General features: G+C 49.7%; 2 protein-coding genes across 3 annotated transcripts; both read left to right on the top strand.

Moving 5' to 3' along the window:
• Window positions 1-4,129: 4,129 nt before the first annotated feature.
• On the top strand, window positions 4,130-28,997 carry LOC117868095 (protein-arginine deiminase type-1-like). The gene is made up of 14 exons (XM_034753692.1): window positions 4,130-4,624; window positions 6,781-6,842; window positions 8,402-8,519; window positions 10,778-10,903; window positions 13,646-13,824; window positions 15,382-15,485; window positions 16,074-16,197; window positions 17,044-17,151; window positions 20,217-20,368; window positions 22,783-22,927; window positions 24,498-24,591; window positions 24,673-24,752; window positions 26,878-27,003; window positions 27,802-28,997. Exons 1-14 carry the CDS (start codon window positions 4,480-4,482, stop codon window positions 28,033-28,035), a joined length of 1,797 nt encoding a protein of 598 aa, XP_034609583.1. The 5' UTR covers window positions 4,130-4,479; the 3' UTR covers window positions 28,036-28,997.
• A 5,018-nt stretch (window positions 28,998-34,015) lies between these two features.
• On the top strand, window positions 34,016-69,545 carry LOC117867982 (protein-arginine deiminase type-3-like). Of its 2 annotated transcripts, none has more exons than XM_034753516.1 (16): window positions 34,016-34,133; window positions 47,726-47,827; window positions 48,843-48,915; window positions 50,057-50,118; window positions 51,213-51,330; window positions 52,525-52,650; window positions 56,030-56,208; window positions 57,365-57,468; window positions 58,153-58,264; window positions 58,607-58,714; window positions 59,818-59,969; window positions 62,056-62,200; window positions 63,208-63,301; window positions 64,040-64,119; window positions 64,909-65,034; window positions 67,709-67,942. In XM_034753516.1, exons 2-16 carry the CDS (start codon window positions 47,792-47,794, stop codon window positions 67,940-67,942), a joined length of 1,749 nt encoding a protein of 582 aa, XP_034609407.1. In that variant the 5' UTR covers window positions 34,016-34,133; window positions 47,726-47,791. The 2 variants fall into 2 exon arrangements, with proteins under 2 accessions (XP_034609407.1, XP_034609406.1); XM_034753515.1 differs by having other exon boundaries at window positions 34,042-34,133; window positions 47,647-47,827; window positions 67,709-69,545.
• The last annotated feature ends 729 nt before the right edge of the window (window positions 69,546-70,274 follow it).

Raw genomic sequence — 70,274 nt, 5'->3', positions numbered from 1 at the left:
ACAATGGTGTGTGGCCCATCGGCAACTGCCTGTAGCAAAAATCCCCAACGGCTGGAGACAAGACACTAGTTGAGGAGGCTGTGAGTTACCTGGGAAAGAATTCTCTGTAGTATCTGCCTGGTGGGTCTTGCCCATGTGCTCAGGGTCTAACTGATCATATTTGGGGTCAGGAAGGAATTTCCCCCCGGGTCAGATTGGCAGAGACCATGGGGGCTTTTCACCTTCTTCTGCAACATGGGGCACGGGTCACTTGCATGTTTAAACTAGAGTAAATGGTGGATTCTCTGTAATTTGAAGTCTTTAAACCATGATTTGAGGACTCCACTAACACAGCCAGAGCTTAGGGGTCTATCACAGGAGGAGTGGGCGGGTGAGGTTCTCTGGCCTGCCATGTGCAGGAGGTCAGACTAGATGATCATGATGGTCCCTTCTTACTTTAATAGGAGTATCCTAGTAAGAATAGACATTACAATTTTAAACTAACCAGTGTCCCTTAAGTGACTTGCCACAAGATGTCAGAACATGTTAGTATTAGAGCTGAGTGGGTCTAATATTTATTTAATGTTCTTTCTTGATATAGGAATTAGATATGGTGCTCCTGTCAGATATTTATTAGTTATTATCTGCAAAAAACAGTTTTCAGTTGCCTAAGTAGCCCCTGCAATCACAGTTAAAGTTGCCCCCCCCAATCTGAAATGGTGCCCCTATTGTCAGGCATGGAATTTGTCGTCCCCCACCCCATGCAGCCCTGTTGGCCTGACTGGAGCCCCCCCCCCAAATATAGAAGTGAAACTACACCTATGTCCCTCTGGGTTCCTACTTTTTTCACCATTACTCCCCCATTCCTTTGCAGGTCCCTGCTCCCTGTCCACCCTTGCCAAGTCCACTCCCCCAACCCCAGCCTCCCTATTCCTCTCACTCCGCTTGCCCCCTCATCAGGTCCCCACTTCTCCCACTACAACTCCTCCTTATAAGGCTCTCTTAGGTCTCAGAGTGGTAGCCGTGTTAGTCTGTATCAGCAAAAAGAACAGGAGTACTTGTGGCACCTTAGAGACTAACAAATTTATTTGAGCATAAACCCATGAAAGTTTATGCTCAAATAAATTTGTTAGTCTCTAAGGTGCCACAAGTACTCCTCCTTTTTTCTCTTAGGTCTGTTAGAGTCCAGGCAACAGACAATGTCTCCATGCAGCAAATTAAGTTGCTGCCTCCGATATAGGTTGACAGAAGTAGGGGGCTGCAGAAAGATTTGTCTGCTGGCCACACAAGGCAGTCTGGAGGCCCTGATTTTCCTGTGAATCAGTGTTCCCATTTAAACTAAAATCTGTAGGTGCATGCCCAAGGCCGGCTCCAGGCACCAGCCGACCAAGCACGTGCTTGGGGCGGCACATTGTAAGGGGTGGCCAATCTTGGGGTGGGGCGGCGGCGCTCAGGTTTTTTTGTTTGTTTGTTTTGTTTTGGCGGGGCAGCGCTCGGGGGGGGGTTGGTTTTGGTTTGGGGGGGGGGCGCTGGGGGGGTTGGTTTTGGTTGGGCAGGGTGGCACTGGGGTTTTGTTTGTTTGTTTTTGGTTCAGTGGGGCGGCGTTCGGGGGGGGTTGGTTTTGTTTTGGCGTGGCGGCGCTGGGTTTTTTGTTGTTGTTTTTGGTTCGGCGGGACGGCGCTCGCGGGGGGTTGGTTTTGTTTCGGTGGGGCGGCGCTGGGGTTTCTTTTGTTTGTTTGTTTTTGTTTCGGTGGGGCGGCACTGGGTTTTTTGTTCTTGTTGTTTTTGGTTCAGTGGGGCGGCACTCAGGGGGGTTGTTTTTGTTTTTGTTTTGGCGGGGCGGCGCTGGGGAGGTTGTTTTTGGTTTGGCGGGGCGGCACTGGGTTTTTTGTTGTTGTTTTTGGTTCAGCGGGGCGGCGCTCAGGGGGGTTGTTTTTGTTTTTGTTTTGGCGGGGCGGCGCTCAGGGGGGTTGGTTTTGGTTCAGCGGGGTGGCACTCAGGGGGGTTGTTTTTGTTTTTCTTTCGGCGGGGCGGCGCTGGGGGCGTTGTTTTTGGTTCAGCGGGGCGGCGCTGGGTTTTTGTTTTTTTGTTTTTGGTTCGGCAGGGCGGTGCTGGGGGGGTTGTTTTTGGTTTGGTGCGGCGGCGCTGGGGGATGTGTGTTACGGCATGGCGTTTTTGGTGTTTTTTGTTTTCTGCTTGGGGTGGCAAAAAAATTAGAGCCGGCCCTGCGCATGCCCATTGCTGCCTAGAATGTCCCCTGACGCAGCGTCCCAAAGTTAGCATGTTCTAGACAAACACCATTGAGTTGAACATTAGACTCCACTTTGCTCAGTCAATTCAAGATTGTGAGACGCCCACATCCGACAATGGCAGGGACCACCTAAGGACCCCGCCTGGAAGTAATTCACACAGTCTATGGCTGTTCTCTTCATGCACTTCGCCAGTCTTCCAAAATTGGCCCCAGAAACTATGGACTAGTTCTGGCCGCATGTGATAAATCTGACATTAACACGTCAGCGGTACCCACCAGAAGAGAAAAAGCTATTAGACAGGTTTACAGGTAGATTTAAAATTCTAGAGGCGGCTGAGTGATGACAGATTAATCTCTCTCTTTACGAGTTGCTTCAGGCACTGACATACTCATGTAAAGGGAAACAGGGACTAAATCCCTGAAATATTTTTCTTATGGTTAACGTTTACAGGAGAGATGCAAATCACATGCAAGACAAAAATGCCTCCCCATAGCACATTTAGGTGTTAATAGGTTAATTAATGTGCGCAGGGTGCTTTGAAAGTGTGAAGTGCCGTACATGCTGAGTGCAAAGAATAATTATTGCTTGCAGATGCAAAATCCAGTCCATTTAAATGCCACCTTTTAGCTGAGAACCTCAATCATTAATTTAGCATCATAAAAATTCCATTTGGTCAGGATTAGACTTGGGGGAAAATGTTCAGACTCAACGCAAAAAAAATAATAAAAAATGCAGATTTGGCAACATCAAGATGTTACGTGAATGAATTTGCGCCGATTTCACTGATGACTCACAGCACCTATGAGAATTTCCTGAGTCTATGGGGATCTTTAGTGCTTTTATGCGTATACATAGACAGTGAGAGGGACAACTCTGACGGTAACCAAGCACTCCTTTCTGTCCCAGATCCATCCCAAGTGGTGCCACATCATTTGATGCCCGTGGTACCTCTGGAGTGAGGGTCTATGTTGTCTACAACCCTAATGCTGTGAAGAAACCTGCAGGTACATCGAAATGGACCCTCAATTCTCAGGTGGAGGTCATAGTGTCCATGGACATCCCAAGCAGTACTGTCAATGATAGCAAGGTGCGTGGATTGCTGGGCTTTGAAAGAATCACATGATCATGCCTAGAAACATGGGGTCAATCTTTGCAGGATCAGAAGAAAGGGGCTATTTTAACTACGGGATGTGGCACAGTTGCAGAGTGTTTGTATGTCAGAAGCACAGCGATCACCCAACTTCTAAAGAATAGAATCCTAGCTAAATCTGTGTCATTAACAGACACAAAAAGACATAGAAGCGAGTAAGGGTGTGTGTGAAGGGGAGAGAGGTTGCTCAAATAATGGAGAGAGGAAGGGTTAACATGCTGGAAATTCAATGATTGAAAAGTCTGGTGGCAGACGCCCAGGAGCTGGTGCAAGAGAAGAGAAAACTCTTCTTTCACCTTGGCTTTAACTCGGAGATTAACTGTGCATGGGCATTGTCTAGATGAGTGGTGCGCAAACTGGGGGGGCGCTCTCCAGGGAGTGCACAAGAGGTTCTTGGGGGGGCACAAAGAAACTGGGATCCCGCGGGTCCCATGAATGCCCGCTCCAGCAGCCGCTGCTCTCTGGCTACCCAGCTCTGAAGGCAGCGTCGCCACCAGCAGCAGCACAGAAGCAAGGGATTACTTCAGATTACAAGTCATGGGGGCGGTGACAAATTATGTGACTGGCAAGGCGGGGTGTGTGTGTGTGTAACTGGAAAAGCTTGCGCACCACTGATCTGCATAGCCAGGCGCAGAGAGCCTCCCAGCCCGGGTTGACAGATTCTTTAAAAATAGCTGTCAGCTTCACAACACCAGCTCCAGGCCAAGCCACAACTTCAAAGCACTGAACACACAGCTATGTTTAGAGAGCGAACGCAAGCCCTGCGAGCCCCCGTCTGTTAACCCAGGCCGGGAGGCTCGCTGCCATGAGCGGAGTAGCCCAGAAATGACACAGAAAATTCCACGCAATGGGCTTCCCCATCGCCTGTTCCATCGGTAAATTGCCCGGGGTTATAAATCCATCGCCCAGGCCTTTCCCAACTCCCCTTAGCGTGAATTAGGCCTGTTGGATCAATGACTCACCAACTGAATCATCAGCTGCCATGAGCATGCAGGATGGTCCTACATTTGATTTATTGAGGGTGGTCTCCATACTCCCAGCACCCAACCTCAGCAGATATCGGGCATCACGCCTCTCTGAGGGCAATGAAGAGATCACATGCGACAACGGAAGCATGGCATGATATGGACTTTTGCTGGAATGGATCGTGACCAGGCAATGTCTTCACAGGTTCGGATTTCGTACTATGGACAGAAAGAGAATGCACCTATAGAGGGGGCTTGGCTGTACCTCACCTGTGTCAGTAAGTATTGTAAAAACAATTGGCTAAATACACTTGAGACTCGCAACCTATCCAGCAAATGGGAATTAGTTTGTGTGCGTCTATAAATACTGTAACAGGTTCTATTTTTCCATCCACTTCATTATAAGCTATTCAAAGGGAAGAGAGCAATGGATAAGCCTCCCTTCATTAAATATATATAAGATATGTATATGTATATATATTAAATATAATATGTACAAACATTCCTTTCGAATCAATAAAAGGGAGATGTTTGTGTTTATGTGTATATTTAATATATATGCGGTGTATATAATAGAAACCAGTGGTTTTCAACCTGTGGTCCACAGACCTCTGGGGGTCCACAGACTATGTCCAAGATTTTCAAAGGGGTCCGCACATCCATTCAATGTTTTATTGGGGTCTGCAAATGAGAAAAGGTTGAAAACCACTGATATAAACGTATTATACACCCCCACCCTCACCATATATATATTTCATGCAGGGAGGTTTGTACGTTTCTCTCGTCCCTTTAAACAGCTTATAATTAAGTGGATGAATGCAAGAAATAGAATGTTAGCATGTTAATCTCGCCCACCCCACCAAATCCATATTCTGTGTCATGTCCCTACCCACCGTGTTCTACACCCCTTTCCTATCAATAATATGACTATCTGGCTGGCTAGCAAGGGTCCCAAAGAAACTGGGTGTGGGATTTTCAAAAAAGGCACATACAGCAGAACCTCAGAGTTACGAACACCAGAGTCACGGACTGCCCAGTCAACCACACCCCTCATTGGGATCCGGAAGTACACAATCAGGGAGCAGCAGAGACCAAAAAAACCAGACACAGGACAGTGCTGGGTTAAACCTAAACTCCTAAAAAAAATAAGGGAAAGCAGCATTTGTCTTCTGCATAATAAAATTTCAAAGCTGAGTTAAGTCAATGTTCAGCTGAAAACTTTTAAAAGAATAGCCCTAATGTTTTGTTCAGAGTTACAAACATTTCAGAGTTACGAACAACCTCCATTCCCGAGGCGTTCGTAACTCTGAGATTCTACTGTACATTTGAAAATCCCACCCTAGGAAGCTGACATTTTCCCACCTGCTATGGCCCTCTGAAGTTAGGGTGATGGACACTGGCTTCTCAACCAAATGTTTGTCCTGGGCTCAAACTCTGGGCATGTATGGGCACTCCCTTAGTCTCCAATTCCACCAGAGCACATAAAGTGATTCAGCTTCTCCATGTAATGTTCACAGCACACACACACAGAGATGTTAGATAAAAAACACAGCACTCTCTTTCTGGAAGTCTGCACTGTAACACTACTTTATATCTTAGCATTCAGAACCCTAACACACAAGAACCCAAAACCAGAGTTAGACAAAGCAGGCTGCTCCCTAAAACAGCGAGGCACAACTCATCCCATCTTACTTTAGGGTGGCTCTCTGCAGACTGACTGCTGAAAGACCAGATTGCAGGCTTCCCTGCAGATCCTCTGAGCCTGCAAGCAGGACCAAGAAGTAGCCACCTCCTCCTCCATTCCCATGCCCTCTGAATGATGCTCACTTTGTTTCTCCCACTATCTTTTTTTGATCAGCTCAGTGGACTACCAGACAGAGAACCACCATTTGGTTAGATCTAATGTCTACTATTGACTAGGGGTCCAGTAAGGAGCATATGGTCAGAAATCTGGGGTGGGGGTGGGAAGGAGCATTCGCTGAAGAAGGGCCCCTTTAAAATATTTCATCACTGCAGGCAAATATTTTGGTGTTTACATGCCCATATTCTGGAAACATTTCTTCCTGCTTTCACTGTACTTAATCTTCATTCAACAACAAAAGGCAGATATCAAAGAAACGGGTCAAAAAATCATTGCATCCATGAAATTCTTTCCACCCGTGCTTTCCTGCTCAAGGGACCAAAAGATGGGAGTAGACAGATGAAAATCATAGGAAGTGGCAGGAAGAGGCTGGAAGATACAGATTCTGAATGGAGACCCGGGGAGTCCTGTTCACACAGCCATGTCCTGTTGTGTGTGTCGAGGGTGGGGGAGTTGGTGCTGTCCAGATATGGATGCATAGCATTAAGGAAGCACCCAGGAAATCAATGCTTTGAGTGTGCTCATTCTCCTGCCATCTGGGACCGGGGCTTCCATCTGCCTTTGTGATTTCAGATGTCTCTCTGGATGCCGACACGGACCGCAGCGGGATGGTGAAGAGCAACGGAACCAACAAGGTAATGAGACTTATTTCATAATTGTGAGCAAGGAGCAAGGTAAAGCCTTCGGCATGGAAACACTCTGGGTGGATCCACTTCCATTCCCGTTCCCAACGGGCACCAGCAACCAGAAGCTGACAGTGACAAAGGCTGTGTGTGGAGACAGGCTGTTTTCTGGATCTCTGAAGAAGCCAACCTAGTCCCACTATTATTTTTCCATGCCCTACCACTATGAAACCATGGCATTGGTCCTGTGCAAAATTCTCCTCCCTGCTTCTCCAGTGCAGAGTCAGGGGTCAGGAGAGCAGAAGTAGCATTAGAGAAAATAATTTGGCTCCCTATCTTTTTCCATCGGGCTTGAGATTTGCTACGGACTCCATCCGTCAACAGGGTTGTGCAAAAAGAAAGAAACTACCCCTGGATCGGTGTATTTGCTGCGGGTGCCAGCTTGCTCCATGCCTAGGTTAAAGAGTCAGATGCCCAAGTTCCCAGTGAATGTTTGTTCATGGAACAATATGGGGATAGATTCATCCCGGTTGCTCTCCTGTAGGGACTCTCCCCGGGGAGGGCAAGTAGCCTCCGCTTTCCTTCAAACCATGTCTACACTAGAAAAAACAACAACCATGGGTTAACTAAGGTTATGTCTACACTAGCACTTTTGTTGGTACAACTTATGTTCCTCAGGGGTTTGAACGCCCCCCCCCCACCCCTGTGAGCGACATAGTTTCACCGACAGAAGCGCTGGTGTGGACAGCACTATGTTGGTGGGAGACGCTCTCCCGCCGACATAGCTACTGCCACTCGGCGGGAGTGGTTTGATTATGTTGACAGGAGAGTCTGTCCCATCGGCACAGAGCGGCTCCGTGGGAGATCTTACAGCGGCGCAGCCGCATCAGTATAGCTGTGCCGCTGTAAGGTCTCTAGTGTAGACATGGCCTAATTTGGGTTAAAATGCTAGTGTAGGCCCGGCAGTTGTAGTTTTCATATGAGTTTAATACGGGGCTGAGATCATGTGTTAAAACTACAACTAACTCCCTTGTCTACATTAGGGTTTTAGCACATTAGTTTGTTAACATGTTAACATCTATTTTCCTAGTGTAGACATGGCTCTGGGTTTTTGCCAGCCAGGGGCACCCTTAGAGTATGTCTGCACTGCAATTGGGAGGTTTGATTGCTAGCCCCGCCCACCCAGGACCCCCATACGTGAGTGGCCACCGAGAGTCCTGGCCAGACAGGGCTAGTCCATGCAGCCAGCCATGCTGCTGTGACGTCACAGCTATTGTTTCTTGAGCTAGCTTTGCTCTCAGGAACGTCTCCTCGTGCTGCAATCACCTTCCCCACGTGTCAGAGACGGACCCGTCGCTGGAGGCTGCTCTCCGGATGTGCTGACCCAGCACATCCGCGGTACACGCCTGACCGCACGCACCCCGTCACAGGCGTGGCCACTCGCCCTGAGCATTGCCAGGGCTGTTAGGAGGGAGGAGAGGAAGGGTAGATTCCGGGTGAGGAGGAAGAGGGAATTCAGGCTCACGGCCTGGTCAGTTTTTGTTCCAGATCCCTTTGTGTTTCCTCTACAGACGCAATGGACGTGGGGCCCTGACGGGCAGGGAGCCGTGCTGCTAGTGAACTGCGACAGGGACAGCCCGGGTGCCAAGGATATGGACAGTGCTTACCCGTATGTGCAGTCCTATGCAGGTACTCACTGGGAACAGACCTCTGGGCCTGAAATCTGGGCCAAGCGTTAGACAGGTGCGGAGGGAAGTCTGAACATGAGCCAGGCCAGGCCAGAACTAGATTGATATTTCATGGGCCAAGTCTGTCATGTGCTACCACTACGATTCCAGCGCAGGTGAAGTGAGTTTCAGTGTGTAACACCCGGCGATGGGATCGGACAGTCCCTCCACTCATGTCTCCAACCACAGCTACTTGTCATTTGTTGGGGGGGGAGGGTGTCCCCCTTTCTCTGCACATCTCCCCTTCCCCCCTTAGGGCTCATCTACACAGGGAAGTGAGTGAAAAACAGCTAGCGCGGGTATGCATTTAAGTGCAGTAGGTATTCGGCACTAACTCTCCATGTAGGTGCTCCTTTTCCTCACGAACAGTGCCTTTTATGCAGTGTGGCTTAATCCACTTCGGAAGTGTACTGACCTAATCTGCACAAAGGCACTCATAGTGTGGAATCGGCGTGTCCACACAGGAAACTCATCTGGAACCGCTATTTGGCTATTCTGCACTAATTAGGGGGGACTTTCCCTCCATGTAGACAAGCCCTTAGATGCTATCCTGGCTGGGAAAACAAACGGAGTAGACAAACAGAAGTGGGAGTCTAATATCTTAACCTCATGGCTTCAAAAGAGGCTCCAATTTTCAACCTTTGACCCATGCAAGCAGTGACCCACCCCTGCTGCTCCTAGGCAGAGGCGCGGCAGGCGGCTCTGCACGCTGCCTTTGCCCACAGGCACCGCCCCCGCAGCTCCCATTGGCTGTGGTTCCCAGCCAATGGGAGCCATGGAGTTAGCACTCGGGGTGGGATGGGGGCAGTGTGCAGAGATGCCTGCTGCACCTCCGCCTAGGAGCAGCTGGGAGAGGTTGCCGCTTGCGGGGAGCTGCCTGAAGTGAACATCCCCTGAATCCGGCACCCCACACCCCCTCCTGTGCACCAACCCGCTGCCCCAAACCCCCTCCTGCACCCAAACTCCCTCCCAGAGCCTGCGCCCCACACCCCCTCCCATGCCCATAGGCACCAACTTCCACTGTTCCTGGTGGGTGCTCGACCCCACCCCCGCCCCTGGCCCTGCCCTCGCCTTGCGCCATTCCACCCCTCCCCCCAAGTCCCCGCCCCTGCCCCGCCTCTTCTCCGCCTCCTTCCCTGAGTGCGCCTTGGAAAGTCTTAAGCCCCGTCAAACAGCTGTTTGGTAGCAGGAAGCACTGTGGGAGGTAGGCAGAGAAGCAGGGACGCGGCTCATTCGGGGTGGGGGGAGGGGCTGGGGTAGGGGGGCGGGGCGGGGAGCTGCCGGTTAGTGCAGAGCACCCACTAATTTTTCCCCCGGGGTGCTCCAGCCCCGGAGGCACCCACAGAGTCGCCGCCTATGCCTGTGCCCTAACCCCCTGCCAGTCCTGCGCCAACCGGACTTTCAACGAAGATCTGAAATGCTGGTTATAGAACTTTCCAGTTGGTGAAGTGCCGGATAAAATAGCTTTTACTGTATAATAAAAAATAAATATAAAGTGAGCACTATACACGTTGTATTCCATGTTGTAATTGAAATCAGTATATTTGAAAATGTGGAAAACACCCAAAAATATTTATATAAATAGTATTCTGTGATTGTTTAACAGTGCGATTAATTGGGAAAGTCAAAGTTTCAAGGCTTGAGATTGAAAACCTCCACAGGTCACTGTAATAAGCTACTTGTCTTCACTTTCAAGGCCTTTCACAACATATTCCTCCCACTCCCCCCGCAGTCATCTCTCATTCAATATCAAAAGGTTGACTCCCACCTCCAATCCGCCCATGATGGCAGCCTCCTTTTGCCCACTTGCAAAATATTCAAACCGGCACCTTCATGCTTTCTCCCAGGCTGCCCCTCACGCTTGAGAGAAGCTCCTCATAGACATCTGCAAACCTAACTCATTCTCCTGCCTCAAACCTTCCTTAAAACTCCCCTCTGCCAGAAAGCCTACAGAAAACTGGACAACGGGTGGGCTGCTGGTGTTCTGAGACCATTGCCTGTCACGATGACCCGTGTTGTTTCATTGTTTCCTTGTATTCCCCCGTCTTAGTGGTCTCTTGTCTCATACTTAGATTATGAGCTCTTTGGGGGACAGGCAGCTTTGTCTCTTTGTTCTGTGTTTGTACAGCTCCTAGCACAATGGTCCATGACTGGGCCTTCTAGGCATTATGATAATACAAATAATAATAGTGGCTAATGCCTATCTCTTCTCTTTCCAAGATCTTGAAGACATGTCACTTATGATTCTGAGGAGCCAAGGCCCCAGTGCCATCTTTGCTGACTACAAGTTGGTTCTTCATGTTTCTGTGTCCGATGTGGATAAAGTGAGAGTTTTCCATGCCAGTGGTGAGTATTTAGCCTTCCTGTCTATCTAGGGGCTTGGGTGGCCCCATCACCAGAATATCTGAGCCACTCACATATATTAATGAGTTTAGGTGGAATTCGCTTGAGTGCCTAAATGAACTAGATCAGGGGTAGGCAACCTATGGCACGCGTGCTGAAGGCAGCACGCGAGCTGATTTTTAGTGGCACTCACAGTGCCTGGGTCCTGGTCACTGGTCTGGGGGGCTCTGCATTTTAATTTAATTTTAAATGAAGGTTCTTAAACATTTTAAAAACCTTATTTACTTTACAGACAACAATAGTTTAGTTCTATATTATAGACTTATAGAAAGAGACCTTCTAAAAACGTTCAAATGTATTACTGGCACGCAAAACCTTAAATTAGAGTGAATAAATGAAGACTCGGCACACCACTTCTGAAAGGTTGCCGACCCCTGAACTAGATCCATGAAAGTCAACAGGGCTCGGATGGCTAAGCAGTACTAGACAAAAAACAGATGTTTTGATTTGCTGAAAATTTCCAAACATAAATAAAATGTTTTGGGTCAAATGAAATGTTTCATTCAACCCCAAATAAAATGTGTCTTTCATTTTTGAACATTTTCTAACTTTTGGAAAAACTTGGAAATAAAATTAAAGGACATTTCAAACCGGAAAAGTCATTTTGAATCAGAAAACTGAAAAGTTTCATTTTGAAAAGGTCAAAATCCAGAACTGTGGATTTTTTTTGACCGAAACAATTCAGTGAAAATTGACACAAATCGGCAACATGCTTCGGTGTCGCCCAATCTGGATTTTTTGCTGGAAAAAAGTTATCCCCCCAAAACATCCCCCAGTTCTACTTCTAAGGGTACGTCTACACTACCCGCCAGATCTGCGGGTAGTGATCGATCTATCAGGGATCAATTTATCGTGTCTAGTGTAGACACAATAAATCGATCCCGATCGCTCCGCCGTTGACTCCTGTACTCCACCGCGGCGAGAGGCGGAAGCGAAGTTGACAGGGGAGTGGCGGCAGTGAGGACCTAAGTTAAGTCGACCTAAGATACGTCGCTATTCTCGTAGCTGAAGTTGCGTGTCTTAGGTCGACCCCGCCCCCCCCAGTGTAGACCAAAACTAAGACATTGTTCCGCCATCTGTCTCCAATACCACACAAAGCAGGAATGTACCAACCCCAATGGAGGCGCTTAGAAATTAAGGACCAGACTTTACGCTGCCAACAGTCCCCCTCCTTAGTGAATAACTGATCGGCAGTGTGAGCAAGGAGTTTAAATCTGGCCCCACTGCCTCGCTCAGGGACAAGGAGTCTGTGAGTAGAGCACTGTAGCTGCAGAAGCATGGGCTACTCGCCTAAGTACAAACCTGTAGGAACATACATGAGGCAGCTCCCCCCAGCCGCCGTGGCTACACTACTGTCTTTTAGCGTGCTAGCTCAGATGAGAGTTAGCACAAATATTTCTACATGAACTGGGAATCACACCCCTACCTCCTAGTGTAAACGTACCCTGTGGCCGAGCCAGAAACAGAATCCATCTCTCCGGAGCCTTAACTCCAAGACCATCCTTCCTCCATGGCAGTCTCTTGAAGTCCAGTGATCTGACAATACATTCGGTGCATGACTCTACAGCTCTCAACAGCCAATATCATTCTACATCTGGTTTCTCTGGCTTTGTAATTTTTCTTGATAATTTAGGCGTTTCGTGTCATTTCCTGTTCCTTCGACTCATTTTTCCTGTACAATTTGATGTCCTCCGATTTCAAAGGTATTTCCTGTCCTCTGAGCATCTCTGCATTCTCTTGCGTTAGCCCTTTTAGAAGATTGAGTTACACGACAGTTTGGGTTATTAAAAAAAAGAAGAATACTTTGTTTGAAGCAGCCTGCTGAAATTTCAGAGGGCAAGGTCTGCTTCTCACACCGGCTCGTCTCTGACGACTAACTGCGTTTGACGTTCCATTAGGCATTTCTAAGCTCGCCTAGGGCAGGCCTGACTGCCTACAGAGCCCAAATACATACGAGTGGTGAGCATTGCTCTGCTACACGATTGCCAGCCCGCCCACCCCACCAAATCATGATGCAAGTCAGTTTTTGCAGAACAAACTTCAGAGGGCAGTGTGACCCAGGGGAACAAATACACAGCTGGTATCCAGGAGGGCCCATGTTCTAATCTTGGCACTGCCACTGACTCATTGCGTGAACTTGGATATTAGGGAAAACATTTTCACTAGGAGGGTGGTAAAGCACTGGAATGGGTTCCCTAGGGAGGTGGTGGAATCTCCTTCCTTAGAGGTTTTTAAGGTCAGGCTTGACAAAGCCCTGGCTGGGATGATTTAGTTGGGAATTGGTCCTGCTTTGAGCAGGGGCTTGGACTAGATACCTCCTGAGGTCCCTTCCAACCCTGATCTTCTATGATTCTATGAACTTGGGCACGACACTTAGATCAAAGCTGGGCACTTCGCTGGGCAAACAGATTCTTATTTCAACACCTAAATCCATGGCTGAGTGCTGAGTCCCTGCAACTCCCATCCAAAATGAGGCCATGGATTTAGGAGGCCAATTTTAGACAACTCACATTTGAAAATTTTGGCTCCAGGGTGTCCAAAGGAATATTAACCGTATCCATTGGATAATGCAGGAGACGCTCTCCTTTCGTATACACCACCTTCTTCCCACCTTCCCCTGGCTGCCCCGTACACCCTGGGAAGTATCCCGTTCACACTGTGGTGTGTATTCCTTCCTGTCCCTAGGCAGTGGCTCACTCGCCCAGTACGAGCATGTGCTGGGGTCGCATAAACGCTCCTACGTAGTGGATCGTCCCAGCGGACAAGAAGAGGACACCTTCTACGTCGAGGGATTGGCCTTCCCGGACGCTGACTTCTCAGGGCTGGTTTCCTTCAGCGTCACCCTGCTAGAGGTCTCCGATAAGGTACGATACACTCTTGGACTCTGGGCAGTAGAGAGAGATGCTTCTAGCTGCAGTGCCTTTCAGCCAGTGGAAGGATGATCACATAGGAAGGCAAGGATCAAGGACACTGGCCAGGCCAACGTAGTCCCCTTCCCCAGGAGGAGGGTTTCGGAAAGACCAAAAGGCTCAGACAAATTAGAAACAACCCTGAATTTCTAGCCTCCCAACTCTGGCCAGGACTTTCATTGTGTTGAACAGGGGTTCCCAGAACCTGAGCTTCTGGTCAATTGCTCAGAGAGGAACCTTCCCTCGGGAGCACTTTTTGAGCACATCAGGAAGCATAAAACAGAATAAGGTCAATTAAACCAGCCTCTCCCAGATGCCCTATGAGGTGGTCTGGCCTATAACACCCATCTACCCCCTGCAGCCAAATCTGGCACCCACCGGGATCTCCGTGAGGAGAACCTGCTCTAACCCCAATCAATAACTTTCCCCTGGACAGTTTGGTGTTTTCCATGGCTCTCCCCTTGAGCCCTGCTCTGGCTGAAAGGAGGGGGCTGCTGGCTGAACCCCGAGTCTGAATGACCATCATTTTAAAGGGCCGTAAACACTACAATGTTTGATTGTGCTTGTTGCCAGCTTGTGATGTGATTAGGGATCCGTGTTTGTCACGGAGGTCGCAGGACGTCACGGAGGTCGTGTTAGTCACGGGAGCGACCGCAGCTCGGTGGCTCCCGGCACCAATCCCGGGGCAGCTGGAGCAGCGGCTGCCCCCCCCAAGATTCAATCAGGGGCATTTATGGTATACGTCATGGACAGGTCACGGGCTGTGATTTTTTTGTTTCTTGCCCGTGACCGGTCCATGACTTTTGCTAAAAATACCCGTGATTAAACCGTAGCCTTAGATGCGCTGGAGGGTTCCTGGCTACCCACGCGGCAGTTAAGGCCCTGCCCCTACCCACATTCGTGGTTCGACATTGCCAGGGCTAGAGAGGAGCTCAGTTACACCAGGACCAAGTGTCGGTTACTGTGCAGTGAAGACAGGACCTCCTGAGCACGTCTATGTCATTAGGTTAGCCAGGCCCCCCAGCAGAGAGGAAACACATACAGCAGAGGTTAAACCAACTCAATTCTCCCTGGCGAGCCCTTCCAAAACTCAGACTGTGGTTGCAGCCTATTTTCCCATGGGAAGGGGCTTGGAGTGGCCCTGGAGAAGACCACTCCCGTCCGGTGGGGAAAAGAAAGGGTCATGAAAAAGCCATGAGAATGGCCAGCGCCCCCTGCACCCTGAGTGGAGATGGCCTCCTAAGCGAAGTGGCAAACCAACTATCGGGTGACCCTCCTTAGCTGCACACTTGCAATTTAAGGGCGTTTCTTGCCAAGAGCTCTTGCCAAGAGCTTTCCGTCTTCTGCTCAACTTGCTCTGCCGTTCGGTTCCCGTAAATTTGGTCACTGCTGCGGTGCCCCCTAGTGGAGAGTAGTGCACAGCTGCTTCTGAGTCCTTCATTTCGGAGCCTTCAAAGACCGGGTTTTGTTTTTGCTCGGGGCTCAGTGATTTTCATCTCTTGTTGCCTATAGAACGCACCAGACACCCCCATTTTCACAGACACCGTGGTCTTCCGGGTGGCCCCGTGGATAATGACGCCCAACACCCTGCAGCCTTTGGAGGTTTTTGTCTGCAGGTGAGAGCGATACGACTGATCATTTCAGTCACCAGTCCATACTGGGGTGGGGTGGAGTCCGCAGCTCAGAGGAGCACAGAGGGAACATGTGTATCACAGTCAAACAGTGCGTTACGCATCCCGGTACAATGGGAGAACAACCTTCTACTGCTGCCAACTAACAGACTTCCTCCTTTAGTTCAAGTAGCACAGGTGTGCGTACTACGCAGCCAAAGATTCTCCTTGATTATTGTCCTCCACCCCCCTACCCACGCCCGGACAATCTAGCCCAGTCTACAGGGGAAGACGTGTTGCAGGCTCGCTCTCCTGTTCTCCCCAGTCCAAATGTTGAAGAACCTGGACATGCTGCCACTGGCATCCATTGAAATAGGATGAGGATCAAGGCCCCCCCATTTGTCATGCTGCCGTTTTGCAAAGTTCCTCCTTCCACAGGAGCTAAACTCACAACATTTAACAAACGGAGCAGCCTGTGAATGGGGCGCGCAGGGCACAGTTTGGATTCTGGCTGGGTCCCTGTGACCCATTCACCATAACGCATTGACCCCTCTGCTCCATGTAGGTTCCTCTCTTTACTCATTTTCCTTCCAGCATGGAGAGAGACTCCAACTCTAATGCAGACTTTTTGGAGGCTATGAGAGCCCTGGTGAGGAAAGCCAACTGTAAGCTGACCATCTGCCCTGAGGTTGAAAACCAGCACGACCGCTGGATCCAGGTAATAATACAGGACTCTTATCTAGCACTTTTCATCAGTAGATCCCAAAGTGCTTTATCACGATCTCCATTTTACAGATGGGGAAACTGAGGCACAGGGCGGCAAAGCCCAAGCTCACCCAACAGGCCAGGGATAAACCCAGGTCTTCCAAGTCCCAAGCCAGTGCTCTGGCCACTAGATCACACTGCCACTCAGAGTAGCGTATCACCACTGCTTCCTCAAAACCCAAACCAAGCCAACAGGGATTAGGAGCCTTATCTGGGGCCAGAATCAAATTAAAAACTGGCGACATTCATCGGTAGGTGGCATTTTGATCAGCGGTTGGATACTACGTCAATCAGGACTATACAAATGACACCAGATAGGTAGCTGGACCCTGCCAGCCACCCCTTCGCTGTCAGCAATGATTCTCTCAGCTGGTATTACCCAAAGCATCATTTTCCAGGCACTGGGGGAGAAAGGAAAACCATGCTCTCTTGTCATGTGGGGTCTATTTCATATTTGTGATCCTCCGCTTAATTAACGCAGCCTGAAGGGGAAGGACGAGGGTTCATAGGCCCTGCAGGAATAGCATGTTTCAAGGATGGGATTGAAGGAGGAGAGAACAAGGTTTGGCATATACAAGTGTAAGCCACTGGTGAGTGGGTATTATAGGCCCCCCTGGAGTTGTTGCCACCCTCAGCTATGTGTGCAACCGGCAGTTCAATCCCCGGCGTGTCACCACCAGGGCAGCTGTCACTCAAACACCCCCCCACACGCTCAGCCCACGCCACACGTTCCCACTAGTCAGCGACTGATAGCACTGCTGCTGTAAGAGACCCTCTCCCCGCTTTCTCCCCACAACAGGACGAGATAGAGTTTGGCTACGTGGAGGCTCCCCACAAGACGTTCCCCGTGGTCTTCGATTCCCCCCGGGACAGAGGCCTGAAGGATTTTGCTTTTCAAAGGATTCTGGTTTGTAACTATTTTTTGAAGTGGCCCAGAACAGACTCTCTCCAGGGGGTTCCTGATCCTGGGGGCGGGGTGGGGTTTGGCCGCTCGGTGTCATCCAGTCTCCTGGTCACCGCCCTGGAGAGGGGATGTTGCTCATTTGGGGTCTGCTTGGAGGGTTCCTTCTGACTTTGGTGAGTTTACTTATCGGGTGTCCATGTGCAGATTAGAAGTTCTAAATGCAGAAGCACCATTCAGCACACATTAATTACAGCACACGGCCGAGAAGCAACTAGCATCCATTAAAGGCCCACTGCGCTAACCCTCAGAAAAACCCTACTGCTTGCAATAGATGGGTCAGACAATCAAACACAGGGCAGCAGTCTCCTTTGGCTTACCTCCATTGTACAGGGCCACAACCCCACTCACTTCAGCGGGATCACTCTCAGGTTAGCCTCTGATGTCCCAGTTTGATGCCAGAGGACGGAATCACTCGTGTTTTACATCTGGCTTCTCTCCCTGCAAGGCCTGAACCTACAGCTTCAGCAGGAGAGTTTGCCCTGGGAGGCTGTGTCACGGAGTCCCCGGGCGATGCTCTAGAACTGCTCCCCACAAAGCCAGTCAGGACTTTGGGGAGCCTTCTCTCCCTTGGAGCAGACTGTCTTCAGGGCAAGAAGCTTACACGGCTTCACCTTCCTGGGTCTGACCTTGGAGCATTGAGCATATGCCCCTCCGTGCGCTTCCCACAGCAAGTCCGCCCAGGCGGGGTCCTGGGGAAGCCAGAGGGTCCTGCACCCCCACTTCGCAGTCAGACGTGACTCTCAGCCAGCCAGTAAAACAGAGGTTTATTCGATGACAGGAACACGGTCTAAAACAGAGCTTGTAGGTACAGCGAACGGGACCCCTCAGCCGGGTCCATTCTGGGGCCCAGCGAGGCAGACAATCCCGTCTGCCCTCACTTCCTGTCTCCAGCGAGCTCCAAATTGAAACACCCTCCAACCCACCCTCCTCTGGCCTTTGTCTCTTTCCCGGGCCAGGAGGTCACCTGATCTCTTTGTTCACCTTTAGCTATTCCCCTTGCAGGGGGGAAGGGCCCCAGCCATTTGTTGCCAGGAGACAGAGTGTTGGCCATTTATGCACACTGGAGACTTAAGAAATGCATAGGGGAAACTGAGGCAGCCACACAGTATTCAGAGGAAACATTAAGAACAGTCCCACTTTGTCACAGGCTGGTTCTAAGCAATGCGAACCATCAACCACTATGTCCCGTCCCCCCAAGCCTTTCTGCAGAGACTTCTCGCTGGAAAAGAAATCTCTCACTTACTGCAACAGAGCCATCCTCCAGAAAGGGCTAGAGAGCCTGGCTGTTCAAGGATTAATCCAAACAACACTTCACTGAACACAAGACCAAGCCCTGTGCAAAGTTAGAAGCAGACTCCAGGTGCAGAGTTGCTTTGCTCTTTCCTTTCGCAGTTATGTTACACAAAGCAGAGGTCTGGCCACTCTTACCTGAGCAGGGTGTTTGTGCGCGTTTGTCTGTGATGCCTCCAGACCCAGGCACATTTTGCAAGCGGAGACTATACTAACTTTCTACGTCCTGTGATGGGAGGAAGGGGGCTTGTGACTACGGCTCTTTATGCCCTCCCACACAGCACCACCTGTGCCAGGAACAGCACCACAGCTGAACCTGCCCCACAGTCGCTTGGCCTCATATTCTTGGCTCTTGTCTTCGAGGGTTCATGGGCGGTTGGTGCTGGGGGCTCCATATTCCGTCCTCACCTGGGGACGCTAAGGGGGCCACTTGCTTTGATGGCTAAAACAAAAACACTTTTTAAAAAAAAGGTGGGGGAGGGGGTCCCGGAGTGGGGGAAGTTCCATTGGAGAGGGATGATTGGATGAAACTAAAAAGGGGGTGGAGTCAAGGGACTATAAAACTGATCTCCAACAGCTAGGTACATCAAGCTAGTGCAAGTGTTAGTTCAGATTGGAGCAGGGGAGAAGTGTGTGCCGAATTTTGTGTGTGTGTGTGTGTGTGTGTATATATCAATTATTTGCTGTCAGTCATGGGGCAATGAAAGCGTGAGAGCAACTCTACAGCCTGGTGCGTGGGGCACATCCAGAGGGTGAGGGAGTTGCAAGTTTAGAGACCTGTTCTGATGACACATTTAATTAGTTCTACAGAGTGGAAAAGTAGGGGGGGAATGAGAAAGAAAGAAAACCGTCCCTATGGCTCAGCAGGTAGGCTGCTCTTTAGCAATATGAGAGATCTGAGTTCAAATCCTTTCTCTTCAGCATGGCACTAAACCTAGGTGGCTCAGATCCTGGGCTGAGAGTTATACGGAGACAAGCCGCTCCTCTGTATTTTGTGAATCTTGGCTTCTTGTTAAAATGCCCCAAATGGAATGAAAATTGGAGTCAGGTCAAAGGAAACGCATCACTCGACCCCGCTCACAATGTTTTGACTTTTCGATTCACCAAAAATTCTGAAAAATCTTCATTTTCAGTTCAACCCGAAACAGCCCCTTTTTCAATTTTCTTTGGAATCGCCAGCGAACTGAAAAATCCATCGTCTGCGTAGCTGTACTCATAACCCCTTCTCGGGCTAGTCACCAGAGGGAGTCAGAGAGCCATGCTGGACCAATGGGGCTTAAACTAGCCCAGCCCAGCTATTTCTCTGATTGCTTCTTGTTGTCTTACGCCTCTCCCCAGCTGGGAACAAAAGCCAAGAACACCTGGGAATGGGTGGTGCATGTTCTGCCACTTCAGGGAGGTGCCCAAGTGTGGATCTAGATCTAGTATTATTTGGTTTCGCGAAGGAGGTTGAATGCTTACCCTCCAATGTTAGGTTTTATTGGGGTGAGGAACTATTGGTTGAAAGGAACAGCGCCCCCTCCTGGCAGGGTCAGGAGAGGAGGGGATTTCCTTGCCTGGAAGGTTGGCTCCTCTGCTCTTCCCCATACCCAGCCTGGGTAAGGATTATTTTAGACGGGCAGGTCAAGCCTTTAGCACATGCTCTGACCGCAGCTCATCACCGCAATGAACAGCGCGCCTAACTGGACGGTGCGTTGTGTTGTTCTCGTCCCCGAAAGGGCCCTGATTTTGGCTACGTAACCCGAGTACCTCCTCGCGGACACGTCTCCAGCCTCGACTCCTTTGGCAATCTGGATGTCAGCCCTCCGGTGACTGTCCAAGGGAAGACGTACCCACTGGGAAGGATCCTCATTGGAAGCAGCTTGCCCAGGTGAGGGAGGCGCATGAGGTCTTGGTGTGAGAGAGGATTAAAGGTGCAGCTAGCGGAATAAAGGCCCCGGGGGGAAAGCTCCCGAGTGGGGAGATGGAGGGGAAATTTGCAGATGCAGGTAGGTTAATAGCTCACTACTAATGTCTGCAGTGGTGCGACCGTCCCCTACAACCAACACTGTTAGCTTGCGTCTGGAGCCTCGAAAACAGCAGCGAGAATGTTCACGTTCCCTCTGCTGTCTGTCACAGTTCAGAGGAACTTACACACACCGCGACTGCCTCTAAAAGGCAAAGTCTTTATCTTGGGAGGGGATGGGCAACAAGATCACACCCCGCTGTTTCTAGCTAGATACCACGCTTATATGGCTCCCGCCACCACAGTATCTGAGCATCTCACAGTCTTTGATGTATTTATCCTCACAACGCCGCTGGGAGATGGGGCCATGCTATGGCCCCATTTTACAGAAGGAGAACTGAGGCAGGGAGAGCCAAGGTGACTTGCCCAGGATCACAGGGGATGATTGTGGCAGAGCAGGAAGCTAAAGGCTGGTCAGCCCAGGCTGGCATCTGAACCACCAGGCCATCCTGCCCCATTGGCCAGTATTGCCCCTCGTTTCAGTGGAGCACACTTCAGTGGCTTGCAGTTTGAACACACAACCTTAGGCGCCAGCCATCCCCAGAGCGAATAGACTTGGTGACCCTGGAGCGCACTTTGATAGAACATGGTAGCAGCAGGGGAAGAGCCTTATCTAATCCAACCGCCCTGAGTTACAGGAATCGGAAATCTCCTGGAGTGTTCTTATTTAACAAGCTCCTGGGGTCACGTTTGCTCAGAGACGTGTATTCATAGATTCATAGATTCTAGGACTGGAAGGGACCTCGAGAGGTCATCGAGTCCAGTCCCCTGCCCACATGGCAGGACCAAATACTGTCTAGACCATCCCTGATAGACATTTATCTAACCTACTCTTAAATATCTCCAGAGATGTAGATTCCACAACCTCCCTAGGCAATTTATTCCAGTGTTTAACCACCCTGACAGTTAGGAACTTTTTCCTAATGTCCAACCTAGACCTCCCTTGCTGCAGTATCTCCAAGCACCACCTACAGGTGTTCTGTCCAAGGAAGCAGGTCACGGCTCATCTCACCACCTCCACTGTTACCAGCCTGTGTAGCAAGGTAATATACTTACAGTGCGGGCTGGTGGACAGTGAAGCCTAAGTGGAGGAAAAAGTGATTCCACTTACTTTCGTTATATGGACAGAGAGTGGGATCCCTGCCCGCCGACCTAGGAGACACCTGTTATCCCACCAAGAAAGCATTCTGCTTCAAATCTGCTGGGAGATTCTCACCAGGCTGGCAGCTCTGCAGTACCACTAGATCCTGGTGACATTGTCAGTACCAGGGTCTGGAAGAACAATCCTGCTTCTTGCTGCGGAAGAATTCACCAGCCATGATGTTCGGCTAGAGGAAGGACCAGAGTGGAAGTCTGGTTTTTAATATCCCCACACTTGGCGTTGGAGCTGACCTCCGTGACTTTAGAATGGCTTAACCCAACCCCCCCGATCGGGAAACCACCAAACAATGGAGACATTTGGATCTGAGTTCTGTAGCTTGGGCCCATTTCCCAGTTCGAGCAATGGAAATCTGATTGATCTGCGACCCTTCCTTGCTCTGAGTCGCACTGATCCGAGTGGGACCGCTAGCATGGATAAGTGCTACTCAGTGGGTTAAGAGTGGGACCTAAATTCCCCATATAATAAAGTCATTCGAACTCCACTGTGCATGTCAACCTATTAGAGATCAAAATTAAAATATAGCGTTTACAGGCTTGATTTCCCATTGGCTTGCACCCCGTGCAGTATCGTTTCCCCCAGCGCATGCGTACAAGCTGCTACCATTCTGATGTCTACAGCCATTTTGCACTGGTGGGACTGACCCCACAGACAGCAGGGCAAGGGAGAGGCAGGCCTTAAATGGGAAAAGAGGGACGGCTCAGAAAAGGTTAAACGCCTGGAGCGAGTGGAGGCTGGTTTGCTCTGCTCCGAACGGCTGGTGACTGGAACTCAGCAGCTGTTCCGGGCAGCCTGTACGAGGTGGTTCAGCTAAAACCAGAGGACTGAGATGTGCTTTGTGTAATAAAGAACCCTGCTTTACAAAGAAGTCTGTTCACTGAGATAAACACCCTCCCCTCTCCTCCCTCCCCCCATGAATCTGGCGTGGCGTTTACGTGGGACATTCAATGGAATAGCATTAAAAGAACAAACTCAGGCATTTGGAAAGGTCAAACAAAGGCATTGTTTCAGAATAGCAGAGTATTGGCTATTTTTATCAAGACAAAGCTCGTTACAAGGGAGGATTGGGAGTCGGGACTTCTACCAACTCCTATGTTCTCCCCTCCATCTGAGTTCCCAGGTCGGGCGGCAGGAGGATGACAAAGGCCGTCAGGGACTTTCTCTATGCCCAGAAGGTGCAGCCCCCCGTGGAGCTCTACTCGGACTGGCTGAGTGTGGGTCACGTCGATGAATTCCTGAGCTTTGTTCCAGCCCCCGATAGGAAGGTACCACTCACCAGGTGACGTTTCTAACCAGCCCTTCCCTCCCTTCCAGTCAGGCTTGGCGCTTGGAGAGCATTCTTCATCTGCGTCTCTGGAACCAATTTACAGAGGTTGGGGAGAATTCCTCCCATTTGATTGATGGGGAAATCAAGGCAGAGGGGAGGGGAAAGTGACTTGCACGAGGTCAAACGGTGAGTCTGTGGCAGAGCTGGGAATAGAAAATGCATCTCCCACTTCCCAGCTTGGTGCCCTACCTACTAGACTGTACTGCCTCCTTTTAGAGGGGGAGAAGTCGCAGAATATGTGTCTATAATAGTTACACTCTTCCAGCAACTTAGTCTGTAAGCCACATGGATGTACATTTGGCTGTGTTCCATACTTTGAATTCCTCTAGTGACTTTCACCTGAGACTCTCTGCAAACATCAAAAAAGCTCCGCAACCCATCTGTTAGGATGGGGAAATAGCGTTGCCATTTTACAGGTTAGGGAAACCGAGGCAGAGGAAGTGACTTGGCTGAGATGACACACTGACTTACCTCAAGGGCCAGCATCATGTAATAATAATAACATCTATTTTTAACAGAAAGTCTCTTTGCCTCTGTTACCTGATTCTCTTTGGGACCTTGTACAGCTCCAAGCACATGGCTGCATCCTGATTCTGCGATCACCCCACTCAGCAGAACCAGGCTCGTTACACTTCTGGTTCCAAATGCAGATTTTCAGCCGCAATTGCCTTTCATTTTTCTCATGCTTCCATGGGGGAAAAAGCTTCCAATTCCCTGAAATTCCACCATCACTCATCATTTTGAGGGGGAGAAATCATATGAAATGAAAAGGAATGTTCTAGGAAGTTTGGGTCAGATGCACATGGTTTTAATTGTAATGTATATTTCAGCTCAGTGGTTTGAGCATTGGCCTGTGAAGCTGAGGGTTGTGAGTTCAATCCTTGAAGGGGCCATTTAGGGATCTGGGGCAAAAATCTGTCTGGGGATTGGTCCTGCTTTGAGCAGGGGGTTGGATTAGATGACCTCCTGAGGTCCCTTCCAACCCTGATCTTCTATGATTCTAGCAGTGCTGTAATTGGGGGCCTGCTGTAATTGGGGGCCAGCTGTACCAGCACAAAGTGATAGATAGCCTGGCCCCAAATCATTTGCAATCTAGATAAGGCAGGTGGGGTGGAACAAGCAGGTCTGCAGCAGAGCTGGGGCTAGAACCCATATCTGCTGATTCCCTGGTCCATTGCCTGGATGTACTAGACCAAACAGCTGCTTGTGAGGGTCTTTTTTGGCCCCAATTTCCCCACTGCTACTTCCATTGGTTCCGCTCCCCCAGAGATAGCAACAGGGGGCACTCTAGTATAGACAGGATTCCGGCAGCCAGTGGTGGCTGAGAGCATGCTCAGAGCAGGTCTGCGTGAAGGAACGCATCAAGTGCCGGTGAACACCAGTACCTCGGCTGCATGAGCTCTCCCACCATTGTGTCACCAGTGAGGCTGAACCAGGGAGATGGGAGATCTCGGAGGGAGAAGTCTAATGGAGACAAGGCCAGACACTCACAGACTCTCTCCGTTAAGGGTTTCCGGCTGCTCTTGGCCAGCCCCGATGCCTGCTACAAGCTGTTCAAGGAGAAACAAAGAGAGGGGCACGGCAGCGCGGCCCAGTTTGCCGGTGAGTGGCTCAGTCAGAACGCCTTTGGCACTCACAGAGGCCGGCCGGTGGGTCTCACTTGCTGTATTCCTTTCCTCCCAGGGCTGGAGAACGTGCAGACCATAACAATAGACGAGATGCTGGCTGATGAGACCCTGAGGAGTGACAGTGAATACGTGCAGGTAGGAGTGGGGAAGAGGGAAGGCCTGAAAAGACCCCAGCAATACCAAATGCAGCACCCTAGAAGTCCTATGGCTCCCCCCTATTGAAGGAGCATGCATCCTCCTGCAGCTTGAGCAGATCAGCTCATGGGCTTTGTCCCAGAATCACCTTGGATGTGATTCATGAAGAGGCTGAGGTCTGACCGGGGAGGAGGAGGAGGGGGGGTGAAGTTCATGAATTCCACCATGTGCAGAGGGTCAGCTACCCATACTGAGTAATGCTCTTCATCATCATCACGGCACACCCCAAAAGGAGGTCGTCTCCTTGCAGATCAAGACCCCCCTGGTCGATCTCTAGCTAAATCCTGAAGATGTTCTAGGTGGATGGTCCGATTATGTCCATCTTCTCAAATTAACCTCAACATTCCCCACCTCCTCTGTGCCTAGGGTAGCCCACAGTGAAAATGCCAAAGTCAGGGCAGGCTGCTCCCAAAACTGGTGGTTAACACTGTAGTTAGACTCACCAACCAGTCACAAACTGTGCTCCTGATCCCCCACACTGCTTATCAAGAAGCCAACCAAAAAGAAATCACACAGCACCCTTTCTTGCATTCAAGTCTCAGGTTCCCAATCAGCAAATAGATCCAGTACAGAGAGAAGTTATTTAAAACTCTACTCAGTATACAAAATGTTCTTCTGATCCCCAAAGGGCCAGCCACATTACCAGATCAATTCTAGTTTGGATCTTATCCAAGATACCATGCTGCCAGCCAATCCTTTTGTATCTAAAACTAAAAGTTTATTATAAAAGAAAGGAAAAGAGAAGAGAGTTGTTAAATGGTCAAAGCTATCAGATACATAATATGACTTCAGAGTCTGTATATCAGGTTCATAGCAGCATTGGTGAGTTGGCTGGCTTGTAAAGTCCCTCTGGAACACACCCAAAGCTTGGATGGGTCTATCAGTCCTTTGTTCAAAGCTTCGGATTGTAGAGAAGTTACTCCAGAGGTGAGAAGCAGGAGTGAAGATAAAATGGAGAAGATGCAGCTGCCTTTTTATATCCTTTGCCATGTGGCTTGAAAATCCTTTGTCCCAAACACGAAGTCACAGCACATGGGCATGGAAAAGGTCTTGGTGTCCCTGTCCACAGGCGTGCCCTTGTCCCTGCATGTCCTGCTGACTCATAGGTGTAGCCCCTGGCGTCTCTCAATGGGCTCCTCGTAAAGCTGATTGTCCTTGATGGGCCATCCAACAGGGTAGATAGTGCTGATGCCAATCTGTCTGGGGGTGTCACCCCGAAGCACAGCACAAGTTTGAGATACAGCTATATCACCCGTATTTATAACTCACGATACAAAGATGATACATACCTATAAACAAGATGATCATACTTAGAAAACCATAACTTTTCCTCTGATACCGTACACGGCGTACCTTGTAAGATCCTGGCAATTTTGTAATATTGGTATCAATAATATTACAAATGGCCATACAGCATCACATCCTCTACCTAAAGACTACATATGCGACATGTCTGAGGGAGGGCATCTTTTATAGCACAGCAAGGGGAGATTTCTAGTGGCTAGCAAGTTACAACCTTCAGTGCTGTAACAGCAGCTCCAGACCAGGTGCTGCGTAGAAAGGAGAGCAGAAAAGCACAGGGAAGACCGGCTGCAATGGAGCAGTGGTTTAAAGCATCTAATGGTACAAAAGCAGCGGAGAACATGGTATCTGGTGTCAGGGGGCCATGTGCAACAACATTCAGGTTGGGGGGGCCCGGTGTGGACAGGGGAGAATGAGAGGCTTCAGAGGTCCTGAGTCAAAGCTCATTGACTTGAACAGGAATCTTTCCATTGAACACAATGGGCTTTCAATCAGGTGCCTCATGGAGTTGCTATGTTGTGTCCTCTTGCTTCAAGCTGATAACAGGGATGGACAGTACAGTGACTCCTGACAACATCTAGAAGGGGTAGAATATTTGCCCTGGGACATTAACGTATCCCAATAAAACTCCGCATACAGACTTCGGGGTTACCTGCACGTTTGTCGCTGCAAATCACGAACAGCAGAAATTCAGCGCTTTCGCTCCACTCTTCCCAACTGGCCCATAGTCACCTTCCTCCTCTCCAATCCTTTCTTTCCCCAGAGCTGCATTGACTGGAATCGACATACCCTTAAGGAGGAGCTGGGACTGACTGAGCAAGACATCATTGATATCCCTCAGCTGTTCGTGTTGAACAGTTCTCGAGCGGACGCTTTCTTCCCAGACATGGTGAGGGGACCGTCCTGCTTATGCAGTTGCTTCTCATTTCTGTTCCATCCTCTGCATTGCCCATCAGACTCCTATTCCCCACTTTGCTTCCCCCGCCAAGCACTCGGTCCTTATCTTCCATAATTTCCCGCTCTTTCTCCTTCTGTCTGGTGACCTCCTGAACTCCTTCAGCTCCCAGGCCTTCAGAGAATGGGTCTCAGACAGAAAGCAAAAGAGACCTCCCCACTAAATGCAGGAACGTTGAAAGGAGAGCTGAGCAAATGACAGATTTTTCGGTTCTGTGGTGATTTAGAAAAGTCAGGGGGGAAACCATTTTGGGTCAGACCAAAAAGAAAATTATTGACGTTTTCAGCACAGAGTAAAAAACAATGGTTGGGGGGTTGAAGGAAATGTTTTGTTCCACTCAAAATGTTTCATTTTGATTTGGATCATTTTTAATTTTTGAAAAACAACTTAAAAATAAAATGAAAAGAAATTTCAAAGCAAAGAGTTGTTTCAAAATGAAAAATGGAAACATTTCCATGAGGAAAATAGCAAAATGAAAAGTTTTGATTTTGGGGGGATTAAAGATTTTTTTTTTAATAAACAATTCTATGAAATCAACACAAATTCATCAACATTTCAGTGTCACTGAATTTGCATTTTTAAGTTAAAACAAAAAGTTTTGGTTGAATAATTGAGCCCAGCTCTAGCTAAGAAGATAGGACACAAGCGGTGGTTACATGTAAAAACACTGGAGATGCTCTCGTGGGACCATGTCTGGCTGTTGTCCATCTGTCCCTTTTCTCCTGGCTGCAGGTGAACATGATCGTCTTGGGGAAACACCTGGGCATCCCGAAGCCGTTTGGGCCGATCGTTGACGGGCGGTGCTGCCTGGAAGAGAACGTTCGCTCCCTGCTGGAGCCGCTGGGCCTCGTCTGCATCTTCATCAACGACTTTTTCACCTACCACACCCTATCCGGGGAGATCCACTGCGGCACCAACGTCATCAGGAAACCCTTCTCCTTCAAGTGGTGGAACATGATCCCCTGAGCAGAGGGGGTGAAACCCCAACCCCCTGCTCAGCACTTTTGCCAAACAAGGGAACATGGGACCAAGTTGATGCTCACAAACTCTGGACAAGGGCTCCTGGAATCTGGCAATCTAAGAAGTTTTGTAAATAAAGAGAACACCATCCAAGGAAGCCCTAGACCCTAAGCTAGAAGCCCTAGACCTTAAGCTAGAAGCTCTTTCTAGCATGCCATGCCTTCATTACTCTGACACACCTGTTCCTGCCACTGCAGTTAGCGCTCAGGTGCTCTTTAGAGGTGCATGTTAATCACAGCTACCCATACAAAGTGGTACATAATGCACAGCTGCACGGCCCAATTATTACTTTGCATTTTAATATCCAACACAAACTCAGCACCTCCAGTGGATCCTTGCTTCAGAGCGGGGTGTTTTAACCATAAGCCTGGTCTCCCCTCCCCGACACAGTGCCTACCTCTGTATCCGTTTCAAAACCTACTGACGTCGTTCCAATATTATGGTCCCTGATTAGGGAGCCCCAACTAGGGAGCCAGATCTCATTCCCAGCGCTACACGTGGCCTGGTGTTTGATCACGGCTAAGTCACTTCCTCTCTGTGTGTCCGGCTGTAAAATACTTCCCCTCCTTCACACGGTGCTTTGAGATCCAGGGCTGAGAAGCCCAATGGTCATGCAAAGTATTATTTTGAAACTATATATCCTGAGAGCCAAGGAGAAAACAGCTTTCCCCCTAACTTCCCTGGCAGGGCAGTGATTTTTAGCTGTCATAAAATCTCATTAAGAGTTTACACTGGTGTTGCAGAAGGACTGCTTAGGGCAACACAGTACATGACTGTGCAGTCAGGATGAGGGCATTTCAACTAGCTGCTAGGCCTTTCTCCAAATGGCTCCTGTTTCCCATATATTCTTCCATGTTGAATTTTGGATGTTGTAAATTGTTGGTAAGAGCTAATTTATTAATTACTAACTTGTCTTGAGTGTATTTGCACCTTATTGGGGCACAGCCTGGATTATCAGCAGGATTTGAACTCAAGACCTTCAATTGCAAAGCAGAAGTCTCGCCCACTTGAACCACAGTATGAGCTCCATCAGCTGATAGCAGTAGTGTGACACTTTGGGAGCTCACCCACACCAGTAAGGGGTTGTGTCACCAGCCTCCCTGAAACCCTGGGTGCCTCTGTGCTGTGCTACTTTAGGTCAAAGCCCTGACCCCAGCCGCACTATAACCTCACCAGGGCTTTTCCCAGCCTGGGTCCTCCTAGCACAGTGACCCCAACAAACCTTCCAGTCCCCAGTCTCCCCAAAACCATCTCCCCTACAGAGTCCAGTCCTCTGCCTGGACCCTCACAACAGTTCTCAAGTTTGCTGTCTTCAAAGAGACAGAGCCCACCCCAGCCTGTTAGTTTGGCCGAGGACTCACACCAAGACACAGCTCTGAGCTGGTTTTGTAATAAAATAGAAGTAAGTTTATTAACGAAGAACACAGGCGTAAGCGATGACGAGCGCGAAGAAAGAGATAGGGAAGGTTACAAACAAAACATGCTTCCTGGCAAGTAAAACGTAGCAAGTTACAGTCTTGGCCCACGCAGTTTCCTCACCTACCTCAAGTTCTCAGCATCCCTGGTCCTCCAGACTAGGGGTACCAACTCTGACTGGCTCGAAGGGTGTCACACCCGTCGCGTCCCCCTCAGTCATGGTGACAAAATGGCTTTTGCCTCTGCTTATATCTTCCCAAAGTTCAGTTGTTGCTTTGTGTTTTAATAGTCACCACCTAAGTTCCCTCTAAGGTGCATGGCTGTGCAGGAGGCCACCAAGGGCCGCGCATTTAACTTCCCCAGCCCCGGGGCTGTGGCATGGCAAGGAGACATGCCTCTTCCAAACAGCTCTGGGGCTGCGGCGGGGAAAGACGCTCTCCCCGAGCCCAGGTGCTGCTGCGGGGAGAGAGGGCTGGGGGGAGTCCTCTCTCTCCACTGTAGCCCCGGGACAGCCTGCACCCCAAACCCATCATCCCCGGCCCCACCTCAGAGCCCTCACCCCCAGCTGGAGGCCTCACCCCCCCACCCCAACCCTCTGCCCCATCCCTGAGCCCCCTCCTGCATCCTGAACCCCTCATCCCTGGGTCCACCCCAGAGCCTGAACCCCCAGCCAGAGCCCGAGGGGGCACCTCAACCCTCTGCCCCAGCCTTGAGCCCCCACCCACAGCCCCACCCCCACCACGCATCACCTCCCTATTGGTGCACATAGCAAAATTCATTCCGCACATGGATGGAAAAATTAGAGGGAACATTGGACAGTTACTAGTTTTCCTTCACCACAAACCTCAGTTGTTCCTGGGGGTGCCACCTCCATCCCCCACTGGGGGGTGCTCCATGGTCATCTTCCCCCATTTGCTCACCTGATGGCTTTGTTTACCTTGCAAACGTGCTTTTCATTGTCTCGGGTTCCTCTGGCTTAGTTTACATTGGAGACACAGAACCTGTGAAACAGCATTCCTTGGGCTAGGGCACGCTGGGCTTAGGCCCCGTCTGTCAAACATATCTGCGGAATGGATTTCCAGCCCGCCTCTCTAATTCGCTATGTGCCGCCCAGACACACATCACACAATAGTATGAATGGCCAGCGCGTTACCAGGCTGCCTACAACACATCATACGACACCTTTTAGATTCGGATGATGACAACAGCGAGCTGGGCAATAATGTGGCAGGCCCGATCAGAGTTATGGGGTGCTGGGCCCTCTGCCAGTGCGGCTCCCTGGGTCAGTTATCCTCTAGGTTGCTGCTCCACTAGAGAGGAGCAGGACGCGCCCAGCCAGCGTGACACACGGCTCTCTGCAGGAGAGCTGCACTCCGGTTCACGTGGTGCTCAAGGGAGGAAGTGAAAATGGACCTTCCAGGACTGGCTGCTGGGGGACAACGCTCATTTAACAGCAAGATCCAGCCGGGTGTTATAGTCTCCTTCCCACTCAATGGGCCCTTAATCACTGGATGCACCGTGTGCTTCAAGCCATTTCTCTGCCTTTATTAAATCATCTCCATTCCCAGGCAGCCTCAGGAGAAAGAACTCTTGCTCCCCGACAGAGACTGGTCCGCCCTTAGTAGGGTGACAAGACAGCAAGTGTGAAAAATCGGGACAGGGGGTGGGGGGTAATAGGAGCCTATATAAGAAAAAGACCCCAAAATCGGGACTGTTCCTATAAAATTGGGACATCTGGTCACCCTAGCTCTTAGCAACATCATGCAGGAGGCGGAATTGCAAACCTAATCCTTGTCCAAGTCAATTGCTTTCCTGCCATTTCCCCAGGAGAACGAGGTGCTGCTGATTTAACTGTCCTGGATACAATCCTCACAATGAAAATGTCGTTCAGGACGATTTGTGCAGGGCCTTTCAGAACCCCTGGAATTTTGGTATCCAGTTTTCCAATGGAAAAATGCCTACCATTTCCAGGACGCTCTTTCGGGAGCCACACCCTAATTAGTCTTTCCACGTTAGCTATCCAGTGGAGTTACTTTAGATTAGCAGTGCCCCCAGCCCGGGTGCACCTGGCAGGCAGCCCCAGCACCCTCAGTGCTGGGTGGGTGGCTCCAGCCCCTCCAGCCCCGGAGCGCTGGATGGGCCCCAGTGCCAGGTGGCCCCAGCCCCCTGAGACCCGGGCCGCGGCCTGCCATAGCCCTGCCCCCAGCCCCAGCCCCCTTTGGGCACCAGGAGCAGCCCGGGCTGCGGCTATGGGGGAAGAGCAAGAAGCAACAGGGGACCTCGGGGCAGAGCGTGGGCAGGGCCATGCCTGGCTGTTTGGGGAGACTCAGCTGGCCCCTGGCCTGCGATACCCGCCGCCCATGGCGCAATTCCATGCCCCTGGTCCCCGTTGCAGTGTGAGGGGGGCTTAGAGAATTGAGCCAAGACTGAAGGACTCTTGACAAACTGGCTGGGCTTGACGTGGTGGACCAGAGCTGAGCCTGGGATCTCACTATAGGCACAGTTTTCAAAGCACTTAGGTCCTGACCTATGCATGTGGGCCCATATCCTCTGAGATATTTAGGCACTAGCCCAGAGGTGGGCAAACTATGGCCCATGGGACCCTCCTGCCCGGCCCCTGAGCTCCTGGCCCAGGACGCTAGCCCCTGGCCCCTCCACTGCCGTTCCCCCTCCCTCGCAGCCTAAGCTTGCTTTGCCGCCGGCGCAACGCTCTGGGCGGCGGGGCTGCGAGCTCCAGCCACTGGTGCTCCAGGCAGCGCGGTAAGGGGACAGGGAGCAGGGGGTTGGATAGAGGGCAGGGGAGTTTGGGGTGATGGTCAGGGGGCGGAGGTGTGGATAGGGGGCGGGGTGGTCAGAGGGCAGGGAATGGGGGTTGAATGGGGGCAGGATTCCAGGGGGGCAGTCAGGAAGGGGGGGGTGGATGGGGTGGTGGGGAGCAGTCAGGGGCGGGAGTTCCGGGGGCAGTCAGGGGACAGGGAGCGGGGTGTGTGTGGATGGGGCAGAGGTCCCAGGGGGCCGTCAGGGAACGGAGGGGTTGGATGGGACAGAAGTCCTGTGGGTGGGCTGTCGGGGGGTGAGAAGCGGGGTGGGGGGCATGCCCCTCTCTCCTAACCGGCCCTCCATACAATTTCCAAAACCCGATGCGGCCCTCAGGCCAAAAAGTTTGCCCGCCCCTGTACTAGCCCAGGTCCCATTAACCCACAATGAAACTTAGGCCCTATTTTCAAAATTGTCTTGGGCACTCAGGAGCCTAAAACACTTTGGTGCCTTTGAAAACTTCATCCTAAATGCCGTCGCTATAGAATGTTATGCCAGTATCTCCTGTTTTGGGCCGTATGCTAAACTCTCATGCTGTTACTGCTTTAAACTGGAAAGCATCGTTAAGGCCAGCCCGTGAGCTAGCCATAATTAATTGCTGCTGGGGTTATTTTGCCAGGGATCAACCCCCATTGCGAGGCAATGGCTTTGGACAAGGTCATTTCCCAACAATAAAAACCAAAGAACTTGGAATCTGAGGCTCTCTTTTAGTTCAGTACAAATTCAGCCCTATGCTTTGCTCCCCAAAACACCAGTGCACCATAGGTAAGACATTATTGTAGCGTGCGCGTGTGCGTGCACACACACACACACACACACACACACACACACACACTCTGAATGTACTTGGTGCTTTACAAATACAGGTGAGATATGTTCCCTATCCTGCAATTTAATTAAGACAAGGCAAGAAAAACCAAGCCACGCTGGCCTTAATCTGAAAGCTCAGGTGCACGCAACATGAGGAACAGTGGGCAGCCTAATGGATTGAGCATGGGCCCACGAACTCTCGAAATGACGTGGCTCAGACTGGGCACCCAAAATGAGTGAAAATGTAGGCCTAAGCCTCTCTGTGCCTCAGTTTCTCCATCTGTAAAATAGGGATAACAGCACTCCCTCAACTACCTCCCAGAAGTATTGAGGCTTAGTAGAAGATGTAAAGCACTACATGACTGCTGAAAGTTATTGTTGTTACAGCTTCGTAGGCAAGATCATAGACATGTGCAAACATATACAGATGCCCCCTCCATCTGTGAGTGATCAAGTTTGTTCCAGGGTCATGCTAAATATTTTAAGACGCTGGCTCTTCTTACATCTGCAGTTTCTGTTTCCTTGGTGTGCAGGTATGTAAAAGAACCCTACAGTACAGGGACGCGCAGGCACCAGAGAGGATGCTGATCTGCTCCCCGCCCTGGAGATCAGCAGCACCTTAGATCATTTGTGTTTCCCCAAGATAACCTGTCTCTTTCCTCCCATTCTTTCACCTCCTGCTGGTGCTGCTGACCTCTAAACAGCTGATCACAGCAAGCAGAGTTCTGCTTTCACAACCTGCCCCTCCAATCACCAGGCAGAGATCCTGGAGGTGGGATTACATCTATCTGCAGCTAATCACAGCCCATGTGGAGAGAGAGGAGGGGTGGGACACTTGGCCCAGGCCTTTTAATCTGATCATGCTGGCTCAGCCACTGTAAACAGAGCAGCTGAGAGAAGGGTACAAACATGTCCCAGCAAAGAACCATCCGGCTCTCCTTACAGCAGCACACCAGCACTGTCTATGTGCTAGGCACAGAAATCTCCATTGACATACATGGGTAAGAAATGGGAGCTTTAATAGCCGGCGGTTCTCTGATTGTGTGGATCTTTACTGGTGTCCGCTTTAAATGGCTACTGTTCCCTGGGCTGGGGAAGGTTGGGGGCACAGTGATGCTAAAAGTAACTCGGAATGAACGCAGCGAGAAATATGTTGTTGTAAATTGAAAATTATACTCTGGGTGCCAGCAGCCACATATCTGCCTGGGAGCTACTGACCAGATAAGGGAAGCGGCAGTTTCTACTGGGCTGCAGATGCATGTTTGTCTAAAATCAAGGGCCAGATCCTCACTGGTGCAAAGTGGCCCGGCTCCCCTGAAGGCAGTAGAGCCATGCTGGGGCTCTGTTTGGTATGCTCTGCACGCAGAGTGTTGGTGCATGCGTTATTGTTAGGGATGAACTGCTTGGCTGCAGAACTCTGACATTCTTTTCGATGCCCAGCTCTCCGCTGGCAGTGCTTGGCTTTTCATACCGGTGGCGGCAGTGGCGCGGAGGCCGCGATCGAGGGAGGGAGATTTTGCTCCACCTTTCTGGGCTATAATGCGGATTCCTCACCCCAGCACCCTACTTTGTCTGGAGGGAAGAAGTTCACAGAGTTAATTTACTGACACTAAGGGAAGAGGAGAAAGTTCAGAGGCAGACTGGTTAAGTGACTTGCTCGGAGCTGTGGTGCAGGCTAGTGGCAAAGTCAGGCGTTAGAATGGGAACTCTGCAACTCAGGCAGGGAAGCTGCTTCTTCCAGGGAACTCTTTACCATCACCTTGGATTGTACGTGGAAGATCTTTAGGGTAGGAGCTCTTCTTATGTGTATGTACAGCCCCTAGCACAGTGGGGCACCGATCCCAGACTAGGGCCTCTGCATGCTACTGTAATACAAATACTTAATAAATGACCTGAATCTGCAGCATCTCTAGCAGCGCCATTTTTTATTATTTGTATTATGGTAGCCCCTGGGGTCGGGAAGGAAGGGGGAATTATTCCTGGTTTGATACCCAGGGCTGAAGTTGCAAAGAATACATTGGAATTGAAGGTGGGGTGAGATCAGCGTGCAGAGCTCCAGGTTCGCCTCCCTATAGACAGATCCACCTGTGTTTATCTGTTATGCTGTAATGTCCCTTCCTCTTCTTCCCTGGAAGTCTGAACATTTGTAGTTGCATGTTGCAACTGCAGCTGAACTCCAGGCTTCCCTGTGCAAGGCCCATCTGCAGTTGTGTTTCTCTCCCAGGAGGCAACAGAAAAGATCTCTGTTGTATCACACTTACCTTCAGCGGTGACTATTCATGATCAGGGAGCAGGTGACCTGAGTTATCCCAGACCTCACCCAGAGGTGAATAAAAGGCCTCTGGCAGCCATTATTCAACACCAGCTGCCTGGCAGGCAGCCAGACATTCTGTCTGATGCAACGTCTTGCTGCCACTTGCAGTCACGTAGAGGGTCTACCCAACTCCCCAGTTTCATGCAGAGCTCCAAGGGCAGCTCTTTGCTTCTGGGTGGCTCCCGGGATGGGATACAGAGCCTGGTATCTCTCGGTCACTCTGATGCTGGCAGACCAGGTGCCAGCTCAGGTCAAGGCCCTTAGGCCTCACCTGAACACTGACAAATGCATAGCTGGTAACCAGTCTGGCTCATCTGTGTTCGTGTTGTTAAAATAGGCTTTAGAATGATAAACGTGTTTAGTGTTTAGACTTTATGAAGTGCTTGTAAGTTGCTGCCTGCATTAATCTCACTTATAATATCCGTATCCCATGTGATAAGTAAGGCTGCGAGTTTGTCCCCGAGGTCACGGACTCCGTGACTTTCCGTGACTTCTGCAGCAGCCGGTGCACCTGACTCAGGGGCAGCCCCTGCGCCAGGAGCATCGGCAGCTGCTGGGGCAGTCTCGGGGGCCCCCCTGCCCCTCCCCAGCACTAGAGTTTGGCTGTGGGAGGCAGCAGGGGGTTGGGGCACCAGATGGGGTGAGGCGGGCTCTGGATGGTGCTTAGCTGGGGGGCTCCCCGAGAGCAGCGACATCCCCTCGCTCAGCTGCTAGGCGGAGGCGTGACCAGGCAGCTCTGCGGGCTGCCTCCACCCAGAGCGCTGGCTTCACAGCTCCCATTGGCTGGGAACTGCAGCCAATGGGAGCTGTGGGGGCCGTGCCTGCACACAGAGGCAGCACGCAGAGCTGCCTGGCCGCCCCTCCGCCCAGCAGCTGAGCAAGGGGGATGTCGCTGCTTCCAGGGAGCCCCCCTCACCCTGTCCCATGCCACAACCACCGTCCCTCCTCACCGCTCCCTGCGCACCCCCCTTCACCCTCCCCCAAGCAGCCGGGACACCCTCCCCCAAGTTTTATTCACTGGTGTTTTTAGTAAAAGTCACAGACAGGTCGGGGCCGTGAATTTTTGTTTATTGCCCGTGACCTGTCTGTGACTTTTACTAAAAATACCTGTGACTAAAACGTAGCTTAGTTATAAGGTAATAGTTAAGAGTTTGCTCTGAAACTGGAACCTCCCCCCCACCCCAGTCAGGAGAGGAGCATTACCAAGTGTGATATACCAGTTTGCCCCACGAGGCGTTATGTCCTGCCCAACAAAAGAAGGCCCATTAACACCACACAAACCATTGTGAGACATCGGAGGACAAAAGACTTTGTGGATTGCTCGCTCCACACCTGTGAAAGTGCATGAGTAATTGTCCCATCAGCTTGAACTCTGGGGGAAGGGAATAAAAACCCCTGGCAGGAAGAAACTGGGTCTTTATGATGCTTGGACTCTGAGGGGCAAAGATTTCTAAGCATAAGCAAGGGATCCCCAGTGCTTGGCCTGGGTTAGCCTTAGAGGACTTAGAGCTTGCATATTACAGCAGCTTCCATCCCCTTTTGCACCCTAAGGCTGGAACTCATTGGTGTGTGTATGTTTATCGTATTTACAAGGTTAAAGAACTCATTTCTTTTTCTTAGTTAATCGATCTTCACATAGTTTATTATAGGATTGGCTACAAGTATTGTCTTTGGAGTAGGATCTAAGGTGCAACTGAACTGGAGTAAATGATCGGTCCTTTGGGGCTGGGAGTAACCTGAATATTGTGATTTCTGGTGTAAGGGATCATGTATCACAAAGGTAGGTTTACCTGGGTAGCAAGATAGATAAAAGTCCCCGAGGGGACAGTCTGTGACTCTAAGTTAAGGCTGTTGTAATGCCTGAGGAGCTCACACTTGACTGGTGAAATCTAAGTATAGAACTCATAGCCAATTTGTGCCGTGTGCCCTGCTCAACAGTCTGCCCTGAGTTGGCCCTTGTGCTGCCTGGAGCCACTCCAGACAGCTTGACTGTCACTGTTTCAAATCCAGTCAAAGAAGATTAGCAGTTGTTAGTATGGGTAACATGCTGGCTAAGTGTGTTGTTTTCCTCCAGTGCCTGATCCATAGAGATAAAAGCCTTCTACTGCTAACACACAGTGGAGTTACTCCTTTAGCTCACATGGCAGAGACCAATGTCTTGGATCTAAAGATGTGGGGTTCAGTCTCTACTGACACCCTTTTGGGGCGGGAGGGGACCATGACACATCTGATGGCTGTTTGGTGGCCTATTTGAATTGAGCACAGTTCATAGGAGACAGGGGTCTGCCAACACGGGCACCCTTGTTAGCTTTCTCAGTGCACAGGCCAGGGACTGAATGGCTCATGCTCACTGAACTCCATCTCCTCTTGCCCATAGGAAGGGTCTCCCCAGGACAGTGCTGATGCATGTTGGCAGGGCCGTGTACGGGAAGTTCACCCCGTTGCTGCCTGTGATGCATCTGCTCTGGGAACGAATCAGTTCCTGCCTTCCTTCCCCATTCTCACCCTGCTGGGCCACAGTCCAGTCCCTGACCTTCATCATGTATATTACAGTAGCCCCTAGTGGGCCCAGTTGAGACTGGGGCCCCTATGAAGGGAGTGCACTCACTGCTAGAGGGGCTCTATAGGGCCAGGCGTGGCATAGTGGCTCTCCCCATCTAGTTTCCCCTGCTGACAGCCTCTCTTTGGTGGTCTGCCTCTTCTGACGATTGGGCCTTCCAGCCATGTCAGAATTTCGTCCACTCCTTCTGGAGTAACAAAGTCCCACCAACAGAAGTTCAATGCTGTTATATCAGGTCTCTGCCCCCGATTCTGGGCCCCGTGGTCCTTGCACGCCCTACGCTCAGGGGTTCCAGTCATCCTGTGTCCCCTTGTTCAGCCTGTGTCACCCTCCCAGTGGCTGGTAGGGAAATGCAGGCCCTCCCACTACACCAGGTTTCAGCCTGGGGATCCTATAACCAGTAGCCCCGGTCTGCTCAGTCCCACACGTTGCTGCTACTTCCCTGGGCTTTTTCCTACTCAGCCTCTCCCAGGTCTTCTCCCCACAACCTCTGTAGGCTCACTTGTCTCTCAAGACCCCAAATTAAAGCATAATCTTGAACATAGTGCCATAATCTTGAACACTAGAGCTACTTGGCCCGTCTCTATTTCCATCCCTCTTCTGACAGCAGCAGCTCCCTGGTTCTCTTGTGGTCACCAGGCCTACCAATTTACCCTCACTGTGAGCTCAACTGTCAAAAGTCAGTGTCAGGTCATAAGATGTCACAATCACCTCCAACAACAGATGGGGATGGGGAAAGGGAGACAGACTGGATTGGTCCAAACAAAAAGGCCGATTGCTATAACTCTAGGACTGTGTTAGGATCATGTCTGGTAAACAAGAAAAGCGTGGAACCAAAAATCAGTGAACCAAATGTGGTGTGTTAGAAATGAGGCCTAAATGGTGGACCGGACAATGATGAGATGGGCCACTCTGCCCACCACTCCCTTTGTGGGACCTTCAGAAAAGAGACTTTGGGAGAGATATTGGCTACTGGAGCAAGCTGCACCATCATGGCTGCCTCCCCGACCATCTCCTGGGACCCCCGCGCCTTTGTCATCCCGATCTTGAGAGATGGCCTGACTGGACTGGACCAGCAAGAGGGACCCAGATGACATGGCTCCCGCCACCAGCCCCAGCTGAATTCCAAACACCCCCTGGGACGCAGGGGCGGCTTTATGTTTTTTGCCGCCCCAAGCACAGCAGTCAGGCGGCTGCTGGTGACGCGGATTCGGTGGCGTTTCTGCGGGTGATCTGCCAGTCCCGCGCCTTCGGCGTACCCGCCGCCGAATTGCCGCTGAATCCGCGGGACCGGCGGACCTCCCGCAGGCATGCCGCCGAAGGCAGCCTGACTGCTGCCCTCACGGCGACCAGCAGGCCGCCCCCCGCGGCTTGCCACCCCAAGCACGCGCTTGCTGAGCTGGTGCCTGGAGCCGCCCCTGCTGGGATGAAACAGGATCAGACTTTAACAACAGCAGCACCTCCAACCTATCTCAGCTAACTTCTCTTTTGCCCCAAAGGACAGTAATTATCATCTCTGATATTAGCTGAGAGACTGTCCAACAAGGGGTTTTTCTTTCTAAAAACTCCCTCCAGCTCAAGGAAAGGGAACAAGGGATGTTGTTAAAAAGAGAGGTTTATTTACTACAGTATATTTCGGCTGCTTTAACTGTCCTTTTCCTGTATCCTTAATAAAGGGTTAAAAGGATTTCTAATAGTGTGTTTGCCGTGGTACGAAGCAGACCGAGGTCTCTGTATACCAAACTCCGAACCTTGTCTAACGCTGCTTAACGTTGGCCAGTGACTGGATGATGTTAACACCTTTGGCCCATATATTCCATCTAAATAATACAACAGTTCCTCCACAGACTGTCAAGTTGCTCAGGACCCTGGCTTCCTCAAAGCTCTCTATGCTACATGCTTCGGGTGATCAAATGTCCCGATTTTATAGGGACTGTCCCCATTTTTGGGTCTCTTTCTTATATAGATTCCTATTACCCCCCCACCCACTGTCCCGATTTTTCACACTTGCTGTCTGGTCACCCTATACATGCTGCAGATGCTAATTCCCTTCAGGCAGCCATTTGGAGTTAAATGCAGAAGGGGAGCCCTGGCTGTGTTAGGGGAAGAGAGGCCAAAGGGTTTGAGCTGCTCTTGGGTTTCCTCTTCCCTGTGCTACCTCACAGTTGTGCAGCAGGGAAGTAGATGGGCTAATAGTTTTATAGTTGGCTCAGAAAATGGCCTGGAGTGTCAGTGATTCATACCATAAACTTAGAGCTCAGGCTGTCCTTGGAATCAGAGGAAGGGAGGGAAGCGTTGCTGTTGTGTAACTGCATCCGGCTGCTTGGTGGGCCAGCCACCACCAGGCCTGGAGGAGGGGGACACAGGGGGCGGTTCTGGGCATGACTAGCATGTGGCAGGATTGCCAAACTGAAGAAATCAAGCACCAGGTGATGAGGAATGCACCCAATTAGAGCTGAGTGAATCACTGGCTTTTCTGTTCGGTGACCCAACTGAAACATCCCAACTGCAATTGGTGTGTGTTTCAAACGGAAACTGAACTCTTGTCTTGGTTTGTTTTTTCTTGCTGAAACAAAACAACCGAAAAAATACTTTGTTCGGGTAGAAGGAAACATTTCGCAATGCCGTTAGAAAATGGCAATTTGAAAGGACCCGGCTTCTCTAAAAACAAATCCAAAACAAAAGGAATTGCAAAACAATTCAAAAGAACCTGGCTTATTTCAAAAAATGGTTCATTCGGAAAACGCTGAAAGGAAAACGGCTCGGAAACCAGATATCCAAGATTAAGAATCCCCAGTGTATTTTTTTTCTCTCTTGTGATTTTTATGAGTTTTTTGGGGGCTGACTCATGAGTCTTTAAGCACTTGGGGTTGGCAACATTGCCAACTATGGTGCCTTTGCTAGAAGCATCATGTCCCAAAAAAGAGCAGGGAACTTCCTGGAAAATACGCACAGGTAGGAGCTGAGGGTGGTAGCTGCATTCTTTGCCTGCCAGACTTGACTCCATCCCTGCCAGACCTGCCTCACATCTTGGCTCTCCTGTCTTTAATCATCTTTGTGCCCCAGCTCTTTGTGAGTCTCTGAGTAACAGTTAATACCCAGTCGCTGGGGCTGGGACTGCAAGGTGGGGGAAGCTTTGCTAATCCGTATCTACGTAGGCAGCGACATACTAGTCACAGATTTTTGCGATGTGATCTCATTTGCTCGGTGCTTGGTGACTAACGCTTGGCTGTTCCCTCGGTGCAATGGAACCTGTCTCCCGGTCAGCTGGAAAAGCAGTGGGCTGACATGAGTCTGTCATGAGCCTCAACCACAGAACCGGCCGTCCTCGCTAACCGAGCAGCGTGAATTGGCAGGAAAAAACAGCTGCACTCAGGCAGGCTTTTCCTCAAGGGATGATCCTTATAACAAGGAGACAGCCCCTCCGCCAGACTCCCCTTTGCTGCGATGCCCACAAAAAACTGGACAAGGGTTAGGCCGCTGCTGTGCTGGGATCACTGCCAACGTGCTAACCCGTACTGTCTCGGCGTTTCCTTGTACTCCCCTGTCTGTATCTGTCTGCTGGTTTGTAAGCCTCTTGGGGCAGAGACCGTCTTTTTGTTCTGGATTTGGCCAGCGCCAGGTGCGATGGGGTCCCGGTCCATGCCTGGGGCTCCTAGGGGCTATGGTAACACAAGTAATAAATACACCTCTACCTCTCTATAACGCTGTCCTCGGGAGCCAAAAAATCGAACCGCGTTATAGGTGAAACCGCGTTATATTGAACTTGCTTTGATCCACCGGAGTGCGCAGCCCTGCCCCCCCACCCTGAGTGCTGCTTTACCGCATTATATCCGAATTCGTGTTATATCGGGTAGCGTCATATCAGGATAGAGGTGTAATAAAAAGTGAAGGAAACAACCTCCGAGGCCGAGACTCGGCTCAGGCCTGCGAGCTTTGGGAACGGATTCTGACCTTCCAAGGCATCCCCCGCCCTCTGCGCCAGACAAGGGGAAAACTGAGCTGCGTTTAACCCCTGGTTTGCTGGGAACCAGGTAGGGCTACTGGCCATTGTCACCTCATGCAGATGGTCACCCATGACTGGGGCAGGGGCAGCACTTTCTGCTGAGGTGAGGAGGACGGGCTGGGAGATCTGTGCCTTTGGAACGCCTGTCTCCTTCCTGACCCGGCACTGCCAAATGGCAGCACAAGCCAGGGCCTGCCAGCAAGCAGGCAGGTATCCTCCATCTGTGGAGGAGGGCTGGGATAAACTTGTTCTCTCTACTTTATTGATTAGCAGGAAATCTTAACTCCACCTTGCATAATGACAGGTTTCAGAGTAGCAGCCGTGTTAGTCTGTATCCACAAAAAGAACAGGAGTACTTGTGGCACCTTAGAGACTAACAAATTTATTAGAGCATAAGCTTCCGTGGACTACAGCCCACTTCTTCGGATGCATCGTGTAGTCCACGAAAGCTTATGCTCTAATAAATTTGTTAGTCTCTAAGGTGCCACAAGTACTCCTGTTCTTTTAACTCTACCTGTTTGGCAGCAGCTTGTTTCCTCGGTCAGCTTCTGGCCAGGTGTGACTAATGTTTTCTCTCCAAGAGGTTTGCATGGCTGCCACAGGAAGGATCCTCACCCTAAGCACGGAGACCGTGCTAAGACCGTGAATCATGGGAGTTAACAGGAAAGGTGGATTCTGAATAACAAGCGAGGGCTCCCAACTGTGACAGGTGTCCTCTGCCACTGATGGCTCCAAGGGGCCATTCCGCTGTCACTGGTTAGGAAGGGGGTTGAAAACATGCATCTGAATGATTGAATTAAATGCATAGCTGTCCCTTTCCACATGGACTGGATTGTCTCCGGTCAACCAGAAGTGCTCTGCTTTATGGCACGTCTTCAGGGCCTGATGAAATACATCCTAGAATACTCAAGGAACCGACTGAGGAGATATCTGAGCCATTAGTGATGATCTGTGAAAAGTCCTGGAAGACAGGAGAGACTCCAGAGGCCTGGAAAAGGGCAAATCTAGTGCCAATCTATAAAAAAGGGAATAAGGACAACCCGGGGAATTACAGACCAGTCAGCTTAATTTCAGTACCCGGAAAGATAATGGAGCAAATAATTAAGCAATCAATTTGCAAACATCGAGAAGATAATAAGGGGATAAATAATAGTCAGCATGGATTTGTCAAGAAGAAATTGTGTCACACCAACCTGATAGCTTTCTTTGACAGGCTAACAAACCTTGTGGATGAGGGGAAGTGGTAGATGTGGTATATCTTGACATTAGTAAAGCTTTTGATACTGTCTCACGTGACCTTCTCATAAACTTAGGAAAATACAACTTAGATGGCACTAGTATAAGGTGGGTGCATAACTGGTTGGGAAACCGTTCCCAGAGAGTAGTTATCAGTAGTTCACAGTCATGCTGGAAGGGCGTAATGAGTGGGGTCCCACAGGGATTGGTTCTGGGTCCAGTTCTGTTCAATATTTTCATCAATGATTTAGATAACGGCATACGGAGTACACTTATAAAGTTTGTGGATGATACCAAGCTGGGAGGGGTTGCAAGTGCTTTGGGGGATAGGATTAAAATTCAAAATGATCTGGATAAACTGGAGAAATGGTCTGAAGTAAATAGGATGAAATTCAATAAGGACAAATGCAAAGGACTCCACTTAGGAAGGAACAATCAGTTGCAAACATACACAATGGGCAACGACGGCCCAGGAAGGAGTACTGCAGAAAGGGATCTGGGAGTCATAGTGGCTCACAAGCTAAATATGAGTCAACAGTGTAACACTGTTGCAAAAAAAGCAAACATCATTCTGGGACGTATTAGCAGGAGTGTTGCAAGCAAGACACGAGAAGTAATTCTTCCGCTCTACTCTGCCCTGATTAAGCCTCAACTGGCGTATTGTGTCCAGTTCTGGATGCCACATTTCAGGAAAGATGTGGACAAATTGGAGAAAGTCCAGAGAAGAGCAACAAAAATGATTAAAGGTCTAGAAAACATGACCTATGAGGGAAGATCAAAAAAACTGGGTTTGTTTAGTCTGGAGAAAAGAAGACAGAGGGGACACGATAATAGTTTTCAAGTACATAGAAGGTTGTTACAAGGAGGAGGGAGAAAAATTGTTCTTGTTAATCTCTGAGGATAGGACAAGAAGCAATGAGCTTAAATTGCAGCAAGGGCAGTTTAGGTTGGAGATTAGGAAAAACTTCCTGCCAGAATAGTTAACCACTGGAATAAATTGCCTAGGGAGGTTGTGGAATCACCATCATTGGAGATTTTAAAGAGCAGATGGACAAACACCTGTCAGGGATGGTCTAGATAATACTTAGTCCTACCATGAGTGCAGGGGACTGGACTAGATGACCTCTCGAGGTTCCTTCCAATTATATGATATATATATATATATATATATATAAAAAATATGGAGATATACCTCTCTCATAGAGCTGGAAGGGACCCCGAAAGGTCATAGAGTCCAGCCCCCTACCTTCACTAGCAGGACCAAGTACTGATTTTTGCCCCAGATCCCTAAGTGTCCCCCTCAAGGATTGAACTCACAACCCTGGGTTTAGCAGGCCAATGCTCAAACCACTGAGCTATCCCTCCCCGGGGAAAGATGCAGCAAGCTTTTTCTGGTCCCAGGTTCAATTCCTTTCTCTGCCACAGACTTCCTGTGTAATCATGGGCAAGTCACTTAAGGGATCATTTTAAAAGTGCCTAAGTCACTTAGACTCTGATGCAGACCTGGGCAAATAACCGATTTTTGGTGCGTTGGCAGTTCTGAAAAAAAATGGTTTGAGTTGAACTGCATCTGAAAGGTTTCAGATTTTTCCTTGAATTGAAAAAGTTCATTGCAGGCTTGTTCCAGAGTAGGGATTTTGAATGTGGGTCTCCCACATCCTAGGTGAGGGGCCTCACCACTGAGCTAAGACCACTGAGCGGCCTTCTACCACCGCTACCGCCTCCTCCTCATCTGGCCACTTTGTGAATGGCTCAAGCTAGTCACGTCAAATTTGTCAACACTTTCCAGTTGACCAAATCTTAATTTTTCCTCAAATAACTATTTGTCAGAGATATCTCTCCCAGCTTTACGCCTAGGTCCTGGTGTTTTTTAATGAGACTTAGGCTCCTAAATCACTTAAGCCTCAGTGTCTCTGAGACCCTTCATCTCTCTGTGCCTCAGTTCCACAGCTGTACATTAAAGTCTGAGACGCTCAGATACTATGGCAATGTCAGCCATAGAAATCCCTTAGATTAATAAAGACCCATGTATTCCCATACGCACCCCTGCACTCCTCCAGTCTTCTAACCGTGCTCAGGAAACCACCACATGGAATAAGGCATTTATAGAGCATAAGAAAGCATTGCTAATTCCAACCACAAACCCGATGCCTTCCTTTATAGGCAGATTTATTACCACTCTCCAATGTGGTATTACCAACGTCTATTCCTACAAGCTGCCACAACTGTACCCAGAGAAATGGGGAACAAAGTTGTCACAAGTTAAGGCAACTGCACCTCTGTTCCCCCCCCCCCCCCCCCGAGGGCACCCACTCCTGGCTCCTTAGCCATCACCTTTCTCAGGCAGAGACCGGTGTCTCTCTTCCTCCTGATTGGGGTTTTTCCAGGTTGCAGAATTCCCTGCCTATACGGTGATATCCCCAGCAAGCCAGATTGCTTAAACGGGCCAGTGTCTGCACTTTGCTTTCTCTTAGAAGGCTAGGAACAATGTAACTACCAGCAATCTCAAGTTACCACACAGTCCTTCCTAAGCAAGCACCTTCATTCTTAAGGTAAAAGCATTACAGAGAAAACATATTAAAATAATAAAAATCCTGCACGTGTGCTAATAAGCCTACCAGAGATCACCCCCGAACTCCGGCAGGGGCTCTGGTAGGAGACAGTCCTTCAAACTCCCCCCCCCCATGGTGTGGTTACATAACAACCTTAGCTCAGAATTAACACCACCATGAATAGCTCAAGCTACGTCCACACTACAAATCACTTTGGTGCAACTTACATTGCTCAGGGGTGTGAATAATCGATGCTCCTGAGCGACGCAAGTTACACCGACTAAGCGTCCGTGTAGACCGTGCCATGGCAGTTGGAGAGCTTCTCCCGCAGACATAGCTACCGCCTCTCGTGAAGGCAGGAGTTATTAAGCCAATGGAAGAGCTCTCTCCCGTCGGCTTAGAGTGTCTTCACCAGAAGCATGACATCGGTGCAGCCGGCGCTGCTGTAAATGAAGCCATGCAGACATAGCATTAATCTTTCCTTTATACTGCATGGGTCTTTGACCTTGAGATTCCAAGGACAGGCAATCACCAGACAGTGATCTCCTTCTCAGGACACAACTTCCAAAGGCTGGGTTTTTGCATAACCAGAGGTGGGAATTTGCATTCAACTCTCTGTAGAGATTCCCCAGGCAAACCACTTGACATTATTTGTCCCCAAAGCCCATTCTTGTCTGGCACATTGTTCATTACAGTCCTTTGAAGTTCACAACACTTCCCGGGGTTCAAGCCCCCTCTGCTTCCTAGGAAGAGGCTCCATACAATCCCAACCCACAATAATACATAAACCCCATGTAAAAATACATTTAATACAATGGGCCCCAAACACACAAACTTAATTCAGTAAGGTTTCCCAAGACTATTGCAGGAAATTGCCACGTCTGTCATAGAGATGATTGGTAAAGTCTCTAAGTATTTTTCTTCGGGTGTAAATGAACTGGTTGTCCCTACCACCCACTCCCCCCCGTCCCCCAATTGTGGGTCAAAAACTTGATCTAAATTGGGGAAATATTACCTGAGTGAATATGTGTACATAGTTAATGGCGCTCATGGATATGTAGCGTAGTCCCTGGGTTTTGTAGGACTAGTAAGACTACTTGTGCACCGTAAACCAGTGGCTCTCAACCTTTCCAGACGACTGTACCCCTTTCAGGAGTCCGATTTGTCTTGTGCACCCCCATGTTTCACTTCACTTAAAAACTACTTGCTGACAAAATCAGACATCAAAATACAAAAGTCTCACAGCACACTATTACTGAAAGTTGCTTATTGTCTCATTTTTAACCATATCATTATAAAATAAATCAATTGGAATATAAATATTGTACTTCCATTTCTGTGTATGGTAGATCGAGCAGTATGAACAAGTCACTGGATGAAATTTTAGTTTGCATTGACTTCGCTAGTGCTTTTTATGTAGCCTGTTGTAAAACTAGGCAAATAGCTAGATGAGTGGCACCCCAGGAAGATCTCTGCGTACCCCCAAGGGTACGTGTACCCCCGGTTGAGAACTGCTGCTGTAATCAGTTTCCTTTGTGCAGCTTTTGACACCAGATCTCAGCTGTACTTGCCCACACCAAAATACTGAATAAAATCTGCCTACCTACAGCACGTCTCCTGCATCACGGAGTACGGACTCCTGTAGTTTACAGCAGAAGCTTCTGTGGGTGCCACCTACTGCACCCCCAGTCTTTGCCTTTACTGCGGAATTCCCTCGCCTTAGAACAGGAGTGGTCACATGACCACAGTGTAGTTGTCTGGCTCCGTAGCGTCTTCACGGAGCTGAAGTCGGGAGCGGACGGGATTTCCAGCTGCGACGGTAACTGAATGTCATCCTCTGCCTCAGATCAGCCCCGAAGGACGCCACGTCATTCGATGTCCGTGGCACCCCTGGTGTTGACGTCTATATTGTCCACAACCCTCAGGTTGCCAAGGTACCGACGTGCGTGCCCAGATGGCCCCTGGATGCCGGGGTGGAGGTGGTGGTGACTATGAAGGCACCAAGCAATGCTGTCAATGATAACAAGGTGAGTTTGTCATGGAGGGGGAAACGCACCCTTGGAAAACACAATGTCAAACTTCCACTAGCACAGGAGCAAAGGGCTGTTACTTGGGACTTGGACCAGGCAAAAGGGTGTTTGAAGTTGGTCAGCAGACACTGTGCCTTGGCTGGTGAGATGTCTGCTCGCTAAGGGTGTCCACGTCCTGGGCGTTAGATTGAGCGGGGTATCCCATGAATCCCTGGGTGATGCGTTTCAATATGGGACTTTCATCACTTCACTGACCGAGAGAACAGCCCAGTTGTAAAACCGCTTCATTTCAGCGGCCTGGACCTGTTGCTTTGGTCCTACGTGCTGATGGGTTGTTTATTATTTAGCCTCATTATCCTGTTGTGCATTTCCACAAGGGAGCAACATGACTCTAATCTGCATTAGTATTTGTATTACAGTAGCACCGACAGGCCGCCTTGTGCGAGGTGCTGTACGAACACAGTGAGAGACCGTCCCTGCCCACAAGAGCTGCCTAAATTAGTGGTTTTCAAGATTTTTTTCCATTTGCAGACCCCTCAAAAATTTTGAATGGAGGTGCAGACCCCTTTGGAAATCTTAGACATCATCTGCCGACCCCCATAGGTCTGCGGACCACAGGTTGAAAACCACTGGTCTAAATGGAGAAGACAGGCAGTGGGCTAAAGGAAGTATAATCCTCATTTCACAGATGGGGAACAGGGACAGAGAGAATAAGGGACTTGCCTGATGGCACGGAGCCACGAATTGAGCCCAGACCTCCTGAGTCCCGGCCCAGGTCCCAAGCCACATGACCGTCCTCTCTGTCTTAAAATAGTGAATTTTAATGAAGGAGTCATCTGCACAGCACTCCTGGTTGCTCCCAGCGTAGAAAGTGGAAGACCATGTGCAAGACTCGCACTCTGGTCTCATCCGTGGCAGCGTTCTGTCCCCAGGCTGTATCTGTTTTACTTTTAGCTTCGCTACAGGCGATGGTGTCCAGAAAGTGGTAGTGCTGATCGTGGTGTCTTTGCAGGTTAGGATTTCATACTATGGGCAAGATGGGGGGACTCCTGTACACAGAGCCATGCTCTACCTTACCTGTGTTGGTAAGTGGAACCTAAGAATCCATCTGTTCAATGAACTCAGCCCCAAAGTACCACTCCCTTCACTGGGTAGGAGGGTGGGAGGACACGTTTTCTATGCTGGTTTCTGGGTACACTGCAAAAATATGAGTAGGGGAGGGTGGAAGTGGGGCACAGAAATTTCAATTTTTCAGTGGAAATTCAAAAGCCAAAATATTTCCATTTGGAAATGCTGCAACAGTGACTCATGGGAGTTATAGCTTGGGTGCCTCATGCTCTCATTCTCTTCTGTAGGCTAGGATCTCTGGTTAAACTACACCTTCCAGGAAGCACCACTGTGTCCCCCTTGGGGAGGGGACTGGTGCATTATGGCTGTCGCTGGCAATGGTGCATCCTGGGAGATATATTTCAGGGTAGCAGCCGTGTTAGTCTGTATCCTCAAAAAGAACAGGAGTACTTGTGGCACCTTAGAGACTAACAAATTTATTAGAGCATAAGCTTTTGTAGGCTACAACCCACTTCTTCGGATGTATTTTTTCACTCTATATGCATCCGAAGAAGTGGGTTGTAGCCCACGAAAGCTCTAATAAATTTGTTAGTCTCTAAGGTGCCACAAGTACTCCTGTTCTTTCTGGGAGATATAGTCCAGCCAGGAGCCTGGACCACAAGGGATAATGGGGATAAGAGGCACTTGGACTACAACTCCCATAAGGCACCATGGCAGCATTCCCACAGATGGAACTATTTCAGTTTTTGGGTGTTCTGTTTTTCAAGGAAAAAAATCAAAATGTTTGGTGGAAAGCAAATGCTTTTCGTGAATACTTTTATTTAGTCAAAGACAGTTTTGATGGAAAAATTTTAAGCAGCCCTGCTTATAGGGACAGGCTAGCTAATCTGAGCCCCATGCTTCAACAGAGACCGGTTCCCTTGTCACTCACACCTCTCCCCATTGAGCTGTGTTCAGTCCAGGCCTTGTTTTGCCCTGTGGCCATGGGGGTTGCCCAGTTTTAAAGAAGCCTATAATGGCACATACCCACCGAAAGATCCCCCTCTGTCTCTGCTCTTGGTATTGAAGATCCCACGCCTGGCTAGAACATGGTCAAGTCCATTGGTTCTCAGTGCCTTCCAGCCTGATGGGTTGTCTCCTTCTCTTGTGCCATTGCAGACATCTCCCTGGATGCTGATACAACTCGCAGTGGGGCGGTGAAGCGGAAAACAACAGATAAGGTAAGTATGATTCATCTTGGTACCCAATAAGGGAGACCAGTAGGCTGAGTAAATTCTGAGCTGAACATCCCAGAGCTCCCCAGCGAAGTATCAAGAGTAAAGGAGACATGCTAAGGATCATGGTTTATCTAGTACTGTGGGCTGCAGCCTAGAGCACCAGCTGGTGACCTGCAGGGAGCATTAAAGAAGCTACAACAGTGTTATTTAGGGGTTTGTCTACATGGGGAGGCTCAGGAAAATTAATCTGAATTAATTAAAGGTGTGAAGTTTAAGTGGATTAGTTAAACGACATTAAATCCCTGTGTGAACACGCTCATTCAGAATTAAAGTGGCCTTAATTCAATGTATTAATTCACTTTGGAAGTTAATTAAACAAAACTGAATTAATTAGGGATAAGAGCTTCTACAAAGGGGTTTAATGCATTTAACTAATCGATTTTAAAATTCACACCTTTAGTTGATTTGGATTAATTTTCCTGAGTGTCCCTGTGTAGACAAGCCCTAAGTGATTTTTTGTTGTTGGAAAATGTCAGTTCATCAAAACAAACTTTTCACAGGAAAGGGTCAGTTTTGACAATTTTTTTGCCTTGGGAAAAAAAGTCTGAAAAGTTTGGAGATTGTTAACATTTGGTTTTGACATTTCCAAGATGAAAAATATTAGTTTTCTGGGTTTCACGTAGAAATTTAAGCTAATTATAGTAAAAAGAGTAACCAAAATGTTTCTAAATGATTGAAGTGTTTCAATTGACACAAACATTGTTGATATCTCAGAAATTTTCCTGGGATGGGAAGACAGTCCTCCACCCAGCTGTATCAGTAGGACCCTGGGTCCCAGTCCTATGCTCAAACCACAGCACTTGCCTTACAACACTGTATGTGTGTGAAGTTCATATATTTCTGAGTTGGGACTGGGTAACGTGGAGAACAGCTGGGAGGGAAACAGTTTCCAGAGGGGCTAGCACAACAGGAAGCAGCTATGTCACATGCCTGTCCTCTTGGCTTTTATTACTCTGGTAGTGAAAAGAATTGGGTTCCAGCTCTCTGGTCTTGTTCCTTGTTTCTGTACCAAGCCTGTCTTTGTCCTGCCTCTGCAGAGAGAGTGGACGTGGGGCCCAGATGGGCAAGGAGCTATCCTGCTAGTGAACTGTGATAGGGACGACCCAAAGTCCTCGGATATGGACAACATGGATTTCTGTGTGCGATCGTACGCAGGTACTGGCTGGGAATGGAGCACTGCTTTCGGAATGGGCATTAATCAGATGATGCAGAATGTTTGAAATTCCAGCCAGGTCAGGCCAGGCCAGAATGCAAGATGTTAGCTGAGTCCTAAGAAGAAACTACACCTATATAAAAGGGAGTAGTGAGGGTATGAACACTGGACACTAGCCCAAGGAGTGGTCATGGGCTCCACTCATCAGAGCTACGCCTGGAATTTCATAGTCCACATCCATGAATTGCTACCAGTAGAGCTATAAAACATGTACCCGGAAAATGCCCAGGTAGTCCACTGTAACCGCCGCTTATCGGGATGTCTTGCTTATTCCGAACACGGCTCCAGGCCCATCCAAGGTATCTCGCTGATATCATAGGAACTGCAAAAATGTTTGCGAAGTGGCTGTGTAAGAAGTGTAACCCTCTAACTGAGCCATGTGACTAGTCATGTAGTGAGACTGCTCGAGTTTAGGTCAATTTTCAACCCATAGCTGGTCTACCTTCTAGGGAAGCCTAGATGTTGGGTGCCTCTTATGGAAGAGCATGTTCAAGATAACCAGGGGGGTTTATTTTACTTTGTGATGCTACTAACCTTAAGGCGCAAGTCTCTTAAAAATAACCCTGTTGAATGGAATAGCCAAGGGGGCATATCTCCTCTTCTCTCTCTTGGGTATCCAACCACTTCTAGTTTTGATTTTTGGAGGGTCACCTCTGTCTCTCCAATGCTTAAGAAGAGACACCTGGCTTGACAATAGAGCTTACAGCCTTCCCTAACCCACACCTGAAAAAAGGAACACAACAGAAACCGATGGGGGTGGACAAAGCACAGGGGTCCCGTGTTCCAATGCTCTAACCTCATAGCTTCAGAATGAGCTGCAATTTCCTCCTTTAGCACCAGCCCAGAAGAAGTGATTTCCGGGAAATCATTTCCCCATCCCTCTTTGATACAGTCGGTGTATATATACAAGGGTCCTATCAGACATAGCATTACCTGAGAGGTAGAGTTTCTATAGGGGGATCACATACACTATGGACCAGATCCTCAGTGGGTGTACATTGGCTTAGATCCAGTGACATCGGTGGGGCTAGGCTGATAGGCAATAGCTGAACGTTAGGTTCCAGAGACGTGATGATCCAAATCTGAAAGCAGCCCCTTTAATAAGCCCCACTCTTTTGGTCTCCTCTTACCCTCAGACCTTCGGGACATGTCATGTATGATCTTGAGAACTCAAGGCCCCGATGCAATTTTTGATGACCACAAGTTGGTTCTTCACATTTCCGTGTCAGACGCAGACAAAGTGGGAGTTTTCCACGCTCGCGGTGAGTATCTGGCCTTCTGGCTGCTGCGGGCTTGGAATTACAGCTCCGGGCCGAGACATGCTGAGTGTCTAAAACTGGGGTAGGCAACCTATGGCACGCGTGCCGAAGGCGGCACGCGAGCTGATTTTCAGTGGCACTGCCACTGCCTGGGTCCTGGCCACCGGTCCGGGGGGCTCTGCATTTTAATTTAATTTTAAATAATAAAATAATAATAGTATATGGAGATATACCTATCTCCTAGAACTGGAAGGGACCCTGAAAGGTCATCAAGTCCAACCCCCTGCCTTCACTAGCAGGACCAAGTACTGATTTTGCCCCAGATCCCTAAGTGGCCCCCTCAAGGATTGAATTCACAACCCTGGGTTTAGCAGGCCAACGCTCAAACCACTGAGCTATCCCTCCCCCCATGAAGCTTCTTAAACATTTTAAAAACCTTATTTACTTTACTACGACAATAGTTTAGTTTTCTATTACAGACTTGTAGAAAGAGACCTTCTCAAAACGTTAAAATGTATGACTGGCACACAAACCCTTAAATCAGAGTGAATAAATGAGGACTTGGCCCCCCACTTCTGAAAGGTTGCCGACCCCTGGTCTAGAATTCTCTCTGCCTGTGTGCCGCTGCGTTACAATGCAGTCTTGCATGACCCGATAACCTACTCTGGAGAGCGGTAACACTTCAACAGCCTGCTACACAGCAAGCGGAAGAGGGAGGTAGTAAAAATTGGCTGGAATATTGAATCCATCCAAGGACCTGCTCCTGCTCCCTGTGAAGCACGTGGGAGCTTTGCTACTGACTTAAAGGGGAGCAGGATCGAGTTCTAACTCTGCCCTTCAGTTAGCTGTTCCCCTCAGGAAGGCCGCTCTCTGCATCCACGTCCATTTACCACCACACTTTCTCCCCGATCTCGCAAACACTTCCACATACGGCACGCTGCTGGCCTGGCTCCCCAGCTCAGGGAAGACCAACAACAGGCCCCAAAGCTGGTCCGGCCCTTCCTGCAGGGCATGGTTTTATTTTTCAGGCACAAACCCCGCAGCATATCAAAAGAAAGCTATTCCTCCAGCCAAACCAGGCTTCAGTGGCTTTTCCCAGTGTCTTCCCTCCTACTCCAGGGCCTGTCGGCATCCCTCCAGCAGCGCTCAGGCCTGGACAGGACAAGGAATCTCCTGCCCACTTCCCAGCTGGGTCTGCTTATCCCCCTCCCTGTTTGGAAAAAGACTCCATCCCCAAACAGGGCTGGGGGTGGGAGGTCCCAGGGCCCCGGCCCTTAAAGAGGCAGACCACCCTATTACTCTCAGGCTCAGCTCAAAGCGAGTGAATACTTCCATTGACTCAAGCGGGACCATTCAGGTGCTTTAACTTGTGCCTGGATGTTTGCACAGTTGGGGTTTTCTATTGTATTGTTTGAGAAACAGCGGCCTAGCCCTGGAGTGGGGGAACTCACAGGCCCTCTTTGCACTCCAGGACGCTCCTGAGCAGCACTGGAGGCTCATGGCCAGAGTGCAGTGCCATGATGATACAGAAGGGGACAGAGTTAAGGGTATCTGGTCGATCTTAACTGTTGCACTTCTCTGCTTTTTTTGAGTACTCCTCCGTGACACCTTAACATCCTTTTCGTGCAACATCCTAGTGTAAGCAAATGTCACTGCTGTCCATTATGGGTGTCTGCAGTGCTGCCGGGCCAGCCTTTGTCCTGACACCACCCCTGCTAGTGTGCCAGATGCCCCACAGCAACTGAGACCATTACTCCTTGTTCTGTCATCTGCCACCACTGAGAACAGTCTAGATCCATCCTCTTTAGAACCCCATTTCAGGTAGTTGAAAGCAGCTATCAAATCCCACCTCATTCTTCTCTTCTGCAGACTAAACAATCCCAGTTCCCTCAGCCTCTCCTCATAAGTTATATGCTCCAGCCCCCTAATCATTTTTATTGCCCTCCGCTGGACTCTTTCCAATTTTTCCACATCCTTCTTGTAGTGTGCGGCCCAAAACTGGACACAGGACTCCAGATGAGGCCTCACCAATGTCCAATAGAGGGGAATGATCACGTCCCCCGATCTGCTGCCAATGCCCCTACTTATACAGCCCCAAAGTAAGAGAAAAGCAAGAAGTCAACATAGGGTTGGCCGATGAGGCTTTGGCACCCGACCTTTCTGTTTAGGGCCTGTGTTCAAACCGGACTCCCTGGGTCCAGTCGTCCTGTCCACAAGCTGTCCCAGACTCCTGGCTCTACCCAGGCTTCCCTCACCACGGGGAGGAGAGGGGCGGAGGGGAAGGGAGGTAAGAGCTCTGTCTCCTTCCTGGTCAGTCCCAAACTGAGCTGGGGAGTTAAAAGGAGATGGCCCAGCTCAGTTTGGGTGATGCCTCTTAAATATCGTCAGTAAGCTCCTAGGTGCGACCGCACCCCAGGCTGTGTAAATGGATAAAATGATCAAAACTGGGGCTGTCCCTGGGTTCTGCTGTAATAATGGGGTGGGGGGAGACAGCAGGTTGGGAAATAAATGGTGAATTAACCCCTCCAATCTGTCCTGCTGCTGTTCGTAGGGTCCGACTATTCATTGTGAACATTCAGCGACTCCTGGGGGGCTTTGAAATGCTTCACCCATCCTGAAAGTGTCATGAATTCAGAGCTGAAATGCACGGCCCACTGTTTGTCATGAGCTAGGCTCCTGTATCAGTTATCCAGTCCAGGAGCAGATTCAATAACGTGACCCAGCACTCTATGTTCAGTTCTCAAACCCATCCCCGGAAAACTACTCATCCAACCAAATACATTGGGCGGCTGATAGGGCTGGTTCACCCCTGAAATCCCAAAGCTACCATTGACTGGATGCTCTCCGTCTAGCTCTAAAAGATTACGAAGCTGTTTTCAGGCCTTTGGGTAACATCACCTCTATCCACCAGCCTTTCCTCTTGTAAATTCCAGTCCAAACTAGAGGGTGATGCGGAGCCAGCAAGACCGCTTCCAGGCCGGTAAAGCACCTCTCATGTGATTGAAGTCATCAGACTAAGTCTAATCCCTCTGGCCTTTGAAAACTGGCCCCAGTTGCTAGCATTGGTGTATTTGCACCCGTGTACGCTACAATTTACATTGGTGGATTTAACTCCTATGCGAGGAATTCGGTCCACTGGTGCAAATCATGGCTTCGCCTGTCTCCATGAGGGGTTTGCACCGGTGCAGCTACACTGCTGGGGCTAATTCTCCCTGTAGACAAGGCCCTACACAAGGTCTAGTCCAACTGTCCAACAATGCACTTCCTGTCACGTCTGGAAGCTTGATCCCCAGGAGCTGGGAACAGCCGCGCTACCTCTGCTCGCTCCCTTGTGCTCAGTGTGGTTCCCCCGACATGTCAGTAAACTCCTCTACATTCGTAGGCGATGACGTTCTCCACCAGTACGAGCACGTGCTGGGGTCAGATGAGCTCTCCTACGTCGTGGACCGTCCCAGCGGACAAGAAGAGGACACCTTCTATGTGGAGGGTTTGGCCTTCCCGGACGCTGACTTCTCAGGGCTGGTTGCCTTCCACGTCACGCTGCTGGATGCCCCGGTTGAGGTACAGTAAGCCGCTGCACTCACTTGGCCTGCGCCTATCTGGGCTGGAGAGAACAAAAGCGCCGCAGAGCGGCTTCTCTAGCGGGAGTGGTGCCTGTCCACCACACCCCTCGGTGGCGCAGCAGCAGCAAGGGCTGAGCCTCGGCCCGCTGGATCTTAAAGCCTGAATCTCTACGAAGATTCAGCCATGGCTGAGGTAGGCCTGTCAGCCACTGCACGTGGCCTGACCATCACTGGAGGAGGCCAGAGCACCGCACAGCGTGGGTGTAGGAGATCGAGGCATGGGGACTGAAGGGCTCGTGTCCCTCTCCCCTGAGCTGGGTGTTTCAGTCATGGAACGGTTCAGCTTTGGAGTCCTGCAGCTGGTGCCAGGCCGCTGGCTACTAGCCTGCAGAATTAGCCTTTGCAGAATTGCTGTCTCTGGTGGGTCGTCCAAAGGAAAAGCTGCTTCTAGACAGGCTTGTTGGAGGGCTTGGGGAGAGGGAATCGACACTCAACAGCATCGGAACAGCACATCCCACAGCCCCTAAAACCAGCAGGGCCGGCCGCCGTCTCAAAGCCCAATGGGGTAAATGAGTGGTATGCTCTCCCAGTGGGCAGCTTGGTCCGTAACTGTTGCTATGGAGATCTCTGTGCCAACCTCCTCGGTACTAACGAAACACGCTGGCAAAGAGTGTGCGCCGTGGCCACAACTAGTAGCCAGTTCACTAGGGGATAACTACCTACAACTGCCGCCAACTAACGGAGTTGCTTCTTTAGCTGAAGTGATAGCAGGCTTTAGCAGCAAAGGTTGTTGGTTTGACCCATGCTGGGGGCCATAACACTGGTGGGGGAAGGCAAAAATGTCCTGGCTGGATGAGGGCCTACCCCAGCTGAGCCCAGGGTTTTGATGCTAAAAACACTTAACAGGAGGAAACTGCTTCTGGATAGCAACTGAATCGAGGTCTCCTGCCATTTGAGCCAGGCCTGAGTCTCCCCTTCCTTCTGGGCAGAGGCGCTGAATGTCCATGTGAGAGACTTGAATTACAGTGGGAAAAGGGCCAAAATGCATGGGAGTAGCAAAGGGACGGATAAAAGGCATCACTTTGCCCTCCAAAGAGGACTTCGAAGTTGGACTAAGATCCATCAATCACCCCTTGGTTTTTCCCCCCCCATAGAATCTTCCCGAGACCCCGATTTTCACAGACACGGTGGTTTTCCACATGGCTCCCTGGATAATGACCCCCAACACTCAGCGGCCTCTGGAGGTCTTTGTCTGCAGGTAAGGCCCGGATGGGTCAGTTGCCATGGGGAAATGGGCCGAGCTGTCGTTTTCTACCCAGGGGCTTGATCCTGCAAGGTGCTGAGCCCTCTGCCCCCGGTCCAGCGCAGCCCTTCAGCACACGCGTAACATCAAACACGTGCGTAGCCCCGTTGACTTCGATGGGCTTTGGATCAAGCCCCCAGGGCCTAACTGGGATTTAAGAGCAAGCCCGGTTGGAAGAGGCTGCCCCCAAAGACCTCTACTCGGGGACCCAGCCCATATTAGGATGGGCCTCTTTGGGCACGTGGGGAAGTCAGACTGTGGAGACCTTACAACTGTCCCTGGTCCTGTCATGTCTGGAATCGCTTGGACTGTTTCCGTCAACACACCCTTGTGCCATGGGAGGGCAAGAACACCTGGGCCAAAAGCCCCAAGTGGTGGCCGTGAGACTGATGGGTGAAAAATTCCCTCTTGAGACCCAGAAAAGGGGCTCGGCTACTCTCAGGCACCAAGCCGATTAGCGCCTCGTTAATGTACTAAATCCCCTGTTGGATAAATAACGGTCGCCCAATCCATTCCCCACTGTTGTTTGACCTGGGCCTTCTGGGATCTCCCCAGTGACGGGCTTTCTTTGGGGTGGCGGGAGAGTGTGTGTCTGTCCCCTAGTTTAGGCCTCACTCTCCTCCCCCGTTTCATTCCCAGCGTGAGCGACAACGCCGACTTTGTAGAAGCCGTGAGCGAACTCGCCAGAAAAGCCCGCTGCAAGCTCACCATCTGCCCAGAGGTGGAGAACCGGAACGACCGCTGGATCCAGGTCAGACCGCCGGGAGCGGGAAAGCCAAATGCACGGGCCCTGTGTCTCTGCTGCCTGGCGGAGTCATTGATGGCTGCCGGGTGGCGTTTCGTGCCCTTGTGACACGGCTGTCAGTCACTCAGTGCAGAGCACTGAGCACCAGAACACACTGGGACGAAGTGAAGAACGTACCTGGTCTCTAAGCTGCCGCAAAAGGGTCTTTTCAGCAGTGGTACAACAGCAATCCCATGTGGGCTTGATCCAAAGCCCATCCAAATCGACAGCAATCAATTCTGCAGGTTCTGGTTGAAGCCCCGTATTGGCTGGCTGTTTATTTGCCATTCTCTTTGTCCCCTCTAACAGGACGAGATGGAGTTTGGCTACGTGCAGGCTCCCCATAAAACGTTTCCCGTGGTCTTCGACTCGCCCAGGGACCGAGAGCTGCAGGACTTCCCTTTTAAGAGCATCTTGGTACGTGACGCTGTCTAGCGGTGCCAGCACTCAATTTAACACCAACTCGTTGGAAAGTTTGTGTTGAAAGGCTTTGGGTTTTGTGGGCAGAAAATGCATTTTTCCAGCTATTGAGACATTTTGAAAAATGCATCGATTTTGACTAGATTTCATTTAAAAAATGGAATGGAGTGTTTTTCAGAATGGAACATTTCGATTTTTCATTTTGAAAGAACTTTCCAAGACTAAATCCATTTTTTTTTTTAAAATACGCCTCTGCCCCAATATAACACGAATTTGGATACAATGTGGTAAAGCAGTGCTCCGGAGGGGCGGGGTTGCGCGCTCCGGCAGATCAAAGCAAGTTCGATATAATGCGGTTTCACCTATAATGCGGTAAGATTTTTTGGCTCCTGAGGACAGCGTTATATCGGGGTAGAGGTGTATAATTTTTGTTTAAAGTTAAAGGTCAAAATCAACATGAAATGTTGGGGATTTTATCAAAATGTTTTGATCGACCCGAAACAAACTTTTTGGGGTCATTTTGTTTAGCAGAAAATGTTGAAGTGTGTTATTTTTGGTGAAATAGAAAATCTCGTTTCCGTCCAGCTCCGTGCCCCTGCGATGGAATTCTGACTCCTTGGAGGGCTGTAGGACCGACTCAGATTCTGTTCTTCACAGCCAGATGTGCAGCCTTGTTAACTTGTATTCAAAATACTAAGCCTAGGCCTCTGTAGGGTTTTCCATCCACAGACCTCAAGTCGTTTGCAAAGGGTGAGGGGAGCATGCCTTCATTTTACATATTGGGAAACTGAGGCACAGAGACAAAGTGACTCAACCAAGGTCTTACAGGGAGTTGGTGGCAGAGCTGGGAATAGAATAATGTAGGTTTGACTTGCCATGCTGTACCCAGTCCACTGGACCATGGTGCCTCTTTATTTGGCCACTCCAGACAGAGCTTTTAGCACCAACACCAGCCCCACGAGGCTGCGACTTTAACTGCTTCAATCGCAGCAGGGTGCAATGTATCTTGTGCCGCATACCCATTTAAGGCCTGGGCCTCACCTTGTCTGAGTTACGCAATTCACTGCTCTCAATTTCATTGTCCTCTTGTTCCCCGGAAGGGCCCCGATTTTGGCTACGTGACCCGAGAACCTTATAATGAAACGGTCTCCGGCCTCGACTCTTTTGGGAACCTGGAAGTCAGCCCTCCGGTGACCGTCAGAAGGAAGGAGTATCCCCTGGGGAGGATCCTCATTGGCAGTAGCTTCCCCAGGTGAGAGGCGTGAGCGTGGTTCAGGACCGCATGCGCCTAGGGGGACCAGGCCAGCATCTCCTCCCAGCTGAGCTTAATGGGAGTCGTTGTGGCAACAAGACAAAGTTACAAGTGCTACAGCTTTCCAGGTGCACCAGTGGAATATCAGTGCCAGGGGAGCAGAGGATGAAGGGAAGCACGGCAGTAGGGAAAGTGGCAGCTCTGGATATAGACACACAGAGAAAGGGGTACAACCTACTCCCATCCCACAGCAAGACGGATATTTAACGACTGAATTGCTCGTTCATATGCAGACAGTCAGCGGCAGGAACTAGCGAATTCCTCCAGGCCTACTGCTGCAGTCCTTCGCTTAATTCATCACAGAACCATCTTACACTGGTGGAGCACCCACTAATCAGGATTATAATTTATTATTTGCATTGTGGTAGGATGCAGGAGCCCTAGTCTTGGGCCAGGATCCCAATGTGCTAGGTGCTGTACAAATAGCAAACAAAAAGCTGGTCTCTGTCCCAAAAAGCTGACAGAAGTACCTCATAACATGCCATGCACCACAGGGACGTCCAAGTATTTTAAACACTGGGTCTACCTTTTAACGGACATCCCTTATTTGATGCCTAATGTCCTGCAACTAGTATCCAATAAAGCTACCCAGAAGCATCTGATGAGCTAATCAGTGTGTGGTCAAGCAATAATTATGTCCAGGCTTCTACCGTGACACAAGTCTATCATCTGGCCACATTGAGATGTGGGATCACTTAAAAAACGAGCTTTGCTCCATATTTGGCCTAGGGATTTTGTGTGTGTCCTTGCAACATAGGTGCTGGGGCTGCCACAGACATTCAGACTGGAAATGAGGGATAAGTTTTTAACAGTGAGCGTCATTAACCATGAGAACAATTTACCAAGGGTCCTGGTATGTTCCCCAGTGAGAGAGAGACGCTTTCGACCATAGACAGGGGCAGCACTTTCTGCTGAGGTGAGGAGGAGGTGCTGGGAGAACCTGGAGGGCCCAATCAACCATACACAGAGCTTGAGGAAGAGATCAAAGACATTACTTCACCCGCCTTGTTGCTCTAATAGCCGGAGACCAACACGACTACAACAACACTGCATACAACCATGGTAGAACCATAGACATGCAGGGCTGAAAGGGACCTCTGAGGTCATCTAGTCCACCCCCCTGCGCTAAGGCAAGATTAGGCACACCTAGAGATTAAGTCCCGTGCTGGCCGCTGCACAGACATAGCTAATGAAAAGACAGGCTGCAAGCCCTTGGCGGAAGCAGGCAAATAAAGCAGCATCACCAGGAACCCTGGCCTAATGGAGGCGGATTCTAGGCACACATTAGACAAGGTGCAGCTGAGACGATTTCAGGATAATTCGAGTTGTTGGCCTCAGCTTCCTGGCAATGTATTACGTAAACCATGAAGTAGTGTTTACATTTTGCATGGGGCGGTCAGGTTAGCAATGACACACCTACCACTGATCTAGAGTTTATCAGCCTTTAGTAGAAGATGAAGGGAATCTGGGGTCACAGGCACCCCATGACAAGGGGGCCCGTGTCCCATCTCCATTTCATGGTGTTTCTCCTGCCTCTGCGGGAGGGCAGGCCACCCTCACTCCAAGCAGGGAGCAAGAGTAACCCTCTCCTAACTACCTCCCCCGCCCCACCCCAGTACTTACCCCAGGAGCTGTCGGGTATGTGACTAGGCCAGAACTGCTGCACTCTTCTCCTCTTGCCAAACTCACGGTCGTTGGCTGGGCGGGGCCCCCAGATCAGCCGGTCATGGAGTTAGCTCCTCACTGAGATGCACGGGGCTGTTCTTCTCAGAGCAGTTGTTTCAGGTTCTCGGCAAACTCAGGCAGATGTCCCTGCATGAGTTACTCACCTCATGTTTTCAAGCTTTCCTCTGCAGCCGTGAGAGCTTAGAAACTTACTTTCATCTGACTTCCCGGGGAGGTGGGGGGCCTAGCCATGAGCCTGTGACATTTATGCCTTAATTTGGCCCTGTCCACCTTGCGTCCCAATTCTGTTCGTAACTGAAGAATGTGTCTGGTTCTTCTCTTTCTTCCCTGTGGCCTCTAGGGTTGGTGGCAGGAGGATGACAAAGGCCGTCAGGGACTTTCTCTATGCCCAGAAAGTGCAGCCCCCCGTGGAGCTCTATGTCGACTGGTTGTGTGTGGGTCACGTCGATGAATTCCTCAGCTTTGTCCCAGCTCCGGGCAGACAGGTACCGCTCGCTGGGCGAGATGTCCGGGACCGGCCCCAGGCAGGCGGGTGCCGCTCGCTGGGCGAGACGTCTCAAACCGGCCCTGGGCAGGCGGGTGCCATGCGCTGGGGGAGACATCTGGGACCGGTCCTGGGCAGGTGGGTGCCGCTCGCTGGGCGAGACGTCCGGGACCGGTCCAGGGCAGGTGGGTGCCGCGCGCTGGGCGAGACGTCTCAGACCGGCTGTCCCTTCTTTTCCATGAGACCGACTTTCCCTAGAACGTGTCTAGCACCAAACCAGGCATAACCATGTCTGGGATGGTAACAACATCAACATGGTGCTGTAGGAGCTAGACCAACCGCCTCATGATTCAGAACGTGTCCACGTGCACAGTGCGTGTGTGAACACAGGGGCCCAGCTGGGCCCCAGCAAACAAGGACTTAGCCTCTGCTTCACCCTCCCCTTGAACAAGCACTCAGGGGGAAGGGGTGAGAGAGGCTGCTTGGGGGCTAGGGGTGGTTATAATGCCTTGGAGAAGATCAGGCTGAACTCGGTGGAGCTCTGTTGATTTACACCAGCTGAGGATCTGGCTGACGATGTGCTGAAGCCTCACAACAGCTTGTGAACTACACAGGCAAATACTCTTACCAGTAAGAAAACTGAGGCATAAACTGTAACTTACTGACATGCCAAAGAAGAAGTCAGCGTCCAGTTTGAAGTTCCTGAATTCCAGTTCCATCCTCAAGCCCCCAGAGCACACGTCTGCTCCAGCACTGCCATGTGCTTTCTAAACACCTGTACATTTTAGGGAGGTAAAAACATGTGGAACTCTCCTCTGCAAGATCCCTCTTTTCCGAGATGAATTTACCTCGCTCCAGGGAGAGTGTAAGGAGCGTGGGTGCCACACCTATTGATCCAGACTATTGCAACCGCTCCTTGTAGACTGAACCCCCTGGGCAGAGGGTCTGTAATGTGCAGCGTGAGTGAATGGCAAAGATCTGTCACTGAACTGGTTTGTCTCTCGACAGGGTTTCCGGCTGCTCTTAGCCAGCCCCACTGCCTGTTACAAGCTCTTCAGAGAGAAGCAGGAAGAGGGCTATGGAGAAGCCAGGCTGTTTGAAGGTAGGATAGCTCGGCTTTATTTTCTCTCCTGCACCACTTCACACATTAGAACAAGCCATCCGGAAGTTTCCGCCTGTGGTGAACAGACCTGCTTCAACAAGCTGTTCGACGGGCACAGGACAGCTCAGCAAAGAGCTGCTCAAAAACTTCCTGTCAAAACTGTTTTAACAGAAAATCTTCAATTACAAGAAATTTTGTTGAGGAAAAAGTTTATCCACGGAAAACTTTGATTTTTCATTCCCCCCCATGCCTCCAGAAAAAGGTAAAATTTCTATTTCATTGTGCTGTGTGGTGCCTCATGTCCAAATCTTCTCTATAGACTAGGCTCCTGGAATAAACTACATCTCCCAGGCTACACCATGGCCAGGGGGTCCCATGATGCACTGCCTCCTCTCTCCAAGAGGGGAGACCGTAGTGCATCATGGGACATGTAGTCCTTCCAAGGTACCTAATCAGTTGAGGAGAATGAGAGTTTGAGGCACCTGAATTACAACCACCATGAGGCATGACAGCAGCATATATTTTTTGAGTTTTAATTTTTTGGTATTCAAATTTTCCACGTCAAAAATTTTGACATAAATGACACTTTGTCACAACTTCCCCTGAGAAAAAGAAACCATTTTCTGACCAGCTGATATGAGGCTCTTAGATCTATCTACAGATGCACGTGGGTTACACGTACATCCCTGCTTAACGCATGAATTTTCACTCATCTGTTAAATTTCTTTCTTCTTGCAGAGTTAGAGACAGTCACCACCACCACAATAGATGAGATTCTGGCCAATGAAACCCTGAGGAGGGAGAACGACTACGTTCAGGTAGGGACAGGAGACAGAGCAATAACTCAGCAATATTGGATGCAGGACTCTGGTAACCCGATTGAGCCTTCTCTCCATCTAGGTGCCGGTGTGAGAACCGATCACTGTTGCATGTGAGAATCTTACTGAACATGCCTGGTTGGAAGCAGTTCGTGGCAGACTGGAGATGTGGCCTAGAGAGGCTGCTGTAAGGGCGCTGCTCAAAATACACACAGCCACGTTGAAAATGGGATTTGGCCACTGCTAAGAAAATCTGCCTTTTTTGAGATTCTTGCACTCAGACTGTCCCGTTTTTACTCACAACAGGCCATGGTCTAGCTCACAGGGGATGAAGTACTGAGTAAAAAAATGGGTCATTTATGAAGGGAAGAGGAGGTGGCTTTGTGGCCAAAGTAGCAGAAATGGCTGTGTTTGACAATGAACAGGTCAAGGCTACTGCACTACAACCCTCGGGACAGGTGAGAGAGAGCATGGGAAGCGCCGAGTGTGTCCAAATTCACGGTGGAGCCGGAGAACCAGTGAAGTAGCTAGGGAAGACTGCCTCGATTTATCTCAGATCTGATATGAGGCCCTAGCAAGGAGAGTTGGGTTCATGGCTGGGTTTTGGGTTTCACATGCCACCACAACCGTCCCGCCAGGTGAAATTCTTTCTCCATTTCGATTCCCAATTTACTTCCATCCCACGTCATCTTTTACTGAACAGTCAGCAAAAACACTGCCTCTCCAGTCTGCTCCTCTCAGGGCTGCCTGTAGCAGGAACAGTTTTGTGACCTTGTCCTTCCACCCCAGACCTGCATCGACTGGAACAGAGACATCCTGAAACGGGAGCTGGGCCTGAGCGAGAAAGACATCATCGACCTCCCCCAGCTCTTCACGGTAATCGACAAGGAAGCCAGTGCTTTCTTCCCAGACATGGTAAGAGTCGCGGGAATAAGGGCCTCTTCCATTTTCTTGCATTTCTGGGGCTTAAATAGGTTTTGGCTCAGCTGAAATGTTTCATTTTAGACTATTTTTAAATAGTTCTGATTTTAAAAACGCAAAACTAAAGGAAATCTTGCAACAAAAAGTCACTTTGAAGTGAAAAAATCAAAACATTTAAAAAATGTCAAAACAAAACAGAGTTTCTGCAGACTTTTGTTTTGTTTCTCCAATTTGGCCAAACCAACCAGAATTCACAAAAATTTCAGTGTTACCAAATCTGCATTTTTCACCAGAAAAACAGTTTCACCTGAAAAATTTCATCCAGTTCTACTGGATTCTTCTCCGGGGACTGGGTTTCGCTGAAAACATTCAAACCTTGCTGAGTACAAGGCTAACCTTCATTACAAGGCCTCCTCCTCCTCCTCCGACAGCCCATTCAGAGTCCAGCCTCCTTCACAGCGTTGTCAGTTCTTGCAATTTTATTGGGATCACTGTTGCTGACTCACGATTTTACCGCGAGTAGCACGGTCTCTTCTGGGGCAGTTGTTTTTCCTTAAAGCGCCAACCACTGGAGTCAAGTGACTGCATGAGCATCTCTGCTTTTTCATTTCGTAACCCTCATGATTGTGAAGGAAAGCTGAACATGTGAAGTCCCGTAATGGCTTGGAAGACAGAGGCAAATCCAAAAAAAGTCAACAGTTTTTATTTCAAAAAACTGCATAATTTTTAAGCCAGTGTGATGGGATTTGGGGTTTTTTGGGGAGAGGAGGGTCCATGTGCTGACTCATCTTAGGGTTGGCAATGGTGCTTTAATTAACGATACCTAGTGCGTTTCATCAGGAGATCGCAAAGCACTTTACAAAGGAGGCCAGTATCATTACACCCACTTTACAGATGGGGAAAAGGAAGACACAGAGTGGGGAAGAGACTCGCTCAGGGTCACCAAGCAAGCAAGGGGTGGAACTGGGAATAGTTGCTTTTTCCACTAGACAACGCTGCCTCGTTTAGGTGCCCGGCACTCTTCTGGGCCCACTCCAAAGCTCATTTAAAGTCACCGGGCACCTTTCCATTGACTTCAGGTCGGGCCCTTTGTCAGGAGTGCATCAGAGTAGGGGCTGTGTTCAGACAGCACCCAGCACAGTGGGGTCCTGCTCTTAGCCCCCAGGCACCGCCATGATAATCAGTGATTCATAATGAAAAACAGCTGAAAATAAAAGTGGATCCTGAAAGGTGCATTAGAGTTTGCCTAAGAAGCGTTGCCTCCTGTCTATTCAGAGCAGCAAAAGCATTCTCTTCTGCCACGCTGGGGATGTCCACGCTGGAGCTAGAAGGAGGTACCCACGCTAGTTCTGATCGAGCCAGCCTGCTAAAAATAGAAGCCGGCCGGGGCAGCCACCCCGAACATGTGCCTTGGATTTCAGCGACGCTTCTATTTTTAGTGCACCAGCTCTATCGGCGCTAGAGTGGGTACGTCACTGCAAACTGGAAATTCCACCTCTAGGATAGTCACATCTGGAAGGTACGTTTACGCTGCAATAAGACCTGGGTCAGCGGACTTGGGCATACGTGGTTCAGGCTATAAACTAGCAGTGGGGACATTTGGGCTTGAACCCCTGCGAGGCGGGAGAGTCTCAGAGTCCAGGCTCCTGCCCAAGCCCAAACATCTACACTGATAGTTTTAGCCCTGCAGCCCGAGTCAGCTGACCCAGGCTCTGAGACTCGGCGCTCCGGGTTTTATTGCAGCGTAGGCATAGCCAAGGAGACCTCAGTAGAGACTAGCTAACCCTGGTTGCAGCAAGGCCAGGGACACCCCTGGGAGTCGCTTTCCATTAACTGTACAATATTTTCTATAAGAACGGAGACCATCTCTGCTACTTGATGGCTAAACACAATCTAATTGGCTCAGGCAAGGCCATGTGACTCAAAACTCTTTTATCCATCAGTTAGGAACTGTAGAAATTACACTCAGAACAGGAGGACTTGTGGCACCTTAGAGACTAACACATTTATTTGAGCATAAGCTTTCGTGGGCTCCAGCCTGATCACATGTTTCTGTCTCCTTCCTATTTCCAGCTGCTAGATTGTATTTAGGAACGGCTCAGTTGCCTTGATTTCCCTATTGTCCTTGTCCAGGAGGGCAATTGCTCTAGGTGCCACGGGGATGTTGGGCGGTGGCATGGACCCTCTCTCCTGCCGTACACAAGTATGCATGGGAAGGGAAGTGTTCTCCCAGTCACAAACAGGAGAGGGAGCTAGTGCCTATGAGAATTTCAGCATTAAGCTTTGGCCCGACTTAGACATCCTCAGCTCAGAAATATTCAGCAACCCCCAAATTCTGGGTGGGACTCATCAGTGCACTGCCTGCCATAACAAGAAGTCAATTTACTAGGCCTTGTTAAAAAAAAATCTCAGTAGCAGAGGGGTTTATGCCAAACTTTGGGGTGTCGGGAATCTGGATCTGCAGGTGAGTTTTGTGCCTAGAGTCCATCTGCACTCTGTAGTTTCTAGGCTGAGTCCTCACTGTATCCCCCACACTGGGCTATGCAATCTCTTTCTTGGCATCACACTGGAGTTATGCAGAAGACACTGCAGTGAAATCCTTAAAGGAATGCGTCTGGCTGTTAGTATATTCAGTGCTCCCATCCTGTCCTTCCTCTCCTGGCTGCAGGTGAACATGATAGTCTTGGGGAAACACCTGGGCATCCCGAAGCCGTTTGGGCCGATCGTTGACGGGCAGTGCTGCCTGGAAGAGAACGTTCGTTCCCTGCTGGAGCCGCTGGGCCTGACCTGCACCTTCATCAATGACTTTTTCACCTACCACACCCTATTAGGGGAGGTCCATTGCGGCACCAACGTCCGCAGGAAACCCTTCTCCTTCAAGTGGTGGAACATGATCCCCTGAGCAGAGGGGGTGAAATAAGCTCACGGCTTTTTTCAAGAGGAGGGAACTAAAGCTGAATGTGACCTACAGTTTCCTGGGGTTCACTTCACCCACCACTGAATTTGTAACATCAATAAAAACAATACTTTCTAAAGAAACCCCTTACTAACCTGCATGTGAATTCGCTAGCTACCCCATCCCCTCCTCTGCCGCACGAGTCGGACAGTTTGCTGGGACTGTAATCCCCACCACTGTTTCTTGCCGCTCATCAAATATAGGACCTTAAAAATGTGTGTGTCACCTAATTTATTATAGCTACCTAAGTACCTATAAGGCCCCCAATCACCATGTATTTATTCTCATGTGTGCGGTAGAGAAGTATTATCAGCCCCATTTTACAGATGGGAAAACCGAGGCACAGAACAGTTAAGTGACATGGCCAAGGTCACATAGGAAGACTGTAGCAGAGCCAGGAACAGAATAGTCTAGTGTTCCAGTTCTGTGCCTTAACTACAGCTGACTGGAGGATGACAATTCCCTCGCATGGCAACTTTCAAGATTTTGAAGGAAGGCAGGCAGTGGGGAGGGCATTGAGCTGGGATGCAGAAGACAAATCTCTGTTCGGCCTCATTCAAAGCAGATTGGTTTAATCTCAGCTCACTCTGATTCAGGGTGCAAACCTGGGTCTCCCACATTCCAAGTCCATACCCTAACCACGGGGGTACAGGGTCTTCTCTCCCTCCTCCCTTGTTCAGCGCTGATGAAACTACATATTTTGTTGAAAAAAGCCAACTCCAACTTTAAGAACGGGCCCCACTTCTGCTACAGAAAGCATAAGCTACAAGGTAGGGAGAGTAGTGAAATCTGAACCTGTCTTCTCGGGCTCGCTCCTCTACGCATTCACTGGGGGAGCTGCAATTTTCTATGCAAGATGGTTTGTTTGTTTTTTGGTTGGTTTGTCATTTAAGGCAGTGGTTCTCAACCAGGGGTACGTGGATCCCTGGGGATACGCAAAAGTCTTCCAGGGGTACATCAACTCATCTAGCTCTTTGCCTAATTTTACAACAGGCTACATAAAAAGCACTAGCGAAGTTGGTACAAACTAAAATGTCATACAATGACTTGTTCAGACTGCTCTATCTGCTACACACTGAAACGTAAGTACAATATTTATATTCCAGTTGATTTATTTTAGAATTATAGGGTAAAATTGAGAAAGGCAGCAATTTTTCCAGTAGCAGTGTGCTGTGACACTTGCATTTTTAGGCCTGATTTTGTAAGCAACTAGTTAAGTGAGGGGAAACTTGGGGTACACAAGACAAATCAGACTCCTGAAAGGGGTACAGTCGTCTGGAAAAGTTGAGAGCCACTGCGTTAAAGAAGTTCTTTGAGTACTTAAGCACAGGGGCCTCCTCACAACCACACCTTATAAGAAGGCAAGCGGCCTGCAGGGCTGTAGCGTTTTCCGGTTGGAGGGTGAAAAGTAACTTTTCATCACTTTCACCCCAACCATTCAACTTTCAGACCAGGCACGGTAAAATTTCTCACAGCGCACACCAATGGCCAGACGGCCTGAGTTTGGAGAAAACACCTGACTGGATAATAAAGTTCTGACCAACTGGAAGTTGACCAGCGTACTGTGTTATGTGAAGTCAGAGTTCACAGATGCACGGGGCATATAGGTTTTACATACAAAGTGAACTCTTCTTATAGCAGGGCAGTAGATTCTGAGTCAGAGTCTGGGCGTAGTGTACTCTGTAGTCATACCCTTAAGCTCCTTGTAAAATCTCTTTGCGAGGGCAAAACGACGTGTGTGTTCTTACCCTGCGGTGGCTAACGTGATCACTTAATTATCTGTTACCATTCAAGAAAGAAACCTTAGTCACGGTGGCTAGTTCTCTGAAAACTTCAGCGCAACGCACAGCAGCCATCAAAACGCTAACGGAATGTTAGGATTCACGCTTAGGAAAGGGATGGAAAATAAGAAAAATATCACGACACCACTAGGAAAGGTCCAGCAATGAGGACTAGGCAAGTGGTCAAGGATGCCCCTTAGCGTCTGACTGCCAGAAGATGGGAGAGGAAGACAGTGGATCTTTCCAAAATTGCCCGGTTTGTTCTATACACTGCCCCCGAAGGCCTGGGTCAGAGACAGGATACTGGACCATTGGTCAGACACAACATGACTGTTATTAAGATACAATATCCTAGTGAAGACAAAGCAGGGTGTAGCTTTCATCTGTGGTGCAGGTCGAGGTAAAGACGATGAGGGAACCTAGGGTACAATCAGTTTTTTAAAAGATCTCAGTGGAGGAGAAGAAAGGGCAGAATTAAACACGCAGCGTTTTTCTCA

The sequence above is a fragment of the Trachemys scripta genome, chromosome 19 (genome assembly GCF_013100865.1).
Source record: "Trachemys scripta elegans isolate TJP31775 chromosome 19, CAS_Tse_1.0, whole genome shotgun sequence".
Classification (NCBI taxonomy): Eukaryota; Metazoa; Chordata; order Testudines; family Emydidae; genus Trachemys; species Trachemys scripta.
The sequence above is the reverse complement of the archived record's forward strand: the minus strand, read 5'-3'. Positions and strand labels throughout refer to the sequence as shown.

What these genes read in the sequence shown, in the direction of transcription:
- LOC117868095 (XM_034753692.1), top strand. Translation starts at nt 4,480, where the DNA reads ATGCGACAACGGAAGCATGGCATGATATGGACTTTTGCTGGAATGGAT. An exon ending in GCTGTACCTCACCTGTGTCA is followed by an intron (nt 4,625 to 6,780) that starts GTAAGTATTGTA and finishes TTGTGATTTCAG; the next exon opens with ATGTCTCTCTGGATGCCGAC. An exon ending in TTCCAGCCCCCGATAGGAAG is followed by an intron (nt 22,928 to 24,497) that starts GTACCACTCACC and finishes CTCTCCGTTAAG; the next exon opens with GGTTTCCGGCTGCTCTTGGC.
- LOC117867982 (XM_034753515.1), top strand. Translation starts at nt 34,042, where the DNA reads ATGTCCCAGCAAAGAACCATCCGGCTCTCCTTACAGCAGCACACCAGC. An exon ending in ATTGGCAGTAGCTTCCCCAG is followed by an intron (nt 59,970 to 62,055) that starts GTGAGAGGCGTG and finishes TGTGGCCTCTAG; the next exon opens with GGTTGGTGGCAGGAGGATGA. An exon ending in AGAAGCCAGGCTGTTTGAAG is followed by an intron (nt 63,302 to 64,039) that starts GTAGGATAGCTC and finishes TTCTTCTTGCAG; the next exon opens with AGTTAGAGACAGTCACCACC.